The 59,236-nt window shown below is 41.8% G+C and overlaps 3 protein-coding genes across 5 annotated transcripts; all 3 read right to left on the bottom strand.

Annotated features, from left to right (window-relative positions):
- Window positions 1–16,644: 16,644 nt before the first annotated feature.
- Window positions 16,645–34,226, bottom strand: LOC309715377 (magnesium transporter NIPA2-like). Of its 2 annotated transcripts, XR_014279202.1 has the most exons (11): window positions 33,984–34,226; window positions 29,910–30,008; window positions 27,504–27,641; window positions 25,237–25,293; window positions 24,275–24,365; window positions 23,994–24,154; window positions 23,303–23,470; window positions 22,853–22,932; window positions 22,015–22,227; window positions 18,993–21,097; window positions 16,645–16,712 (listed from the first exon to the last, which is right to left on the bottom strand). XR_014279202.1 is itself a non-coding variant. In XM_082548439.1 (10 exons), the coding sequence occupies exons 1-10, from the start codon at window positions 34,021–34,023 to the stop codon at window positions 20,906–20,908; spliced, it is 1,239 nt and encodes a 412-aa protein (XP_082404565.1). In that variant the 5' UTR covers window positions 34,024–34,226; the 3' UTR covers window positions 18,133–20,905. The 2 variants fall into 2 exon arrangements, 1 of the variants encoding a protein (XP_082404565.1); XM_082548439.1 differs by lacking the exon at window positions 16,645–16,712 and having other exon boundaries at window positions 18,133–21,097.
- Window positions 34,227–34,810: 584 nt separating this feature from the next.
- On the bottom strand, window positions 34,811–36,267 carry ins (preproinsulin). Of its 2 annotated transcripts, XM_082549703.1 has the most exons (3): window positions 35,830–35,870; window positions 35,562–35,756; window positions 34,811–35,256 (listed from the first exon to the last, which is right to left on the bottom strand). In XM_082549703.1, exons 2-3 carry the CDS (start codon window positions 35,743–35,745, stop codon window positions 35,099–35,101), a joined length of 342 nt encoding a protein of 113 aa, XP_082405829.1. In that variant the 5' UTR covers window positions 35,746–35,756; window positions 35,830–35,870; the 3' UTR covers window positions 34,811–35,098. The 2 variants fall into 2 exon arrangements, with proteins under 2 accessions (XP_082405829.1, XP_082405828.1); XM_082549702.1 differs by having other exon boundaries at window positions 35,562–36,267.
- Window positions 36,268–48,174: 11,907 nt separating this feature from the next.
- LOC309715286 (uncharacterized protein) lies at window positions 48,175–49,848 on the bottom strand. The gene is made up of 5 exons (XM_082548288.1): window positions 49,500–49,848; window positions 49,235–49,306; window positions 49,031–49,102; window positions 48,496–48,627; window positions 48,175–48,221 (listed from the first exon to the last, which is right to left on the bottom strand). The coding sequence occupies exons 1-5, from the start codon at window positions 49,675–49,677 to the stop codon at window positions 48,187–48,189; spliced, it is 489 nt and encodes a 162-aa protein (XP_082404414.1). The 5' UTR covers window positions 49,678–49,848; the 3' UTR covers window positions 48,175–48,186.
- Between the last annotated feature and the right edge of the window lie 9,388 nt (window positions 49,849–59,236).

Here is a 59,236-nt window from a genome sequence, read left to right as displayed (position 1 = left end):
GTGCACCCTTGTGGAAACTTCTGGAAGACCTGCGAGGCGGAGGAGGACTGGTTCCCTGAGGGGCTGCTGGCAAAACTGCACATCCTTCACTGGAGACAAATAAACGAGTTTGAAATAAAACAACACAAGTGCAAATGAGCTGAAGAAGAAGAAAAGGAGTCCTCTGAATGAAAATGCAACAAAAGCTGTTTATATTTGCTGTGTTTTAACCCCTTTTTACACAGAATGACGGAACTACAATACTCTAGCAATACTATCAAGTGTATGTAGGGTACAGTCTGAAACAAAAATAACTTTTCCAATGGCTAGCAAACTCTTGTGATACCAAAATCCCTTTAGAAGTAAATCTCATTACATACAGAGTTATTTTGAACCACCATCTACATTAGTTGTGGTGGTCACTGGAGCAAAACACTGTAACTATATATAATTTTAAACCATCAAATCTGATTTTTAAAAAATGGTGAAAATTTTTGCTGATTACTGTCACCTTTGCTAAAATTCTCCAAAGATTTAGATTCAGGATTCTTTTAGAGCCGAATCCCATTCTGATGAAGGATAGCATTAATGACAGCCCGGAGCTGGCCCAAGTGCACTGGCTCAAAATAAACCAAAATTTACTTAACCTATACATGGTCCACAGATAAATGGCCTGCATTTGTATAGTGCTTGATTCAGTCCCTAAGGACCCCAAAGCGCTTTACACTACATTCAGTCATTTACCCATAGGCAATGGCAAGCTATTGTAGCCACAGCCACCCTGGGGCGCACTGACAGAGGCGAGGCTGCCGGACACTGGCGCCACCAGTAGGCAAAACATGGGCTTAGTATCTTGCCCAAAAATATTCGGCATGGGATCAAACCACCGACCTTCTGATTAGTGGCTGACCTGCTCTGCCACCTGAGCTACAGCCACCCTTAGGTGAATTCCCAGTTCTCAAACCAAACTAGATGAACACAACAGAAAGCTAGCCAGATCTAGTAACCTTGTCCAGGCTGGAGCACAGCTGGGAGGTTGACTTTGCTATCTACAAGTGTTTGCATAGAGGTGCTTAGAAGTCAGTGTTAATGGTAGAATGCTAACACGCTCCAATAGTGAGACATTTGAAATTCAGAAGTTGACATTGTTCTTAGCATTTTAGCTTGCTAAAAGTAAAAAGTATACAGCTGATTGACACATGAGGTGGTGGTAAATACATTATAGGGTTACATAAGCAACCAAAACCTGAAACATCTACCAGCAACTAACTGTCAGTCACAAAGCACTGCGCAAAGAGCAGCTGTGGAGGTGCTTTTCTACTCTCCCAGAGTATTCAAATCACTCTATACAATATGCCACATTCACCCAGTCACACAAGAACTTTCGTTCAACTGAGCACTTCCTAGCTACATTCATACACCTTCACACTCTGATGGATGCATCAGAGAGTAACTCGGGGTTAGTATCTTGCCACAGATACTTGACATGCAGACTGGAGGAGCCAGGGATTGAACCACTAACCTTCCGATCAGTAGGTGACCTGCTCGCCCTCCTGAGCTACAGCCACCTCCCACGTTTCAGAAACTGCTGATTTCTTGGGATTTCTTCACACAACCATCTCTAGGACTTACAGAGAAAATATCCGGTGAATGGCAGTTCTCTGGGTTATAATACCAAAGGTCAAAGGAGACTCCTTTGAGCTAATAGGAAGGAAACCATAAATCATGCACAATCAAACTTTGAGCAAGCACTTTGCAACAGGAAGAAACCTTTAGAGCCAGGCTCAGGGAGGAGTGGCCATCTGCTGTGACTGGTTGGGGATGAGAGGAGGAAAACGACGGGACAAAAGACACACTGTGGAAGAGCGAAAGATATTAATCATAATGATCAAATCCAAACTGGTGCATAAACACAGAGAGGCAAAAACTCCTGTCAGCTAAGAGCAGGAAACTGAGGCTACAATTCACACAGGCGCATGAAAACTGGAAAATAGAAGAGAGTAAAATATGTGATTTCTATTCAAACATTTGGATGGTCGGGACAGAGTCTCAAGTAAACATGGAAGAAAGGCTCCATCTCACTGTAACCATGGTTCAGACTGCTGGGGGAATGAATGATGTGAGAAATATATTCTTGGCCCAGAATTTAAGTGCCACTGCCTGGTGTGGTGTTCTTATCCATCTCCATCCCTTTACCACAGTTATATTTATCTTTAAATGTAATATCATTCATCATATTTTGTGCTTGTTGTTTGGGGTGGTTTGTAACTGTAACGGCAAAACTAAATAATAAATAAATACTGAGGATTTAAATGCTTTTTGTGGCGATGCTCTTTAAACTCTATGTGGGTAGAAAAAAAAGACACTGCGTTCCTTATGGAGAACAGTTTGCTTTGCTTTTATTGTTATACTTAATTCAATAAACTAATGGGTCCTATTATACATCTTCGCTGGCTGTGAAAACAAAACAATTATGCTTGATTTATATTTGTGTTCTGTTGCATTTATGTGGGCAAAAATCTGTGCTTCAATAAATCCTGCTGCTGTTATTGATCAAATTATTGATTCATGAGGAAGGACTCTGCGTTTGTGAACACAGGCTGTCGTCATTTAGAAATACAGACACTGCAGCTACAAATATATTTTCTTTATTAGTGTGAGATTCAGCTCCATTCAGAAGCTAACAGTCCAGCATGAATATTAAAAACAGACAATAGTCCATCATCATCATCTTAAAGCCTGGCAGTAATGCAGTCGTCGTCAATTGTTCCCAATATGAGACAGCCTGCAGCGCGCTGATAAGGACATACTGTCTTTAATGTTCTGCACGCTTTAACCGTTCTGACATTTAGTTGAAACAACTACAGCTTAAGTCATCGAATTTACACTGAAGTGGCAAAACCCACCAGCGCATATGGCTCTTCGTGATATGATCATAATCAAAATGAGTATGCAAAGATGCAAAATACAAAGATTTTCAAAAAGTCTACAAACAGACAATATATGAGCAAGAAAAGAAACACGTCGGCAAAGAGACCCAAGACGACTATAAACAGATGCTAAACCACAAAAAGAACGGCTGCTCAATAACCACGGGACGCAAAACGACCAAAAAGAGACCACGAAAGATATTGAACAAGTACAGGAGCAAGGAGAGGCTTTTATGGGTCTGTATCATGGGGACTCGAGTGTCTTAATAGAAATGTGATGAAAGTGCTTTCAGCCTCATTTAGAAGTTTTCTCATAAGCACCAGATTTTCCTCAGAAACAGAGGCACAGTTTAAACAGCTCACAGGGCTGAGAACCCGACAGACAATCTTTGTTTTGATTGTTGGGCACAGGTTGAAAACCAAGTTAACAACCTCTGAGGTGGAAACTGAAGCTGTTAAAAACTATAGTTCTCTAGCATATCGAGACTATCTCTCCACACCGTTACATATTCCATATGTACGGGGTACGCCCCCCCTTGGTCGTGGCGTGTGGATACTTCTTTAAGACACTCCAGCTCGCCTGGCCACGCCCTACAGCTCACGTATAAAACAGCTGTGCAGCCGTGACACCGGTGATCGTTTGATCTCCACTTGTGTTGTGTGTGTGAGTGCTTTGAGAGTGCTGTATGTAGTGCTTTTGACGATAGGCACAAGCAGTGTTGCTGTGCCTGAGCGAAAAGGGAAAAATAAACAACAACATAATAGCAGCCCAGAGCATGCTGTGCTGGCTGGAGAACACAACTCTACACAACTGTATTTAAATAAGGGCGTGCCAATCTTTAAGGCAGATTACAGAAAACATGAGCTGAAACAAGAAATCCAAAACAACAACAACAACAAAAACATGAAACACTTAACTTGGGAAAACTAGAATTAACAAAAAACCTGGAAAACTAGGAAACTTAGAATGACTTGGACTTCCTTGTAAAAACACAAGGAAGGACTATCAGGAGATTTACAGACGCACCAATGAAGGACAAGTGGAAACTTACACAATATATACACACACAAGTAGGGAATCATGGAAGTGGAAACACTTTGGAAAACAGTTGGAATGAATTAGACCTAATGGGACAGGAGGAAGCAAAACTGAACACACTCGACATTGGACACAAGGCCCTCAAAATAAAACAGGAAACACTGAGATGCAGACCTAAGACACACGGGCTTGACATAGCATTGGGATAAACGAGCAGGGAGGCAAAAGATGAGATGCAAGGACAGAAACAGGTAAGGAAGAAAAAACACAGTGACACAACTAAGAAGAGTGCTTGAGAGATACAAACATGGAGTCAAGACACATGGAGGGGTGAGAGACGCACAGGGGTGAGACAGAGACACAACAGGAGCCGAACAGACAAGAAACCATAAACTGGGGACACAGAAAACTCAGAAACATGGACATAAACTGGAGTCTAACTGTAGAACTTAACCCTTGTGTTGTCCTTGGGCAATTTTTGTCCTGTAAAGAAAAATCAAAAATGTGTTTTTTATTCCTCAAATGGTCTGAAAATAACAGAAGTTATTCATTACTATGCTACACATGATTGGAATAAGTTTTAAGTAATTTGATTTATTTATGGGGTTTTTATTGGATTTTATATCACCTGTGGTCCTCGTGGACAAAAATGACCCCAAAGTACAAAGTGTTGCAAAGAGCCGTATTTTCACACCATACTGTTTTCAAACATCTTTGATCTTGGATCACTGATGTGTGGGGTCAAGCACTGGTTATAACAACCACAACAGGCAGCACAATGAGGAGGCAGGTGCTCTATATTCAATGAAATTTTATTTACTCAGCTCCAAATCACAACAACAGTCGCATCAAGGTGCTTCATATTGTAAGGTCGACCCTACAATAATACATACACAGAAAGTAGCTCACAGGCCTCCACTGCACTGGAGGCTTGTGAGCTACTTTTTTTTTTTACCATGACCAGTAGGACAAAGCACATATTGTCCTCTAGTATAATGAGGAGGGAGAATCAATGTTCAGGAAGATCCAGGGTTAGAAGATATAGAAAATATTGTCAATATTTAGAGCACATGCTACCCTTTCTCTGAAAAAGCACATCAGCCACCTGCAGAAGTGGAAGAAGGCTATGAAGTGAAGAAAAGTGATGAAGAATCTGAACTATGTTCAAGTAGGTTCTCAGGCATCCAGGACATGGTAGTCTGAGGAGCTTGGAGAGAAAGTGACTGGGCTTCTTGAAGTTTCTTGAATTTTCAGAATGTGAAACTGAAATAGAAGATGTGTCAGAGGACTACACATCATCCATTTCAATTATGATGAAGACAAAGAATCAAGCAGGAAAGAGGAATCAGCTGAGACAGAGGAATATTTGCAGTAACGTGAGGAAACACTGACCTGGTCTTCTAACCTTCCCAGTGACAGACGATGCATGACTCTCTCATGTGCCTCAGAGAAAGATGATCTACCACAGTCCAAGCACATGTGCCAGGTCCCATACTCCTTCAGTGGCTTTTCTACTCGAGTACTGAAAGCATTACACACAGTGTATTCTGCTTGTATTCTGCTTTTTAACGTTCACATGCCAATGGATGCATCAGAGACCAAGTTGGGGTTCAGTAACTTGCCCAAGGACACCTTGGTAAGAACTCCAGACTAGAGCACACAGAGATTGAACCAACAACCATCCAATTAGCAGATGACCTGCTCTACAGCCAACTCAATGACGAACAAGGAGGGACAACAAGAGAGGAAGAAAAATGGACCGAATGCAGCTGTAGGCATATGTGGGTGTGTTGATTCTTACTGCCGCGCATCCAGTAGAGTCGCTACGGCCAGTTTATGACATCCTGAGTCTGGTAGAGAAGTTTTCATGCTGACACAAGATTAACCACAGAATCCCAAAAAGGTTATAATTTCTTGATAAAGACACAATAGATGATCATCGTGTACAATGGCAAACCGTCTGTCCTGCAGTCAGGACACGCGAGTTGTTCCTAACATTGCAGGTTTCCAAAAGAAAACAATCACCTGGAACAGCTTGTTTACTGTATATGCCCCTTGGCCTGCAACTGCAGAAAGAATGCTGTCCATGATGGGACCAGTGCAGAGGAATAAACCTGAGCTTCCTCCTGCCCTTGTGTCAAATATGGACACGCCTTTGTCCTCATGAAAGTTTGCCTTCACTCAGACTCATGCCCTGGTGTTCCTACCATGCCAAAATATAGAAAACTGTCAGGTAATGAGTTGGAATAAAGTTGAATAAAACCTTGAAACACAGAGATGGATGATATTTTATACTTGTTGCTTTATAAACAGTCAAAGCAGACCGGGTCATTTTTGAGCACAGAGGACCACAGATGTGATTATTTGCTGCCAGTAAAAATCTTAAAAACAGTTTCCTAAATTAACTTTGACATATACCCGTCTGTGATCATCTATTAAAGCAACCGACTCTGGTTGTGAAACGATAATCACAATAACTGATGATTCAATTTATTTTTTACCCGAAAACAAAGAAACATTTCGTGTAAATGAGGTTTTATCAGACTTAAATTTGAAATGGAATAAAGAAATAGTGTCAAAATGTTTGAATTAAGTTTTAATTAAAAGTGGGGGAAAAATCCACTTCATATTAATTAAGTATCAAACCTGATGGGGACATTTTTGACCCCTGAGGACCACAGGTGTATGGAAATCGGGAGAACATTATGAGGGTTAAACCATCTTTAAAATAACAAAGTCACAAAAAAACAATAAACTCATGGCGTTGGGTCTGACCCAACACCCTGACACCTGCTACAGAAATGTAGGAAGAAATAAGGTTACAAAGAAAGCAATAGCTTAATTTCACCATGACAAGTTTATATATTTGTTACAGTTTGGATTTTGTAAATGCTTAAAATTAGCATCTAGTTTAATTAACAGGTGGCTCCTACTAGTCTGCTCTCTCCACCAATTGGTGTCACTGAAATGGTCTGTGTTCGTGCTTTTGGTGTCTGTGGAGCACTTTTTATGAGCTAAGTCCAGAATTAGCCTGAGTTACTGGCTTAAACTGAACCAGGACAGCTTCTCTCTCTCTTTTTTTTTTTTTAGGAATGTTTTTTGTAGGAATCTCACTTGTAGTTGGTGAGATTCCTCAATTTTCAGTCCTCACTGATGTAAATCCAGTCACCAGAAATATTTATCCAAATTTGGCAATCATTATCAGGATGTGTGAGCCTCAACTTACCCAGTTCAGCAGGTTACAAGGTTCACACAGCAGCACTTAAAACTTAGTGCACGTGCTGAGATATTATAGCTCTGAGAAATGTTTGTGGATGTAAACCAGAAAACGACCAGTAACTGTTAACAGCTGTCAGTTAACTGTGGATTCAAGTCCCAGAATTGGAATTTTCTACCTTTTTGTTGGTGACTTTTGATGTATTTTAAATAAAAGTGCTAACCGCTCAACCACTGTGATGTCCAACTGTAGTAAACTCTCAGTTAGTCCCACATACACCATCCACACTACAGCATCAAAGCTGTATTAATCCACCACTGAAAATAGTCCCTGTTATTTGAGAGCTTTGTCGTAATTCTTCTCCACTGTGGTTGGAGCTGACAGGCTCAGAGAATCAGAGAAATTAGAAAGTAACGCACTAAATTGTTGATGATGAGTTTGAATTTACAGAATAAGAGTGGGTGTAACTCTCTGTGAGACCACATCTGTTAACTTCTTGCAGAGAATGTCAATGCTCTCATAGCGCTCATTGACAAATAGACTAAATAACAATGAATGATGATAATAATAAATTATATTCATGTCTCCTTTCTCAAACTCTCTCTAGGTTTACAGCCCAGGACTGTAGGAGGAAGATCTGAAGGAATATGATTAACGTTTGGTGGGTTTAAATTCAAATTAAAAAAGCACGCCCTGCAGAAACTGATTCCCATCGTCTGCCTCCTTGGGCGTCTCTGTCTGCACGAAGCCGGGCATTTTTAGGAAGCTTACACACATTACACCCCCTCAATCCAGGATCTCTGTCAGTTTCTAGTAACTTCTGTCACGGTCTGCCTTCTGGGGAAATAGTGGCTGCGCTCGAATCAGAACAACCCGGCCCCCCTATGGGGTTTAAATGGGTGGATATGCTGTTATAAGTGGAGCCAAACCAGGATCCTCCTACCTTTCATTTTGCAGACAGTGTGAAATCACAGGAGACACTAAGAGGGCAGCGTTTCGGTGGCGTGACGGGAGGTTCACTTTTACTCTCATTGGTCTGCACACAATGAGGAAACACAGCCTGACACAATGGGAGACAATAGAGATATCAGAAATAAGACCAAAGAAACAGGAGTCTAAAGGCAGTAATTATATTATTCAGTATGAAGCATTGTGCTTTTACCTGTCAGATTTTAATTATCTGAGCTCCGTGTTTATTAATCACTTATTTATAAATACTTTTGCTTCCACTTTAAGTATATTTTGCTCTGATTATTTGCTGTAGAGTGTTTTTTCATTGCACGAGAACAGCGAGGCAGTGGTGAGGTGCGCGGCTGACAGATGGGCTCAGGCTGGAGTCTCTGTGGACCTGATGTTTGCACACAACATTGTGATCTGTAGTATCAGATTATACTGTTTTATATCAGCGGCCCTTCATCACACAACCAGGATTAATCTGGGATTTTTCTATGTGTAACCCACTAGTTTGTGCAATTATTAACAGCAGGCCCTAAAGACGATAGCGTTGGCTTTCTACAGTTAAAGCCCTTTTGAGGAAGAATAACTGGTTACGGAAATTTAATATGAGCATGTGAGGATTTTAGGACAGGGTTAAAATAATAAGACGAGGTTCTCCAACTGAGTCCATGTTCTTCAGTATGGAGCACAAAAGCACTCATCCGTATCCGGCGGATGGACACAACAGCTCAGTGATGACGCTCTGCTTCGTGTTGACGGATCCAGAAAATCACACACGACTCAACGTAAGGAAAAGTGATGGAAGCAGATGGACGATTTATGGAGGAATTACCGACGAACAGCTGCTGAAGTCTGTCAGATAAGAAGAAAAGTGCAGAAGCAACGATGAAGCTGTCGCACGGCTGACGGCTGCGTCTGCAAGGCAGCTGGTTCACACTCTCAGAGAGGATTATGTGGCTTTAAAATGACCATCAAACATAAAACATGGACGGAAGTTTAACAACTCAGACAGAGGAGGCGAGCTGATTGGTTGTCAGGGAATTAACAAAAAGACAGTCAAAGTGTGGACGATGTAGTTATGGCTCTGGGTTTACAGAGTTTGTTACAGTGGGAAATTTTATCAGCTGCAGCAGATAGAGCTGTGATTATTACTCTTATCGCCGTGTGCTGAATAAGTAATTACTGCGCTGCAGAGATGATGGAAGAGCAGTGTGATCGGAGGACGCTAGAAATCAGGCATCTGATCTTCTCTTCTTGTGTAGTCTGAAGCATATTTTTACCCCACATTCTCAGTAAATGCCCCCATTATTTATCCATGCAGGAGATTTTTTCCATCCATCCATTCATTTTCTTCTGCTTATCCGGGGCCAGGTTGCGGGGGCAGCAGCCCAAGCAGAGAAGCCCAGACCTCCCTCTCCCCAGCCACCTCCTCCAGCTTATCCGGGGGAAAGCCAAGGCCTCCTCCCAGTGGGACATGCCCGGAAAACCTCACCCAGGAGGCATCCTTGTCAGATGCCCGAACCACTTCAACTGGCTCCTTTTGATGTGGAGGAGCAGCAGCTCTACTCTGAGCCTCTTCCGAATGGCCAAACTTCTCACCCTATCTCTAAGGGAGAGGCCAGCACCCCTTCAGAGGAAACCCATTTCTGCTGCTTGTATTCGCAATCTCATTCTTTCTGTCACTACCCACAGCTCGTGACCATAGGTGAGGGTAGGGGCGTAGATCGACTGGTAAATTGAGAGCTTCGCTTTTACACTCAGCTCTCTCTTCACCACAATAGACCGGTACAGCGTCCGCATCACTGCAGTCGCTGCACCAATCCGTCTGTCGATCTCCCGCTCTCTTCTCCCATCACTTGTGAACAAAACCCCGAGATACTTAAACTCCTCCACTTGGGGCAGGGTCTCATCCCTGACCTGGAGTGGGTACTCCACCTTTTTCCGGCTGAGGACCATAGCCTCAGATTTGGAGCTGATTCTCATTCCTACCGCTTCACACTCGGCTGCGAACCGTTCCAAGGAGAGCTGGAGGCCATCACCTGATAAAGCCAACAGGACCCCATCATCTGCGAAAAGCAGAGATGAGATCCTGAGACCAAAGAGGTGAAAGCCTTCTGCCACTTGGCTACACCTAGAAATTCTGTCCATAAAAATTATGAACAGAATCGATGACAAAGGGCATCCCTGGTGGAGCCCATCACCCACCAGGAACAAGTCCGAGTAATTGCCGGCTATGCGGACCAAGCTCTTGCAACGGTCACATAAGGACTGAATGGCCCGTAGCAATGGGCCAGACACCCCATACTCCCGGAGCACCCCCCACAGGACCCCCGAGGGACACGGTCGAATGCCTTCTCCAAGTCCACAAAACACATGTAGACTGGTTGGGCAAACTCCCATGCGCCCTTGAGTATCCTTGAGAGGATGAAGAGCTGATCCAGTGTTCCACGACCAGGACAAAATCTGCATTGTTCCTCCTGTATCCGAGGTTCGACTAACGGACGAACTCTCCTCTCCAGCACCCTGGCATAGACTTTCCCAGCGAGGCTGAGGAGTGTGATTCCCCTGTAGTTGGAACACACCCTCCGGTCCCCTTTCTTAAAGATGGGGACCACCACCCCAGTCTGCCCCTGATCTCCACACAACATTCCAGAGACGTATCAACCGGGACAACCCTACAACATCCAGAGCCATCAGGAACTCGAGGCGGACCTCGTCCACCCCAGGGGCTCTGCCACCAAGGAGTTGTTTAACTGCTTCAGTGACCTTGCCCCCAGAGATTAACGGGTCATCCACTTCGTCCCCAGACTCTGCTTCCGCCACGGAAGACGTGCCAGTGGGATTGAGGAGGTCCTCAAAATATCCCTTCCACCGCCTGATGATTTTCTCAGTCGAAGTCAGCAGCACTCCACCCACACTATACACAGTGCAGGTAGAACACTGCTTTCCCCTCCTAAGTCACCTGATGTTTTGCCAGAATCTCTTTGAGGCAGTTCGAAAGTCTTATTCCATGGCCTCTCCGAACTCCTCCCACACCCAAGTTTTTCCTTCTGCCACCGCCCACGCCGCATTCCGCTTGGCCTGTCGGTACCTATCAGCTGCCTCCGGAGTCCCACAGGTTAACCAAGCCCGGTAGGACTCCTTCTTCAGCCCGGTGGCTCCCTTCACCTCTGGTGTCCACCATTTGGTTCAGGGGTTACTACCACAACAGGCACCAACTACCTTGTGGCCAGAGCTCCATGCAGCGGCTTTGGCAATGGAGGTGCTGAACATGGTCCATTCAGACTCAGTGTCCCCAGTCTCCCTCAGAATGCTATTGAAGCTCTGCTGGAGGTGTGCATTGAAGATCTCGCGAACCGGGGCCTCTGCTAGACATTCCCAGCACACCCTCACTGTACGTTTGGGTGCGCCAGGTCTGTCCAGTGTCCTCCCTCGCCACCTGATCTAACTCACCACCAGGTGGTGATCAGTTGACAGCTCAGCCCCTGTCTTTACCTGAGTGTCCAAAACATATGGCCTCAGGTCTGGTGATATGATAACAAAATCGATCATCGACCTGTGGCCTAGAGTGTTCTGGTGCCATGTGCACTTATGGACACTCTTATGTTCGAAAATGGTGCTCATTATGGCCAAACTGTGGTTTGCACAGAAGTCCAATAACAAAACACCGTTTGGGTTCAGATCCGGGAGGCCGTTCCTCCCAATCATGCCCTTCCAGGTCTCACTGTCATTGCCCACGTGAGCATTGAAGTCTCCCAGTAGGACAACAGAGTCCCCAGGAGGAGCACCCTCCAGTGCCCCACTCAGGGACTCCAATAAGGCTGGGTACTCTGAACTGCCGCTCGGGGCATAAGCACAGACGACAGTCAGGACTTGTTCCCTGACCCAAAGGCAAAGGGATCAAACCCTCTAGTCCACTGGCAGAAACCCCAACATACCAGCAGCAAGCCGAGGGAATACCAAGATACCCACCAGGGGCAACTCCAGCCCCTCTCCAGGAGACTGGTTCCAGAGCCCAGGCCATGCGTTGAGGTGAACCCGACTATATCTAGCCGGTACCTCTTGTCCCGAACTCGAAAATATTGAGGAGGAAAACAAAATAACACTGGTCCCGAAGAGTCTGGTCAAACAATGATTTTATTGAACACACGCACGGGGAGATGGATACTGCACACAATCAGCATAGATCTCCACCCAAAAATACACAAGCAATCGCTTTTATAATGTCAGGGTTTGATGCCCGTTCTCGCGTTTTACAAGAACATTATTTGCATCTTTTACAGACAATGATCAATTCTTAGAGATAAATGCAGACACCGAAGTTCCCCTCTCTAGCATCTTCTTCCAAATATGGTGATGAATTCAGGCCCTGAAGGTCCCCAGGGACTTGTCTTCTTTTTGGCACATCATCTGTCACCTGTTACTAAACAAACTCAAACGCCACAGGTTGCTGACTAGTTTCAGGCCTTTGCTCAGGCCTGTTTCTAGATTATATGTACTATATGTGTTTTGTAACATGGGCCCATGTCCCTTTTTCAAGCTGTGCCCGGCCGGGCTCCATGGACTAAGGCCCGGCCACCATACGCTCGCCCTTGGGCACCCTCCCTGAGGGACCCCGGTAACCGTATCCCCGGCAGGGTGAACTGCTCCCTTGGTCTTTTCATAGAGGTCTTCTGAATCGCTCTTTGTCTGGGCCCTCACCCAGGACCAATTTGCCAAGGGAGACCCTACCAAGGGGAAAAAACCCCCAGACAACATGGGATCCCTGGGACACACAAACCCCTCCACCATGATAAGGTAGCGATTCGCGGAGGGATGCAGGAGATTTTTTTCACTTCATAACTGCCTGAATTGCTGAAATTATCAGTCTAATATTGTTAAAATGATAAAACGTACGTTGTTTTTACCTATATGAGTATATAGAACGTACACATACAATAAGCAATGAAGAAAACCTGATGGAGGCAGTCGGGGTCCAAAAAGTAAAGACAAACTCTGTCTAGTGGCCAGTAGGGATTGACTCATCTGGTCCCCAAAAGTCTGACTGTTTACACGCCAGTGACAAAGTTTAAAGTTCTTTTTATGTGCTCAGTAAACACTTTGCTGTCTCTGGTCTCAGTCTTAGATAAAACAACATTGTGCTCATTTATGTCAAACAGCACAATGTTTATCCTCTGTCAAGTATGAACAGGCGGCGTTTCTCAGTCAGATCCACTCCTCGCTCCACACCTCCAAACCCTGAAAAGCTTCCACTCCAGGATGTGGGTGGTTTTTCTCCCACAGACCGCTCGCTTCGGGCCGTTTTACAGCATTTCTGTTGGATTCAGGTCCAGACTCCAAACATGGACTTTATTCTTCTTTAATCAGAGTTTTTGGCAGAACTCCTTTTGTGCTTTGCATCATTTTCTTGTTGCATGACTCACATTTTCGTCCAGTGACAAATGTTCTGAATTCAATGCTCCACCAGTGATGGCTAGCTGTCCTGGCGCCCAGCATCTCTCAGTGCAGTTCTAAACCACAGCACTAAGCACCGTCACCACTTTAAACAGGGTTTTACTGATGGTTGTGCAAGCTTTCTAATGTTTCCTGCTATGATTCACTCTTTTAAAAATCTTCCGGAGAGCTTCTGATTCTGAGTCCTTTATGAATCTTCTTATCGTCTTATAACATCAAACCACGACACAACGCAAAGATGTTTACATTCTACAGTAAAAATCAGGACTCAGAAACGTCCACAGGCTGATGAGTACTGGCCACCGTTTTTCTTTGGAACTATTTTCAGAGGTGGATTTATCCACATTAGGTGCTGCGGTGAGTCTTTGTCAGTGTGTGTGGTTGTGGCGATGAAGGAGCACGTCAGGCCCGCAGCAGCTCTCTGATGTGCTTTACAGTTTTTTCTGATTGCTTAAGCACATTTTTTGTAACTATTGGCTAATTTTGCAAAACTCTTCACACAAATAAGAAAACCTGTCACCCAATCATCAAAACATTGTAGTTCTCTTGCAAAAGCAAACACAGCTAGATTAACTCTACACACCTTCGTAAAAATGGTGTTTCCGTATCAAACAGTGCACACAAGCCATCATCTACTAAGCACACAATGCGCCAACTGCACACTGATGGTATGAATATAAAACACATCTGGCTTTTGCTTTCTCTGTGCACAAGGTAGGCTATGTCAGTTTGAGCTCATACTTCTGTCATAGATCCATAAGCATAGAGGGATCCAAACTTCAAGTACTGGTGTTTATTCAAACACATCAAAACAAACACAAGTGTTTATTTCCAAGTATAGGATTATTTGCAATCGCCATAATGACTATATGGGTTACTTGGTCTGCAGTGAACATGCTTCCTCTGCCCCAGCATCTGGTCATCTAGCAATTCTGTAAAGTAACAATTTCAGTATTTTTACATCAATGGTATTGGTGTGTTTCTCATTGGCATATGGCAGTGCTACAAATCTTTGTGCGAAGTGACTGTATTCACCGATTCTCATTTCAAGATGTCCTTATGGTGCTTGCTACAGTGTAGCGGCTCGAGTTAGGCTGGACCCGTTGGCCAGCTACCCTCAGGGTCATTCCACGGTTGATGACATGGTCCACTATTGTAGCTCTGATGTCATCAGCAATTCTATTTCTTACTCTTCCTACCCTTCCTCTCCCCCCTCCTCATCTTCCTCTTGCTCCTCCTTGTCGTCCTCTTCATCCTACTTCTTCACCTCCACGTCCTCTTCCTCGGCCTCCTCTACTTCTCACTCTTTCTGCTCGCTCCATTGTACTCCGCACACACAGCTTACCTGTATTATAGTGCTTAGGCTGATTGCAAAGTGAACTAATTATCTAAAAAAGTTTTCACATGTGAAAGTGTGCCAGACAGTTGGCAAATTAGTGTTAATGATAGCCATACATGTGTATACTTTTGCTAGGAGTGTGTTGGAAATTTGGTAATTGAGTGTTGTGCAGTGAATTGTGCCTACAGTTTTGCAAAGTGTGTGTTACAAAATTGCAAACTGAGTGCAAAGCAGTTTTTGTGCTTTTAGTTTTGCAAACTCAGTGAGTGGTTTTGCTATAAGTCTGAATAGTTTTAGAGATTGTGCTACAAGAATCACAGTTAGGGTTTAAGCATTCAGAAAAAACTGTAATAGTTTGTGTCGTGATCATCAGTGATGTACAGTTCCCGCCAACTCTTCATGCAGATGTGATGAATTCAGAGCCACAAAACATTTCCAACATTTACTGTGGAGCAGACAAAAGGCTTCTCGGGGAGGCTCCTGAATATTCAGGTCAGCGTTCAGTGATGAGGTGAATCCAGGTAAAACACATTTTCCCTTTATTCAATTTCTGAATACTAATTAGCAGCAGCAGCAGGAGATAAAATAAGCTCTCAGTAATCTAAAGTGTGTGTTTCTAACAGTGCTGCAGCTCAGGTGTGTGTGTGTGTGTGTGTGTGTGTGTGTAAGAATGAGAGAGAAATTTCAGAAAGGCTTAGTGATTAAAACTCATTTGAATGCTCAAACACTGCTGTGTTCTTCCCAGCCGCCTGCCTAAGGCTCATAGTTTGTACCACAGCGACACCAAGTGGACGTGGTTGGAATGGATGGAAAAAAGGCAAAAAAAAAAAAAATCCTCACAATCCTACCCTGAGACACATTAACATGATGATATTTAATAAATAAATAAACACAGAAAGAAGCCAGGACTTTATGACTTGTAAACATTCCAGAGTTCTGGACGCTCTGCTGTCCTGGTCCTGTTGCACGTGGATCTCCCAGCAGGAACCAGCAGAGATATTTCATCATTATTATTATTTAATGGGATTTCATGCTTTTCCCTGCCTCAGTGCCGTTACCTTTTTTAACAGAGCTGTATGCATTGCTGATGCACATAAATGTATTTCACGCTTGAGAGAATTAAGCCCCACTTTAACGAAGAGTCAAAACACTGGTTAAGCAGGTTAACACAGGCCTGCACAATTAAAACAGCTTCACTCTAAAAGTTATTTTACAGGTTAAAAAAAAGAACTTTGAGGGTTTTTTTTTTTACACAAACTTTGATCATTTAATCTTTTTGATGTATTGTTTAAATTTTTCTTTTTTTAAAAAAATATTCTCTGGTTCAACTAAATTTTATTGCTTTAAAAATTTTGTCTCTTTGCATTTTTTTCCCCGTAATAACTGTTAATCTTTTTTTTTTTTGCTATAATTTATTTGTTTTATCATTTATAATATTATATAGACTCTCAGAAATTCTATGACACTTTCCCTTTGAAACAGCTGAAAGTGATTATTTGGAAAAAGAAAATTGCTCAAATCAAAAAAAAAAATTATAAATAAAAATCCATTTTTGGAAATCCTGCTAAATAATAAATTCTTGTCAGTATAAACATGCACACGTTGATATATCAGCATCATAAACCATCTGAGCTTATGCTTTGCAATTTAAATTCCTGTGCAGCTTCAGCGAGGACGAGCGAGGAGCCCTCTGACTGCAGGTGGCTGGCTTCCTGTGTGGTCCTCCTGGTGTGGGATAATTGGCCGCCGCGCCCTCGCTGAGGGTTTCCCACAGGAGCAGCATCATGTGGAGGAGGCCTGTTTACACACCAGGTGATGGATTCAGCATCGATCATGCGATTAAAGGATGAGTATAAAACACACAGGGGCACTTTGTCTTCATGTGAACTGATATTATGAATTTAAATAAATGAGTTTAGAGGCTGAACTTAAGATGCTTTTATAACCCACTGCATAACTGTCACCACTAGGGGGCAATGTTTTACCAGTGTATGTACTGCTGTCCTCGGTTCCTCCCAGATTTCCTCAGCAGGCTTTACCTTCCCTCTGTGCTCATAATGACTCAACGTCTCATTTCAAATCCATTGCAACAGTTTACAGAGCAGCTGTAGATGGTTTCACCTTAAAAGCACAACACTAACCACGAACTGTCTAAGACATTTTCCCCACATCACACTCAAAGAAGTAAAAACAGCCTCTCAGCTGTTTTCTCTGGTTATAGTTACACAGTGTAACATTTAGCAGCGACTCCTGGATTTAGCTTCATGCACTGAAACACGGCTGCCCCCCTTATCTGGAAACTATCTTCTGAAAGACAAACTTTGTGTCGCAGATCTTTACAATTAAATGATGTGACATGTTTTAACCCGTAAAACCAAACTGAAAATGTAAAAAAGTCCTTTAGAAATCATTCTAAAGTAAAGCTGGGCCTGTTTCATTTACAGGCATGGAAAGGGATCCAACACTCACGAATATCTCTCGTGAGTGTTGGTGACTGTGCTGCTGCTCAGAGAACCAGGCCTTCGTAGGGAAAAGGTTTGAGTTAAACAACTTTTGCGGTTTAGTTAAAAAAAATGACCTGAAATGCAATTTTTAAATTTTAACAGTTATTAATGACACATCACAGGAAAACAAAATGAAATCCGTTCCCTGCTCATGTTCAGCGATGGCACTGAAGCTTCGGTGGTCCACGGTGGTCTCAGGAGTGACGCAGCACTCCAAACTCTGTATTCCTGAATAACAGGTCCAAAAACATTGGACTGCAGCTTCAGAGGATCCACACGTGCTTCTCCAAAGTGACACAGTTACAGAAACTAACTTAATCAAATGCTAAATCTACTTTTGTACAGCTGAGCCATGTTTTACTCGTTAAACCCTTTGATGATGAGTTCACGGCCTCGATCTATAGTTTCACTTTAATCCAACATGACGCTCATTTATTAACGGGAGACTGCAGACATGAGAGTAGTCTCAGTCTTCACATCTACTCTCCAAAACATGACCAGTGGTTGGTGAGACAATGTCACGGCAGGTCGCTGGACTCAAACACGCCCATCGAGCATGAATGGCATCGTTTCCTTTTATATTTACACAATCTGAAGCTCTGATCCAACATGAGGACCAACTCACCCACCCTGAGTCTGGATGATAAATTAACATCATGGTGAAGGGAAAAAAAAAAAAAAAAAAAAAAAGCGATCCTTTGGTCACAGTTCTTTATTGAAATGTTCAGAGAACACAAAAACAGTGTATTCATAGTAAAACAATCAATAAATACAAACAATAAAACCTGATTATAAAAGCAGTGGTGTGTCCCTTTATCAGAGTTCATATACCTGAACACTCAGAGCGTTTGGATATTTGTTCTTCTGAGCATCACGAGCTGAAACGTCTTCAGCAGCAAGGGCTTCACGGATCATCAGGCAGTGTGTGCATAACGCCTGTGACGAGGCATTCAAGGACACCTCAGAAGTTTAACCCACAGGAGGAGAACTAAACGCTGGGGTACTGAATGACAGCGCGCTACGTTAAAGTTAAAGCACACACTGAGTGACAGTCGCAAACACCTTGTTTGTTTGCTTCATTGACATCAGCCGTCAGCAGAGAGGAGTTCAAAACCAGAGAGCACATGTCGCCCTGCAGAGGAGCGACCCGGCTAACATTAGGAGTTGTTTCTACTTCAATATTTAAAAAAAGACATTTATACAAAACAACAAAAGTCTCTCTGGTTTCAGAGGCCTTTAGTCTGACAGGATCCAGCACTCAGTCAGAAAATTTTCCATCAAACAAAAGAGCGAAACCCTTCCGCTCACTAACAATCCGGTCGTTAAGTGATGACGTGACGAATCCTACTTCCGGGCCTAAAGTAGTCTGCGTTTAATATGGCTTTTGTGTTGTTAACATGTTTAATGTTTTGTATTTTCTTCTATTTGATCTCAAAAAGCTCCTAAAACAGTCAGTGATCACTGCTGACCTCCCTCGGCTTTTATTATCGCTAATCATTTATTTAAGCTCAGTTTTTAAAACCTTAGGATGTAACTACAGCCCAGCCCATGCAGCAGTATATGAATGACTAACCTCGTATTGTGGATGGATTATCTCAGTTGTTCTCCTGGCTGAAGTTTGGTCCTTTTACAGCATCCTGCCATGCGATTACATTTGTTCCTGACCACCGAGAACACTCACGGTAACTTTTATCGAGTGGAAAAAAAGTTATCTTGTTTATATTATGCTAACATAGCTGTGTCGCTAGCGGTCACGTAGCACATCATTATATACCAGCTAGCCCAACTTCAGTAACCCTACAAACGTCACTGCTGTTTAGTTTTCTGTCTTCATTTATGTTGGAAGTGATAGCAGAGCTGTACGTTTTAATTTGTTTCCAAAACCCCGCAGTCAGGACATGCTATATTGTATTTAGATAGAAGCTAGCGAGCTAACTCCCTGCTAACTTCTAACTCCGTTAAATGTCATAAATTCCGTTTTCATGGATGCCTGGATGTTAAACTCAATTGTTACACCTGGTAGAGCAGAACGCTAATCATTTTATTAAAGATGAAAGACTTTAGACAGTCTTTCAACTCTCAGTAATGCCACAGTGATCGTTTGATATATGGACCTGCAGCGGAGTTTAGGCCCAGACACGGCTAGTGACGTCAGACTGAACGACCGGATGACAACGGGAGATAAAAAGAAAAAAATAAAAGTGGTGGAAACATTCAGACAGCTTTAACATGTGAGCAGATGTTTAATCATCATTACATTTTAAATGTGTAATTTTTAACTGTCTAAAATGGAGTTTTTAAAAGAGTGAATAAAATGATGTGGACGTATTATTGCCACGGTTACTCACCCTTTAAAATATTTCTCTGAACAGTGTGTGGGCGGAGTTCCAGGTACTCAGAAGGGGAAAAAAAAAAAAAAAAAAAAAAAGTAGAAACAGTGTTTGTGCAATTACTGTCAGAGCCAGGAGGGGGAGACGGTGGTTTGTGCAGCATCACAGCCACAGACGGGTGAACAACATGGATTATGTGCTTCTGATGAAATGTTTCTCATGATTTACTTGATGCAATAAGAGGTTTTTTGTTTGGGAGCAACAGAAACTCAGAAACACACAAACATCTGACATCAGGATCAAATTTAGAAATTTCCTGTGAATACAGAATGTAAATGATTAGACTCAGAGGCCAGAACTCCCAGAACAGCAGCTCTGATTCTGAGAATCTCCTTGAGTGTGTTGATCTCCAAGTAAATAATTTCTGATGAAGACACGCCCAACGTTTCATATTTAATAAAAACAGATTCTCTCACACGCCACACTTCAGCCTGCTCTGTGTGTGTCATCACTTATTCAGAGCTCGGTGTCAGATCACACGTCCACAACATAAACACCTGAGAAGCGATGACCAGCTCGGGCGCTGAGCTTTAAAACGAGGAGCGTCTCACAGATGGCCGGTTTTCCTCTTTTCATGGATTTGTCTGCAAAAAACCACAACAACACCCACCGTAACGCCTGCACAAAGGCACCATTCAAGTTTTCAGACGCTGAATTTGACCGTAAATTCAGAAAAATATTGTTTCTGATATGCAGTAACTTCATTGATTGACCTTCATTTACTCAACACTAAGCAGCAGAGAACAGCTGCTCAGAGTACTTTTCACATGTCTGTGGGCAGTCTGCAGTATTTATACTGCTTTTTGTATCTCAGCCGCTGTTTTGCATCTTTTTGCATTTTGTGGCTCTTTGTATTTAAAGTGACTCTGCTAATGCAAAGAGAGTGGAATGGACTAAAAGTCAGCTTCTGTTTTCAGTAATGATCTTTCATATTTATCTAAACGTCACGTTTGTGATAATCTGAAGAGTAACAGTGAGTTTAGTGTGAGCTGGATCGCCGTCAGACTGGAGGCCGTTTTAGAACGTTCTTTAAAGTGCAGATCATTACAGTAACAGTCAGAGCGAAGTCTGAACCTGAGTCTCCTCCTCCTCTTCCTTAGCTGATGATGAAGACTCTCGGTCCCTCCTCTCTCATTGGGGGAAGGCTCTCGATCACCATGTTGTCCATCAACCCGTACTTGTCTTCTTTTTTACTCCTTCCTCCTCCTCCATTGGTTACAACCTGCTGGTTAAGCTCCTCCCTCTCCACTGGCTGTGAGAGCTGAATGGTCAGCTCCTTCATCGTCATCTGCATCAAAAGACAAAGTATTTGAGTGACCTCAACAACCCTTTGAGGCTGAAACATGTAAAAGTGTTACTGCATCTAAATGCTAACATCAGCCTCGCTAACGTGTTTACCAACAGAAAATATCTGAATACTCAGGAACCCCAACTTCCTGTTTCATAGGCGTGCTCATGTAGCTGCCCAGAATGAGCCTTGCTGAGCTGCTGGCTAAAAGAAAAGTCTGAAAAAGATCTGGAGAACCTCACTAATTAGTGGCAAACTGGCTAGAACTGTTTCTGGGATGTTGATAGTCTTCTTGGAGCCACTGGGTGTGATGCTGGGGTCTCCATCTCTGAGGAGACTTTAACACTGATGTGGGTGACGATGGATAGAACTGGAGGAGTGCCCTGCTCAAACTAAACCAGAACTGGTTGTGTTTATTGGCTTTGTGTCATCACAGATTAGCTGCTCGACAATAAGGTGGCTGTAAGGGAAGCAGGTATCAGCTTAGGTCAAAGGTCAGGGGTGGACTTTATCTGCAGCTGTACGTCTTGTACACTCGTCATATGTCTTGTAGTCTTAGCATCGAAACATTTGCTACAGAAGGCTAATGATGTAAGACTCAGACTGAGGGGTCTGTGTTAGTTTTTCATGTACTGAACAATCAGTTGGTCCCATTTCATGTTTTTTCAGTTGATGCAACATATGGCACACATATATGTATGCCATCCATGTTTGCCAGGTTTCTGACACTGACAAACTCAACACTGCAGTCCTTTTTATGCACATTTTATTACAGTTCCAAAGTGAGAACATCGCCGTCAAAGCAGAGCAGAGCTGCAGGATGTATTCAATGTGTGACAGGTCCTCTGAAGAAGGAACTGTTCAAAATCTCACTGAGATGATCGGAATTTTAACAATAATGCAGACGGACCACCGACCTGCAGCTCTCTGAAAAGGTGCAGCATGGCCACGCCCACCACGATGACCACAAAGGATCCCAGAGTTGTAACGATGTCGATGGTCGACATGCTTCTCCACTCCTGGAAGAGGATGATGGAGGTGGATAGAACCACGGAGGTGAAGAGGACGTAGTAGATGGGATAAACCAGCAGGGTGTTGAAGATATCCAGAGACTTGTTCAGGTAGTTTACCTGGAGACAGGCACAAGGACAGGGAAGTCACACAAGTCCTGTGGCAGAAACATAAAGCATGTTTGTGTTTGTCCTGGGATCCATACATGTCAGCGATGCCTCTGAGAACACACTGAAGGGTGGGAAATTTCTGTTTTTCAATATATCATGGACAGGGTGTGTGTGTGGATGTTTAGGTTCTTTTCACTTGTGTTTATGTTGTGTGTGTAGTTATTTGGTGTCCTTCAGTGGGTGTTTGATCACTTCAGGGTCATTTTCTCTGCTGGTGTTTCTTTATGTATACATTTCTATGGAGATGACGCTGTTAGCTGTTACTCACTTTCATTATGCAAACACTAGAAATCCTGCATTGTGCCTTGGATGTGAGCTGATATCTGATGGAAAGTTACTTCATGTGTATTCATCCAAAAAGTTACAGATTTCTGCCCAAATGCTGAAGAGCCCTTTCAGATGAACAGTTTGTTTTGTGGAAACACAGATCAACAGGGATCCATCTAAAGGGAGGACGCAGCTGAAGCCCAAACATCTCCGGCCCAGCCATTCATCACTGCGTGCTTTACCATTAAACAATAATACAGCTGAGAAACAGAGATAAGGGCCGGACAAACAGACCTGTGAAACTTACCTGTGTTACTATGGAGACGATAAGCGTTGCCAGCAGGATCCAGGTGAGAGGATTAGCAAGGACGGAAAGATCATAAAACACTGAAGATAAAGAGAGAACGCACACGTGATTTAATAACAGCAGCAGCCTTACAAAGGAGACATTTTATTTAAACAGTGATATTTTTCTATCAAATACAGATCCAGAAAAAAACAAAAAGTCTGAATTTGGAGACATCCTTGTTCATGTGTGTATGAGGCGTGATACTGTGTATTCATCTTTAAGACAGTGATGAGGGAGGGTTTTTAAAAAGTTGAATTGATTTTCCTGAGAATGAGCCATGTGACTCAAAGGAAACAAATAAAATGCAAAGAAAAGAAGTAGAAAATCAGAACATCAGCATTGTCTTTCACAGAGCAGGAAAAACGCTTTTCTCTGCAGCACGGGCACGCCCGCTTCTCTCTCACTTACCTGTGTTGATGGCGATGGCGAGGCCTTTCACCGAGGAGACAGTGAACGTGCCGAGCAGCGAGCAGATGCCGATGTAGACGAGGATGTTGGACTGACCGAAGCGAGGACAGCAATACAGCACGAGCACCGCACACAGCACCAACACCAACGCCACATACACCAGAAAACCTGCACACGCACACACACAGGACGGATGATAAGAAAACAGATTCTGACACAGAAACATGGATTTCTGCTCCTCACTTCACATCTGAACTGATAAAAAGTTGCTCTGCACCAAAGCTGAGGCTCAGGTGTTACTATGACGATAAGCCAGCCTCACATCTGTATCAGTGTGCCTGCATCTAGACTCTGGATCAGTGAGATAACACTGCTGACATCATGGTAAAATGACATCACCGGGCTGTCATTTTCAGCCGTCCAACCTTCCAGCTCGCCTCTGTGGCCTTACAGAAGGCTACGCAGTGACCTCTGGGGCTGACCAAGACGTCAAAATACAAAAACTGCAGTTTCTCTAATGTCCACTTGAGGCAGCATCCTGAAGTAATTCAGTCCTCATATGAGTCTTTGTGGGGGTCAAGTGCTGAACTGAAAACAATGATGTGAACTAAAGTTTCCTTAAAAAAACGAACTAACTGAAGCTCGACGACCGAATGCTCTGAGTTTGAGATAGTAGAGCGACCCCTCTCACCAGGCTCCAGCAGCTTGTTGGTCATCTCCCGTAGTGATGTCACTTCCTGTTCCTGTGGGGCATGGATAACCAACAGGATGCTTCCTAGCACACACAGCAGACAGCCAAGCTTCCCCACAATGTTCAACACCTCCCCCAGCAGGTAGGAGGACAGAACTGCACTGCAGAGCACACAGGACTTCACGTTAGCCTTGATACGGGCCACAGAAGGAAATTCAAGGACAAACATGCTGCTTTAAAACACAAACATAACGGAATTTAAATTTACAAACTAGAGCTACCTGATGAGGACACTCAGGGCGCCCAGCGGAGTCACCAGCGTGGCCGGAGCAAACATGTAGGCAGCGAAGTTGCAGACTTCTCCTGCTCCCACTGCAGAGGAAAAGAAAATCACTGCTGACAGCAACATAGGAACTATTTTTAATCACTCGAACATAAACCGAAATTTGAATAAGATCCAGGATGAGTTTAGCTGAAGGGAACTGCTGTTTAGCTCCATCACACGAGAGAAAAATACAGAACAGAGTAAAGCTGTTCGATATAACGATATATATCGGATGACGATATAAAAACATTTATCGTTTCCTATCACGCTGTCGTTTGTTTCGTGGTGTCGCAAAATAAACTGTTTACAGCAATGTTTTCACCGTTTTGATGGTCACTGTAGTGGTTATATTCATTTCTCTCTTTCTCTTAATTTAATAACCACACTACGGACGGACAAGCGCCTGCTTTTACGTGTCGTCGTTAGCAACAACGACGGTAAAACCATTGCGTTGCTCCGCGTGTCCGCTTGTTTGTTTTCCATGTAAACCTTTCACAATAAAGCTCAAGATCCTGTTGAGACTTTTCAAAATAAACTGAGTCACGTGAAAGAGGATGCAGAGAGTTTACAGAGGAGAAAAGAGCCGTCAGGTGCTAAAAAATAAACCTTAGACTCAAACTTTGAAAGGAAACGGCGGCCGTTACAACTTATGTCCAAAAATGTATCGTTTCATGCATCTGTTAAAACACTCGACTGCAGCTACACGACGCCCAGCTGGGAAAAAAACATGCAAGTCGAGTTGCCTGAGATTCACAGAATTTACAGAAAATGTTACATTTTTGTGATTTATATCGTAGCCGTTTACTTTCGTGACAGATTTGTATACATGTCACATCCTAAACTAACAGCTGTTGGCTGTGCTTGTACTCCAGCCACAGAACTGTGGATCAGAAAATTAGATGGAACTGAAACTCTTACTGGTTAACAGGCCTCCCCACCACAGCCAGTCCTTCAGGTAACCATGGCCTCCGTCACCTACAGAAACACACACAGCACAATCAGCACGATGCTCCACCTCATTTACCTGAAAACCGAAACTTGTCTTTGTATTTAGAGACCATTATATCCGCATTTAGAGAGAGACTAGGATACCAGTCCTAAAGTAAATTTACAAACTATAAAAATATGTCGACAATCTGTCCCCCCACACCTTCCTATAAATATATCAAACATAGAAACGTCTGAAACTGGCTCATCCAAGTCAGGAAATCTTTGTTTTCCTCCTTTTTTTCCATCTTTAACACATTTCATCACTAAATTATAGAATAGATCTTTATTGTCACAAGAACAACGAAACAGTTTGGCATCTCTCCGTAAGCAGCATGTAGATTTTTTACAGTAAAATTCCTTTAGAATAAGAGAAACCAAAAAATAAACTTAAAGTTCAGTCTGTAGGTACATACATACCTAAACAGCGAATGTGTGTAATGACGCAAGTATCTACACAGATATGTACAAGTTATATATGTCATATAAAAGAGCAGGTGCAGTGTAAGGAGCAATATAAAAATCTTGGAACCAGTTCAGGGAGGAAGCATCAGCACGTCCATAAACCAGAGGCTGTAAACAGGAAGTCTGTTAAAAATCCCATCTGCCACACAGCGAGCCTCCTTTACAGGCTATGGAACAAATTCAAGGACAAATGTGCGGCTTTAAAACCTTAGCCTGATCCATCCTCCAAACATTCATTCACTCTCAGAGACAAACATCAGCAAGCTCTTCATAGAAGAGAAAACCCACCAAACCCACAGTCTTAATTATTCTAATGAACATCGATTCTTCCAAAATGAGTTTAGTTCCCAAAACTCAGACCTGCAGATGTCAGATGCCGTTCTCAGACTTCATGTTTGCTTTTAACGCGTTTTTTTTCCAGTATATAAAATTTAATTTACTGGCAGATTTACTCTACATGTACTTTGTGAATTTTCAGAGTCACAGAACCTGAACCTTCTGTGTTTTTTAAAACACTGTGGCGGCGAGCAGACCTGAAACAACCACAGTGTGACACAGATAGCAGCGAGGGAATAACAGAAACTCTGAGAGTGATGATTCAGACATGATCTGTGATACTCATGAGCTCGTCTGTCACGCTATACATGAGTCGTTGCACAGTCCTTGGGCAAGACACTTCACCTGCCGCCTACTGGTGATGGCCAGAGGGGCCGATGGCGCGATATGGCAGCCTCGCTTCTGTCAGTCTGCCCCAGGGCAGCTGTGGCTACACCTGTAGCTGCCTCCACCAGTGTGTGAATGTGAGAGTGAATGAATAGTGGCCTTGAAAAGCGCTATATAAATCCAATCCATTATTATCATCATCATCGTCATTATTATTATTATTATTATTATTATTATTATTAGGGCTGTTTGATATAACGATATATATCGGATGACGATATAAAAACATTTATCGTTTCATTTTATGCTATCGTTTGTTTCGTGGTGTCACAAAATAAACTGTTTACGGCAATATTTTTTCACACGCGATGGTTTTACCGCGTGTCCACTTGTTTATTTTCCCCATGAACCTTTCACAATAATGCTCAAGATCCTGTTGAGACTTTTCAAAATAAAAATAATCACGTGAAAGAGCATGCAGAGAGTTTACAGAGGAGAAGCAAAAAAGAGCCGTCAGGTGCTAAAAAGTAAACATTAGACTCAAACGTTAGAACAGGCTTTTCCCCGCAGCACGCCGTGTAATAAATACTCACAAAGAAAAAAGCGGTCATATCGCACAGCCCTTATTATAATTATAATTATAATTATAATTATAATTATAATTATAATTATAATTAGTAGTAGTAGTAGTAGTAGTAGTAGTAGTATCATCCACCCCGAGAGCACCTGAAACTGATATCACTTCCTGGAAAGTCAGAAAGTCATTACATAGGAGGGAGAAGAGCACTGGAAGCAACAGCGACTCAGAGTGGGAGGTGAGTGAGTTCCTGTAGTGGTGGTAAAGGTCAACGGTCTCATCTAAAATATCAATAAACACTCCAAATATAATATTGACCTCGAAGATTAAACAGACAAAGCTGCCCCTCCCTCCTCAACCGATGCATTTACTGGGAACTATTTTCAATTTTGGATGAATCCACATGTGGTCTTGCCATGAATACTAATAGCATCAGGGCTGAGCCCGGATAAACCTTATAAGTCAAACATCAGAAACACCTGACTCTGCTCACCTGCTCTGGTGTGTCCGTTGTTGGCCAATCGGAGGAGGGCTTTCTTCTTGAGAATGACACTCCCACCAATCAAGAAGGCCGACAGCAGGGCGAGGGTCAGGCCCAGCCACAGGTTGTAGGTGCTGTTTGACTGTACATCTGGAGACAAACACGACGTCACTGAGTGTGTGTTTATCAGGGTGTGTGTGAACCTCAGACTGTGTGTTTATCAGCGTTACCACACCACGCAAATGCTGCCCCACACATACAGGTCTGAGGTAAACTGGCACCACAGCTGGTGGGGAAGCCTCTTGAATTTCCATCTAATAAACTAGTGGTGGCTGTCCAATAAGAAGTGGCCCTGGGGTCATTAACCCACTTTACCCATCAGACCTCTGTGACACACTGCCCCACTCCATCATGTGAGCACAACAGGACACCTTAGCTCATGTGACGAGCTCCTAAGACTGGCAGAGTCATATTATCCGAGCAGAGCCCGCCGTCTGAGAGAGCAGCGCTTACTCACAGTTCCTGAAGTTTCTATAGAAACGGAGGCAGAGCCTTCAGCCGTCAGGCCCCTCGCATGGAACCAGTCTGGATTCAGGCGACACCCCCTCCACTCTCTGAGGCTTCATTGTTTTATAGGCAGGGCTGAATCAGGTGACCGTGAACCCTAAACCAGTTATGCTGCAGCGGGCTTAGAGTGCTAAGGGACCTCCCATGATGCACTGGGAATTTCTTCTACGCTCCTGTCTCTTTGTCCCCAGGTGTTTTTACGGCGCTTCGCTCTGTCAGTAAGTTTTGCATCTCTGTGCTCTTCATTCCCCCCGCTCACTGAGCCTGGCTCTGTTGGAGGTCACCGTCACTAAAAGCTGTTGCTATTTCAGCTGTGAGGTGACTGAATGTTCAAAGATGAAGAGCTGACACTGATGCTATTGTTTCATTTAGAAAAATAACCTGTACCGTGCACACACACATACAGAAAGACACCCCACCCACCGATATGCATATGTGGCCTCTGCTTGTGCACCTGATCTCGCTCACAGCGGTGATGGTCACGCTTTAGTTCACCTGAACGAGTCTGTGCTGCGTCCGACTTCCTCCTCCATTGTCTGTACTGAGGAAGTGTGGAGTAACCTTCCTCTCTCTGCTTCTCTCTTGCTATTTGATCTACTCCATGTTTGGTCTGCTCATCATCTTCAACTGTGCTTCGGTGTGCTTGGACACATCCTGCCTGTCAGGCTACCACGATGCCAACACTGACGTGACAGATACAGTTACACACGTCCTGTGGAGTTCATTTCCTTGTTCCTCGTGTTACATCTGATCTGCTACACAGTTAACCCTGATAGTGCGAGGAACCGATCACTTCCTGGAAAGACAGTTTCAGGAACTCGTCTCCAGAGACACGGAGAACAATGGAGACAACAACACAATCAAACAGTCATTAAAGTTGCAGCTCATTAGCTTCCTGTAGGGGAAACTTCTAATGACATCATCCACAATGTCAACAAATAAAGAATGATTTTTTTCTTTCCCAATAAAGGTTTTTCATCTTGGAAACACTTGTGCATATAAACATTAGCACAAGCATTGGCCACTGCATCCTTCGAGTCTGTGTGTAACCTGAAGTCTGTCAGCAGTAATCAGGATTCTCATACCTGAACTTATTTGGGCTTGTTAGTTTATCATGTTTGCTAATACTCATAAACTAACAGCGTTACAGCTAAATACATAACATGACTAAACATGGAGGCTTTACCCTTTTTAAACAGATTCTGATTCACTCTAGACAATGATAATATTTCCGTGGTGGGCGCAGCTCTACCAATCATTGGGTTGGTGGTTCGGTCCTGTACGTGCTAAAGTATCCTTGAGCAAGCTGGTGAACCCCGAGTTTCTCTCCGATGTGCTCGTCAGAGTGTGACTGGGTGAAGGAGGCGTGTCGTATAAAAGACTGAGTGCTGAGGTGGAAACGCTACAATGAGAAAATAGTGCATTTTTATTTTTCTCACAAAGAAAAAGGCCGACGACACAGAGTGTGTTAACTCCTTTAGACAAACAGATTATTTGTGGACCCCCTCCCCCCCTTAAACACTGGCTGATGAGTGGAAAATCCACTCATCAGCGCCTCATTCGGCTAATTTAACCTGCAGCTGTTGTTTACCTGTTGTCTCAGGTTTCCGGCACAGCACTGCTGACTCAGCAACACTGTAGTCATGGGCAACTAAGAACTATGTGAAAGTGTCAGATATCAGATTATTATTCTGAAGAAAGACTCGATGGATGAGACTGACGTGAGCCCTGACAACCATCAACACACAACAACGAATCTTTAAACACACTGATATTTAACCCTAAACAAACTCCTCGTGCCCACTTACACAGGAATGTGTGTGTGTGTGTGTGTGTGGGGGGGGGGGATACCTGTCTGTGTGCCATTGCTCAGGTGTGTGTTAATCAGCGTTTCTCCAGTGACCAAACACACTGTGAACTGAGAGCCACACCACAACCTCACCGCCGACCCTGCAGAGACACAAACGCGACACATTTTTACATCCTTTATGTTTCAGCTAATTATTTATTTTTTACTGATTACAGCCGCGTCCATGGAAGCACTCTCGTTAACCAAAGGTAGTTGAAGCAGGAGCGTCCGGCAGGCTGAATTTAGCAACAGTGACATCATTAAAAAGACACTCAAATGCGTTTTATTTTGAAGATTTAAACACTGCTAACAAACATTGAAAACAACTTTCCCAAAGCTCTGGGAGCTGCACGGCTCTGGGGTAAAACACAGGCGTGACTTTCACCAGTCCAAGATGGCGGAGCTTGACTCTGTCTGCGTGAAAGACTCAGCGGAGACGTCAGCGGTGGGACAGTATGAGACAGTCTGCTCCAGCACCAGCTAGTCGGCTGTGACTGAACTTTCAAAGTAAAATTCTTGGATAAATACAGAGTCTCATAAATACAGAGCAGTGTGCTCTGAACTTCAATTTTCCACATGAACTCCTCAAAGCATGTTTCAAACATAAAACAAGACGGTGGACAAAACACAGCAGAGAGAGGACGCTGCTGTGTCTGAGCTGAAGTGTTCAGGAAGCTGTGGAGAAATGTATGACTCCCCAAAGAAAGACTGTGACAGCACATGACCCTGGGTGTTTCTATCACTGGATCGATTAGTTTTCATCATAAATAAATTTAATAAATTAAATGAATTACATTTTAAAGGCAAAAACCAAACAGGGGAATTTTTCAGCAGCAGAAGAAAACAGATGGATAGTGTGAATAATCGGGCACTCCTTACAGGACAACAGGAGCTCTGTTTTAAACAGCATTCACATCAGGAAGCGTCTCCGGGGCGTATGGTTCGAAGACGCAGCTGCAGGCGTGTAACACTGACCCGACCGTTGTGCTGCTGCAGTAACAACACGCAGCGGAGAGGACGAGTAAAACCAGGCAGAGCAGTTTAATATTTACACTGTCAACAGTGAGCGCTCGTACACGCGGGCCACCATAAAACACACCCCACAGCAGTGTAGGGGACAGATCAACAGCAAGCGCAGAAAAACAGTGTTTGGATTTTAGACTCAGGATGTAATTAAGAGACAATTAAATACAACAAAATCAAAAATACTGAGAGGGAGAAACACGGACGTCAAGGTCAAATCCTCACAACACACTCGGGCCAAATTATGGAAAAACGGAACTGATTTTGAGGAAAGAAAGAAAAAAAAAAAAGGCAGAAATTTAGCTAAAAGCCACACGAACATTCACATTTCCCTATTGGCCATGAATTAAACAAAATAATTGTCCATCTTACGATGCTTTTACATGATGCCAAGCTGTCTGTTTCTATGGCGCTTCCTCAAAACAGCAACTTTTATCTAATTTGGCCTGAATTACAGGAGCAGGCCAGCATCCCTGAACAGCAGCCGGCTGCTTGGATTTTAAGGTCCGGACTCTTCTACTGCGAAGCTGTGTGGATTCTCTGTCAGCCCCATGGCTTCACAGTAGAAGAGTCCAGATGTTGGGCCGGGCTGCCTACGGCTCAGCGCTTTCGCCAACATCTGGAGCATGACGAAACCCAAAATGTAACAACGATGAGCCGGGACTGCCGAGCAGCTAGACTCCTCCACCACACAGGAACGGGACAACATTTACTCATAAAAGTCCAGCAGCTGCTCTCCTCAGCTACAGCTGTTTATGGGCTGATGTTAAAAGACCACACAGTGGGAAACATCTACTATCTAGAATCTATCATAAGATAATATCCATCTGAATAGAGCCCAGAGAAATGTGTGAAAACAGCGAGATCAAACCGAGCTGCTGTGAGATATAATCAAAGAGTTTCATCAGGAAATACGAGAACATAAATTTCATGTTCATCAGAGCAGGTGCGCTCAGTCTTCCATCATATTTCTGAGATTTGCATCATAAAAGCTCAGCACGGGCTGGAAATCATTAACAGCAGCCTCCATGACTCAAGCTGAACATGATGATGGGAACTAAGCTGAGCTGAAGCATAGAAAACAAACAGAAGTACAACTGCTGCTTGTTTCTGTGCTGATTATTACCCAGCTAACACACAAAGTGTGTTCCTGCAGTGTTGATAATGTCAGTTATTGCCTTCAAATATATCTGTGACCGAGTATCTCCAGGTCACTAATCCAAGGAGCCGGGAAAGAAAAGCGATCAGATTCTTTAAGTTTGTTGGAGATGCTTCATCCCAGAAGCTTCTTCAGTTCTGAAACCAAATGGAGCAGAGTCCCAGGGACTTAAGCCTGAGTGGGAGTTGACCCTTAAGAGTGATTCATCAAATGATTCAATGTGTGAAAATGGGTGTGGGTCATTGTCAGCAGAGGTTTCAGGTGAAACTATTGTGAGACCTTGCCTCACTCTGTCATGTGACTTATTGAGAACACTTGAGCCAGGATGTGAGTGGGCGTTAAGGCGTCTGGGAGGCATCTCAAAACCACCTGTCTTCTCTGTCCAAAATGTGAACATCCTCGTAGAGTGACCTTTGACCTTTAGATGTACAGCCGAGGTGGCTCTTCTAGGTTCTCCCATGTGTTTATGAAGTGTTGGGTTTCTGTAGAGGTCTGAGCTCTCCTTGCTGCGCTGCACAGGATACTATTGCTGCCACAAACGATTATTTTGATAGTCGACTAATCAGATCATCATCCATTGTACTTAAAACGTACAGCTTATTGCACCAGCATGTATCTGCTCTTATATAACCATCACTAGCTTACAGCTTGAAGTGTTTAAGGTCTGTGCTAACTAAAAATAAAGACAAGATGGTAGTTTATTAAATTTTAATTAAATGTGCAGATTGTTTCGGTGAAGTTTAATAAACTCACCGGTTTACTCAGGAACAAATAAAATACTGAAAAAAAGCCAAACAATAACATGTTTAAGTTCTCTAAGTGACTTATATATCATGTTTAACCTGAGTAGCGAAAGACGGCGGTGGGTTTGAAAATGATTTGCGGGGAGTCCGGTGCTCTCACGGCGCTAGTTAGCCTTGCCCCCGGCTCGCTATCGAGCTAGTGGGTAACAGACGTCTCCGAAAACGTCGGAGCGCTTTTGAAAATATGTGGTGTCCTGATAAACTGAGCAGATATTTGAGGTTTACACAGCTACATTCTCGCCTGAAAATATGTTAAACGTTTATTTTGTGACCCAGAAAGAATAATAAGAGTAATATTAAAACTAACTAGCTGCCGCCATTGTTGGAAACTGAGCTGGGCTGCGCTATGAATTCTGGGACACAGCTTCTTCTTCTTCTGGGTTTAACGGCAGCTGGCATCCTTGTACATGCAGTGCTGCCATCTTCTGTTTCAGTCCGTTATTACACTCTTAAATCCTGCTATTATTCCTGCGTCTTTTGTGAGCTTACAAAGCTTCAAACGACGCGTCGACTATTAAATCAGTCGTCGACGATTTTGATAGTCGACGTAATCGTGGCAGCCCTACAGGATACACCACCAGCTCTGGTCTGAGGGTGTGGCTGGGTCTGAGGTACACTGGGATGTCGTGTTTGGAGAACACTGAGTTTCTCTGATTAACCTGCTACATAACAGATGATAGTGCTGTCCCAGTGTAAGTGAAGAAGCTCCTCAGAGAGGAGAACAATCTTCAACAAACTTCAACAAGTCTGTGGCTGTTCTTCTCAAGCTCCTCAGAATTGTGACAGAACACCAGAGATGATGGCAGCTAAACTACAACTGAGCTCCACAGCAAGTTTACACGCTGGATTTATTTTTGATCAACTATTTGTCAATCTCTCTCTCCCGCTGTCTCTCTCACACACAGAGCAAACACTCGTGGAAACGCCCCTGTCCATCAGGCTGAGGAGAAGGAGCAGTTTTCCGGATCGTTGTGAGTCATTTTTAAACAGAGCGCACCCGCACTCTGCACTCGTTTCCTGCTCCACAAACAAACACCTGACTGTGACACTGACACACACACACACACACACTCTTCTTTCTGACTTCTTACCGTTTGTGCACGTCTCATTGCTCAGGTGAACATCTCGCATCGTGCTGCTTTGTTGAGGCTTTCACAGAACCGGAAGTAGCCTGCGGACTCTGCGCATCCACAGAACTCAAATTAATTGTCCGGAGATGTTCAGAAAGCGAGCGACAGCGTCGCAGCCAGCATGGAACCCGCAGCCCCGTCACGGAATCAGCGGAACAACGACTGAAAGCAGCGGGGCAGGTGAACACCTGACCCCGCCCTGCCGGCACGAGCCGGTCCCGCCCTACACAGGCGGAGCAAACTCAGCAGAGGCCCGGGGCAAAAATGCGCCGTGGGGCCCCAGTTTCTATGATTTTCAATTGATTTAAGTATTAAGTAGTATTTTGAAACTTATTTGATTCCTTCAAAGTCAATAGATTGAGCTGACAGTCAAGTGATAATAATGCTAAATATTTCAAACTATGTTTCTTATTGGCATTATTTGAATTGACAACATGGGAATTCTAAATATTCCCATACTTGGACCTCTGACCTCTTCTTCAAATGAGGTTAACTTAAAATTAAAACTGCTTAAAATTCTTCTGATTTTGTTTTTTTATTGGCAACATTTAGGAAATAATACTGGTATATGGGAATTCTAAATAGAGCATTGTAGTTTGCATCCCCACTGTATAATCATGAGGACCTGAATAAAAAACACTGACACTGAGCTGCTGAAATAAAGATGACAAGGGATTGTTGGAAAAAGGACATCATGTCCAAGTGCATGATGTGTTTATATCCTGTTCAGAGAAGTGACACTATAAGCTAAACACAAATATTTGAAAAGTGAAAGCTCAGCAGTTTGTGCTGGATAGCAGCAGGTACCTAACATGCTTGAGTTTTCAATGTAATCAATTAACTGGATTCATCACAACAAAAGAACACACTTTTTTGCCTCACGTCGTCACATTTTGCATTTTTATTTTCTTGGAAAATTAATTTTATCCATTTCTCAGCACTTCATTTGACAGCAGTTGGTTTTCAGAGAGAGGACAGCTGTGGCTCTCCTCTGAAGCAGGGGGGGAGGTGGGGTTGGGACTCAGACCTGATTAGCCGAGCCTGGTTCGACTAAACAAAGTCCAGCAGAGCAGTGTTCAGTTGCAGTAGTTCTGCAGGTCAAAGATGGTACAGGGTTTGTGGCAGCATTCCTCCACAATGCCTCGCTTCACCATCATTTCCATCTGGTCTTTGAAGGTCACTTCATTCTCGCCACCTTGCACCACAGCGCCACCTGCCTTTGGAGGGAGGAAACCTGATGGGATGAAGAGCAGGTGAATGTTCAGATCTAAAATTATGGGAATTTATATTAAATAATACATTTTAAACATATTAGAACATAAATTACTAATTCTAACACAAAGTGTTACAAAATCAGCGCCATTATATGATGCAGGTGTTGAGACAAATGACAATAGATGTAAATTAATCATGTAGGGTCCATAAAGATATGGAAAATTACAGTTTCCAACATGAAAGCTGATTTAAAGTGAACTGAGAGAAAGAAAAGCTGCCCTCAAATTCTTGTCTAGTGTTTCTGTTCATGGTTGGCGGTCTCACCAAGCAGAGGGTCCACATCTCTCCTGGGGTTGTAGAAGAAGCCTCTGTCCCCACAGACCAGATACAGGGCGTCCACCAGGTGAGAGCCGCACAGGTGCTGTGGCCCACCGACGGCCTGGGAGCCCGGCCACGAAACCATCATTAAGACGAGCAGGGAGAAGGTCTGGAGCCAGAGCGCTGCCATGCTGGAAAGAGCTGAACACAAAAGCACATTCACGTTAGCATCACAGTCACTGTCCTCACAGCCAAACCTACAGCCAGCACTCACCTGCACAGGCAGAGAGGAGGAGGTAACTCTGAGATGTAGGGCAGGAGCAGCTGTGTGAGGCAGAACCAAGAGCCTTCTCGCCATTTATACTCCACCAGCACCACCTGGACACACCCCCTGCTATTTCACCCACATTGTGGGGACTTGTGTATGATTACGGATTATGGGGACTCTGCAAACCATTAATATGATTTATTAAACCTGAGGTGAAAGATTTGGTTTCAGGAAATGAACAGCCCTGTGAAGAGATGGCGTGTGTGTGTGTATGTGTGTGTGCGTGCGTGCGTGCGTGTGTGTGTGCGTGCGTGCGTGCGTGCGCGCGTGCGTGCGTGCGTGTGTGTGTGTGTGTACAAACATATGCGCTGCCATCAGCACATATTAAGTGACAGTGTGTTTCTGATTGACTGGTTACAGCACTTAGTAAAACAAACTAAAGCTAATGAGCCGACATGATCTGATCAGCTATTAACCTTCTGCTCCATCTGCTCAGCTTGTTAGTTTAAAGCAGATAACAGTCGTAGAAATCATTTTTATTTAGGTTTTTTACAAGATGTGTTCACATCATGCAGCATCTCCTATCCTCCATCACATCTGACGTTAACAGGCATGAAAACTGAAAATAAGTCCAAGCTGTCTTTATGTCAAAGAGCTGATATTTCTGATCAAATGTGAGGACTGAACGTTTGTAAAAAGAAATCAGGATGTGCAGCAGAGCTCAGAGTGAAGTGAAACATGTCAGCAGATTTAAAAGTATTTCAAACTCAGTCGTATAACTGTGAAGAAGTTTAATTACACATTTAACCCCTAACAGAGCTTAATATCAGGAAAAAAGCAATTTCAATAGTAAGTCTCAGTTTTTTGTTCAAAAAATAAAAAAACTTTGCTAAAAAGTCCTGTAGTTATAAAACTGAAATTTTTGTTAATTACAAAGAAAATTTGAGATTTCTTTATTTTTAATGTGGACAAATGGTATAAAACTACCTTTCTATAGCATATTATAGCAGTTTGTTTTATTACTTAATAGCGGCCGAGTTCTTTATCAGCTGGAAAAACTGTAAAACTCATGAATATGAAGTTAAAACTCGTGCCCTCCATCACATTGTTCAAAGTCATTCACTGAGGTGGCTTAGAGACTTTGGTGGGCCAATTCTGGCCCCCATGCCTTATGTTTGACAACCCTGAACTACGCAGACAGCATGAAACACAAAGACAAAAGCTTGACTGTCCTGATGTTCCAAATATTTTATTGTAGTTATGGGTCTGAGATGACTTCAGCTTTTCAGTGAGAAAGAGCCAGAGCCTCATCAAACCATCTGCCATGCAAAGAGTGCTTAATGGGTGTCAGAGGTGTGCTGACAGAGCTCTTGTTCCAGCTTGTTAGTCACTTAAAGAAGAAGCTCAACTGACCAAGAAAGAGCGTTACCATGACGAGCTGTCCGTGACGAAGGAGGACGCGTGTTTCGGACAACTTCTCAAAGTGTTTTTCATCTGCATCTACAAATGAACCAGAAACCAGAGCCGCTGTCACCCCACAACCAAACCATAAAAACATTTTCTGCACAATGGATGGAAATTCACTCCATTAAACACTAAATACTACAGCTCAACTTTTATCATTTCTGCTCTTGATTTTCTTTTTCTAATTTTCTTTTAATTCATATTTTGCATTCATTAGAGATACAAGGAATCGGTGTCAAGAAGATGCATTATATTTATGATAAAGTGCAGTTTTAGCTGATATATGTCAGATGATTATTGTAGACCTGTTTCATTATTTTCTATTGTAATGTTTTCTGTAGTAGATTGTGATAGATTAAACAAAAATAACAATGGCGTCATGTGTAAAATGTAAATCAAATAAGAATTTTTGGACTGTTTCTTATACATTTTTATCACTGAAACCAGGAAAAATATTTAACATTTCTTTCAAAACTGGTGTTTTTGTCAGGGTTCCTGGGTGGTTCACCCAGTGTTTTCAGTTTTGTTCATGTTCAGTTTATTTTGTCACTTGTTCTCATTTCCTGTTTTGCTGTTCCAGTTACTTCCATGTGTCTTTACTCAGATTAAGTTCAGCTGTTCACTCGCCGGTTTCTAATTACTCATCACCCAGCCTGTACTTAAACCCTCAGTTTCGCTCAGTCCAGCGTCTTGTCATTGATGTTGTCTGCTCCGCATGTGTGAGCTCGGTTCAGCCAGCTTAAGTTCTGCTCGTCCCCTCATTATAATAAACTCCAACTCTCACCATGAGTCCTGCGTTTGGCTCATCTCTTCCTCTCATCCACACACATCCCTGACAGTTTTTAGTTTAATTAAGCGTACAATTTCCCTTTATAAACTGAAACCTGGTATCCTATAGTCAAGAAACATATCCAATAATGATTTCTTATATTAATTTAACATTTCTAAAAGTGAGACTCAAGAGAAATACAAATCGAAAATGCAAGGTGGTTTATTTTGTTCATAGTGAAAGGTAAGGAATCTCGGAGAAATTAGGCATATTTAATTGTAATAAAATATTGATTTTTTTAATCACTGTTGTGCTTTTTTAATGTAAACTCCTCATGTTTTGCATTCAGCAAAACATACAAATTACCAAATATATCACATGGACCACATTTTTTTAAATTAAATATTATATTTAAAGTGAATATGAGTTTAATATGTTGTCTTTGATATAGTGAAACAAAGACAACATATTAAATGTTTTTAGAAACATATTCTATTTTATTTTGATTGTGGTAACTTCATAAAAATGGCGACAAAAGACTGATGAATTTATAATACTAAATAAAAGTATTATACAGTACTGGAACATCTCATAGCTAACATGGCGGGGTGTCATAATCAGCTGAGGAGGGCTTCCCTCCCCCCTTCAGTGCTGTGGGGGCGGGGCAAATGTATCTGAAAGTTTAGGAACAACATGCGCTGCAGGGAACGTCTTGATTCTGCTCTAAATGAAACATTTTTCAGTATTTTACATGTCGTCTTTTTCTGCAGTACTCTGTAAATGATTTGACATAGATCTTTTTTTCACTTTGTTTCAGTTTTGTTGGAAATATAATTGTGTTAAAGCATCTTCATGGTGTTTTTTTTTGTTTGGTTTTTTTGTTACAGCTATAAACTGTAGATTTCAGATTCTAATTTCAGATAAAGCTCCATTGTTGTGTGTCTGACAGATGATTTTAATATTACTTCTGTGGTCAGTGATTTGATAAGATAAGACTTTATTGATCCCACTGTGGGGAAACGTGTGTTACAGTCTCGGTCGTTGTGTCCTTGGACAAGACACTTCACCCGTTGCCTACTGGTGGTGGTCAGAGGGCCCGGTGGCGCCAGTGTCCGGCAGCCTCGCCTCTGTCAGTGCGCCCCAGGGTGGCTGTGGCTACAATGTAGCTGCCATCATCAGTGTGTGAATGTGTGTGTGGATGGGTGAATGACTGGATGTGTAAAGTGCTTTCGGGTCATAGGGACTAAGTACAGCGCTATACAAATACAGGCCATTTCCCATTTACCTCAGCTCAGGTAGAGATAGCAGAAGGAAAATACAAAAAATACAAAACAAATAAGATAATACACTACATACAATGGCAGCAAACGCAGAATGTGATTATGGATACAAGGTTGTGGAAATATGCAAGAAATAAATGTAACTATTCTACCATCACTATTACTAAGTAAGTCATAGATATCTATAAGTATGTATGAGTATAGACACTGGTCCAGTATGGTTGCACATCTGAATATGTTTATGATATGTGCACTAAAAATAACACAATTTTTCCACTCCACATGTTGGCGTTATTATTACCTGGTTTCAGTGTGTTGATTATGTGCCCAAAGAGGGGCTGTTTACACCAAGCTTTCAGCTACACAAGTAAAAACTGATAACTGACCACATGATGGTGCCATTGTCCCATCGTACTGTAAGTACAGAGTATGGCTGTGAACTGGAAAAAGATGGAGAGAAAAGAGATATTTTAAAGTGCCTAATGTGAATCAACTGGAAAGTAGAAGCTGAAGAGAATGGAGAAAGTAAGTAAAGTGTCAGGAATGACATTGTAAAAGAAAACCAGAACAGGAGACTGACATCAATAAAGAGCTGAGAGCTCTGCTTAAAAGTCTCTGCAATACTAATTCCACACATAACACATTACTTTCAGGCTCTTCCATTTACAGATCACTACTGTGTCTTAAGATTTTATTTGAATTTGGATTTAAAAGGAGTGTTTTAGTTACAGTGGGGCAAAAAAGTATTTAGTCAGCCACCGATTGTGCAAGTTCCCCCACCTAAAATGATGACAGAGGTCAGTAATTTGCACCAGAGGTACACTTCAACTGTGAGAGACAGAATGTGAAAAAAAAATCCATGAATCCACATGGTAGGATTTGTAAAGAATTTATTGGTAAATCAGGGTGGAAAATAAGTATTTGGTCAATAACAAAAATACAACTCAATACTTTGTAACATAACCTTTGTTGGCAATAACAGAGGTCAAACGTTTACTATAGGTCTTTACCAGGTTTGCACACACAGTAGCTGGTATTTTGGCCCATTCCTCCATGCAGATCTTCTCGAGAGCAGTGATGTTTTGGGGCTGTCGCCGAGCAACACGGACTTTCAACTCCCGCCACAGATTTTCTATGGGGTTGAGGTCTGGAGACTGGCTAGGCCACTCCAGGACTTTCAAATGCTTCTTACGGAGCCACTCCTTTGTTGCCCGGGCGGTGTGTTTTGGATCATTGTCATGTTGGAAGACCCAGCCTCGTTTCATCTTCAAAGTTCTCACTGATGGAAGGAGGTTTTGGCTCAAAATCTCACGATACATGGCCCCATTCATTCTGTCCTTAACACGGATCAGTCGTCCTGTCCCCTTGGCAGAAAAACAGCCCCATAGCATGATGTTTCCACCCCCATGCTTCACAGTAGGTATGGTGTTCTTGGGATGCAACTCAGTATTCTTCTTCCTCCAAACACGACGAGTTGAGTTTATACCAAAAAGTTCTACTTTGGTTTCATCTGACCACATGACATTCTCCCAATCCTCTGCTGTATCATCCATGTGCTCTCTGGCAAACTTCAGACGGGCCTGGACATGCACTGGCTTCAGCAGCGGAACACGTCTGGCACTGCGGGATTTGATTCCCTGCCGTTGTAGTGTGTTACTGATGGTGACCTTTGTTACTTTGGTCCCAGCTCTCTGCAGGTCATTCACCAGGTCCCCCCGTGTGGTTCTGGGATCTTTGCTCACCGTTCTCATGATCATTTTGACCCCACGGGATGAGATCTTGCGTGGAGCCCCAGATGGAGGGAGATTATCAGTGGTCTTGTATGTCTTCCATTTTCTGATGATTGCTCCCACAGTTGATTTTTTCACACCAAGCTGCTTGCCTATTGTAGATTCACTCTTCCCAGTCTGGTGCAGGTCTACAATACTTTTCCTGGTGTCCTTCGAAAGCTCTTTGGTCTTGGCCATGGCGGAGTTTGGAGTCTGACTGTTTGAGGCTGTGGACAGGTGTCTTTTATACAGATGATGAGTTCAAACAGGTGCCATTCATACAGGTAACGAGTGGGGGACAGAAAAGCTTCTTACAGAAGACGTTACAGGTCTGTGAGAGCCAGAGATTTTCCTTGTTTGAGGTGACCAAATACTTATTTTCCACCCTAATTTACGAATAAATTCTTTACAAATCCTACCATGTGGATTCATGGATTTTTTTTTCACATTCTGTCTCTCACAGTTGAAGTGTACCTCTGGTGCAAATTACTGACCTCTGTCATCAGTTTAAGTGGGGGAACTTGCACAATCGGTGGCTGACTAAATACTTTTTTGCCCCACTGTATTTTAAGTGAACCAAACAATTTCTAGAAATGCCTAGAAAATTCCTACATGACAAGTTTTTATTAATCATTCATAAAAGATGAACTAACTCGATCTTATACTGTAAAACTGATAATTATCAGCAGGAGAAAAAAGCTGTCTATTGTTTGTTTACTTTTCCTGCACAGATTTGATTCATATTTTTTCTCTTGTTGATCCATGTACATGGACATATGTAATATTAACATTTGAATGGATTCATGTTTTTATAACTAAAGAAAACTATATTTTTATACCTGAATATAAGTGATTTTTCCATTGTATATAAGAGGTAGCTGATACTTTATTATTCATCTTTAAAATTAGTCATTAGTCGTTGTTATTAATGTTCATGTGATATGATCTGAATGGATTGTTTGCCAGCAAAGTAATCAAACACGATCATTGTGGTGATACAGATCTGGGTTTAATGATACATGACATTCAAACATATTTTCAAAGAAACCATTCTCTACTTGATCAGGACGAACAAGAAAAGTAGATGTATTAAAGACATTCTTGTAGTGGGGCGATGGTGCAAAACACCCCCACTGTGGTTGCTGTGGTTGTATAAAACCATATGTTTGGGAAACCTGCAGTCAATATTTAAACATGTGAGTTGGAGCAGGAAAATGTCTAAAATATTTTTTATTAGATTAACTTTGGAAAGAGAAACTAACTCAAACCCATTTTTATTACTATTATCACATGTATGTAATCCAGATATAGATGCAAATATAAAAACATTTCAACATTGTATGTCAGCAGTTTTAGAAACACACACACACACACACACACACACACACACACACACACACACACACACACACAAAACCTTGAACCAATCCAATCTGTTTTACTTCTGAAGTGTGAGCTCCAAACAGGACGTTATAGAGCTGTCCCACTGGTCACATGGTGAAAAGTAGGTGACCACTGAAGGTGGTGTGATGTCCTTGACTATCACGTACCCTTGCATTAGCAGAGAGACGTAAAAAAACATGATCTCCAGCTTCTAGAAGCAGTGAGGCTCCATTAGAGGAAGTCCAAATATGGGATGGTTGAAGTTCAAGTATAATAAAAATTCGCTCTCCATTCTTGAACAACTCAACCCGAGTCATAATGTCTGCATATCCATATGCATGGCACTCAAAGTGGTAGACTCCTCTCACTGGTGCAGTGAAAATACCTGTGGGACATTTGTTTTTGTCATGTTAAATCAGCTGTTAGAACATCTGGAACATCAGCCTGACATCAACATAGCTGAGAAGTGACATTCAGTGTTATTACCTGTGTGTGGGTTGTAGGCATTTCCAATGTTTGTGAAAACCTGTTTAAATATCAGAGTAGTATCTGTGTTAAAGGGTCCAATGTCTAGAGTGCCTCTATCCAACAAAGAAGTCGAGAAAGCCACCTGTTTATCTGAGAGAGAGAAATGTCATTATTTCACAGTTTGTTTTTTTTGTTTTTTTGTTTTTTAACTTTATGCTTTGTAATTAAACGTGTCACAAACATCCACAGTTACCTTTTCATAGAAAAGATCAGACTCATGATGACTTGCACACATTACCTTGTAACTGTTGCTTCAACTGGTCAATCTCAGTTGTCTGCCTGTCCAGCTTTGTTGAATGATCTAAAAGTGTAAAAAATAATTTTATGAGTTTCACTTCACTGCACAGCTAATTTTAGAGCATTGTCCATAACATAAAAGAAAGTATGCTGATTAGTTCAGGGTTTTTTCTTTCTATCTGGACATTTTCGTAGTGACATTGGCACTTTTATAAGACAACAGTGAATATAGAAAAATGAAAGCATATGGAAGGTTTCCTGTTACTTCTCTCACTACCTGACATGATACTGTACCTTGATTTTCTTTCTGTAGGATCATGATCTGTGCTTTCTGCACAGCCAGTGAGACTGCCATCTCTCTGAGCACAGCGTGGATGTCCTGTTGACAGGGTTGTTGGTTTGAAATCTGCTGGTCAACAATTTCATTATCTGCCTCAGTCGGATTTGTGGAAACGGAGCAGACCAGAAGCAGCAGCGAGAAAAACACCATGATCTCCATTCTGTCAGTGAAAACTCAACAGTATCTGTGTCATCTGCAAACCTGACTGACTTTTATATTACACAGTTATGGTTATGTAGTAATGATTTCATTGGTTTCAGAGATTCTTTGATAACTGAAGGCATAAGTAATCTTAGTGAATGAATCATTAATCATTATGACTTTCAGTCAGAAGGACACAAACGCGTGACTATCAGTGATTGTCTGCTGACAGTAAATTGTGTCAGGACATGTGCTGGTTTAGTTCATAGCAAATAAGAGCAGTTTAAATGACTCTCATGAAGTTTTCTACTAATTCAAAAAGGTAATTAGTCTGGAAACACAGATGTAATGGAGTAATTACCTTTTCCATGTGTGAATCCTGCCGACCTTTGTTTAGAACTTTCACATCCTTCAATGTTGCTGACTCTGTACATTTTGCAGTTATTAATTTAATTATTAATCAGAGATCCACATTAATAATTTAGTATATTTTTGATGCTTTGCTGGTGTATTGTTTGTTTGCAGCTGAATGATGCAATTCTGAGTTTTCACAGTTTTCAAATAGAGATTCCCAATACCAACAAAAACAGGAGTTTAAGCAACAGTGGAATCATTTCTCTGGAGCTGTTTTTCACTGAGGGGTGCTGTTAAGAACTGAGTTTTGTAAAAATGTTTCGGAGCCACATTTGAATCCGTTTCAGGTCTCCTGCTGAGTTACTTCATAAAAACACACTTTGAAACATGATTATAAATTTTCTTTAACCAAATTGAAAAGAATGAGAGAAAACAGTTCACATTTTCAGTCACTACATTTGTTTTGGTACCAGTGCAGACAAAGTTTGCTCTACTTTCCTGAACACCACAACACTCGTACCATGTGAAGATTATCCACGTGCACCCTCACACCACCTGAGCTTTATATTGCACAGTAAAAAGAGGCATGGAGGAAATACGTGTCTCTGATTTTAATGATGCAAAGTACAGCTGATAATGGTGTGAAATCTTTGCTTTGACTGTAAATGCTTAATGTGTCAGTAGTAGATGCACTTATCATTATTAGACTTTATAAATATGGTTTTCATAACAGTCGGTGTACAGCTACTGTTGTAGCCTGTTTGCGTGTGTTGTGTGTTTTTGTATTGAACAAGTGGATTTAATAAGTGTTGAGGTAAACCTGATGATCTTGAACTGTTATAGGATGCCTCAAATTGTTCTTTATGTAAAAGCTGGATGACAATGAGTTAGATGTAATTTGTTGTCTGGAATTGTTGTTTTGCTGATATTGCAATAAAAGTTCAGGAGAGAAGACTCAGAGGTGTTGCTGCTGTGATGCTGAAACCTGCTGTAGGATTGGCTTTCCTGCTTAGTTTGAAGTTCTTATTAATGCAAGTCGGATCCCATAGCATAGGATCAGACTCAACCCTATGCTATGGGATCCCTATGGCTGTAGCTCAGGAGGTAGAGCAGCTCATCTGCTGGTTTTTGTATTTAGTCAAAAAAGTATTTAGTCAGCCACCGATTGTGCAAGTTCTTGCACAATCGGTGGCTGACTAAATACTTTTTTGCCCCACTGTATTTAATCGGACATTTGAGATGAGATTGAGTGGGAGCAGTTTTAAAGGGTTAAATGCAAAACTGAGGAAACGAGCAAAAATGGGAAATGAGCAGCGTCTGGATTTCAATGATTTTGGAGACAAAGCAAAGCTAAGCACAGAATTTTGTAAAAAGAAGAGCTGGTTGAAATGATACCAATGTGGAGGACAAATAAATGCATAAAAATAAACGTTTTTATCAGCACACTGAAAAAAATGCTTCCTAACACACAAACCATTCATAATTCCTAAATTAGGATCAAATAGAAGGATCCAAATGAAGAATCATTTGGAGGCCGTAACAGCTGACTCTTGTAAAGGAGCCCAGCCAAAAGATCTGAATCTCTGAAACGATCCAGACCTTCCCTCATGAATGTTGAGGATACTGGCTCTCCTGGTGAAAAATCTGACTTAAAAATATTAACTGGAAGGCTGAAAAGCAACTCCTCAAATTTTCTTTCTAACAACCAGACTCTGAAACAGATGATACACCTCACACTCACCCCTGCTCACAGAAACCCACAATAAATAATACACCTTAATCAAATGTAAACAGGCTCAACCAAATTATATTAGTACTAGTTATAGTAAAAGTCTGCCCTATGCGCGTGTATGAATGGAATGAAAACAAAGTCCTTGTGACTGAACCTTCCAGGTTGAAGGTTTAATGGATCCAGACGGAGAGGATGGCTGTTTAATGGACCATTTTACCAACATGGTTATCTCACTGCTTTCTGTGCACGTTTTAAACTGTTGGAACATGTTTGAAATAAAGATATTGAAGTTTTTATCTTGATGTGCTGATCAGCATGTTGTGCAGCTCTGAGGGTGTTGGATTTTTGCCCAAGGCTAATTGTGCCGTTTAGATCCAAAGTCCAGTTTTGTGTCCAGAAAACACGTGCATGATATTTGTTTGTGACGGGGTGACAAGAACTGTTTCCTCATACTTCTTGAGCTTTGTCAGACTGACTGATTCACTGCTCTCTTCACAGAGCAAATGTTTGGGGTTTTCCCACTTGTGCAATTAACCAAAGTACAACCTGATAACACTTTTTACTTTGAGGAGAATTTGGAAAGACATCTTTGTCCTCACCTCACCTGCTGTAAGTGCTTGTTACCATAACAAGACAAATACTAGCATGTTCAGATCTGGCTTCACTTGTTCTTGTCACACACTACATTAAGACACTGTCAGCAAAATAATACAGACCCTGAAACGGTCTAAATTAAACATTATATCAGAGTTCTGTGGTCCCTTTGTGAAACGAGCTACATGGCTGTCTGCTTTAATGACGCTGTGATCCACCTCCTACATCGATCCCTCGCTCATCTTGAAAGTGCTTTCAGTGCTATCATGCACACAATGCTGAGAGATAACCTGGAGTATACAGGTGTGAGTGGATCATGGAAGGATCCAGAACTGTGTGTCTGACAGGGTCGTCTGCAGTACAGGCGCCCAATGGGGAAAAGTCCTGGCTCCATTTATATTTACCATACACACCACAGACTTCTACAACGCTGCGCTGCAGTACAGTACGCTGCGCTGCAGTACAGTACACTGCTTAATGCAAAAGTTCTCTGTTGACTCAGCAATCGTTGGCCTTATCACTGACGGGATTACAGGGACTACAGAGGACTGACCAAGGATTGTTTAACAAACAAAAAAAGGTTTTAAATAGTCCATGTCCTGAGGAAACATCTGCACCCAGAAACAAAGATCTCTGTTTACATTACTTTGATCTGAGTATAATATCTGTACTTAGGATGTGTTACATCACCGTTTTGTGGTGATGTCCATATCTGAAACAAATACAAACAGGAAAACTCCACAGATGTCTTTCAATTATTCTTTAATAAATACAAACAGAGTGTCAAAGGGCAGAACTCATTAATTAAGCGGACCCAAACACAGCCGCTCGAGGCTGGTAACGGGTTTAACAGAAAAACAAGCAGTTTATTGAGGCCAGGAAAAAACATTCAAAAAAAGGGCAAAAGAGGAGACAGATGAAAATAAACTAAGATCAAAACACAAAGAACGTGGAAAAAACTTCAGACCAGGAACACGGGGAGACAATCAGACGACCTGACAATGAACACTTGGGAACACACCTGAGACGAATATACCTAACCACACAGGAAGCAAAACTAAACACAATGCACACAGGACGTGACACTTTCAAAGTAAAACAGGAAACACTGAGATCCAGACTAATTCACACAACTTGACATAGGAGCTGGGCTTGGGAGACAATGGGAGTAGTTTTCCAGGAGAGGGGAATGTGGAAACAGTTAACGGAGATGATACAGAGAGAGAGGGAGAGGGGCACATGACGGGCTTGGGAGAACACACATGAAAGCACAACACAGACGGAGGAGCCACGGAATGAAGCACAAGCATGGGAACATGTAAACAGGATAGAGACACAACTACACGACACAGGGACAAGAACACACGGGCCGGGAGTATAATCAACTTAGCAGGAAAAAACATGACTATAAACTAAATGATAGACAAGAAAAAGATTACAAAGAAACCAGAACAAAACATCATAAACTCAGAATGGAGTTCGAATGACCCAGAACCATGACACAAACAAAAAAAGAAAAAAAAATTATTATTTTGGTAGAAATATGACTGCAAACTGTTACACTGTATCATCGCCTTTATCTAAAAATGCGAATGGTTTAAAAACAGAAGACAGGTGGTTTACATTTACCATCAATGACATGAATGCACTTAACACATAATTCTCAAACAGCTGAGCAAAAACAACATGAGGAAGTGCTTCGGTCTCACATGGTGAAAATCAGATGACCGCTGAAGGTGGAAAGATGATTTTGATTGTCGTAGATTTTCGCGTTAGTAGCGAGATGCAAAAGCACCTGATCTCCAACCTGCAGCAGCAGAGAGGCTCCATTAGAGGTGGTTACATAATGGGACGGCTGGACTTCATATGCTGTGAATATACGCTCTCCATTTTTAAACAACAGAGCATATACAGCATGTGAAGCATCTCCATGTGCACCTATGTGCCACTCAAAGTGGTAGTCCCACAGGTAAAATACCTGTGGGACATTTGTTTTTGTTAAAGGGAAAATCAGCTGTTAGAACATCTGGAACATCAGCCTGACATCAACATAGCTGAGAAGTGACATTCAGTGTTATTACCTGTGTGTTTGTTGTAGGCATTTCCAATGTTTGTGACAACATGTTTGAAGACCAGAGTACTCTGAGTGTTAAAGGGTCCAGTATATCCTTCACCTTGATCCAGCAGAGAGGCTGAGAAAGCCACCTGTGTGACTGAGAGAGAGAGAAATGTCATTATTATTCACAACTTGCAGTAAAATAACAATTTACAGTTTTTATTGTCATAGAATCAAAAAAGAAAAACATTAGCTGTTTTCTGTGTTTATGGGAAATGATTGTTGTGCTGACCAAATATCTGAAAAGACCTTTGCATTCATTTGAGCTGTAACCAAATGTGTCACACGTACATGACCACCCACCACTTGTCTCATTGTGAGCCATTAAGAGGCATTAAAGGAAGATCTTCATGTCGACACGAAGCCAGTTTGTTTATTTAGCAGATATGAAGGCACTTAAAACATGAAACAATCTGCTAAATAAATCAATTGAAGACTTCACAGTCAGTGTGTCTTGTAAATGTTTACATTAACAGTCAGAGTCATGGTGATTTCAGTACCTTTCAGCTCCTGCTTTAACTCGACAACCTCAGACTTGTGAGTCTCCAGCTCTTCCAGCTTTGGTGCATGATCTGAATAAAATGAGTAAAGGAAAAAGTTTATCATTTTCTCTAGACACAACATTAATATTTGTGTAATATTAACCAGCTGAGAGTCGTTGGTGTTGCTTGGAGCTGGTGTGTTTGCCTGTGTGGGATGATTACCTTGCAGCTGCTGCTTCAGCTTATCAATCTCAGTCTTTTGACTCTCTGCTTCTTTCAGTTTTGCAACAAGTTCTGAAAAACAAATTATAAACAACTTTACATTTAAGTTTAGTGGCCCGTGATGTAGTGATTCACCTTAGAAACACAAAGATTCTGTGTCCCAGGAGGAGATGCAAATATTTTGGATGTTGTGTCAGGAAGACCATCCGTGGAGCTACATGCTGTGATACTGGTACTTCTGTAATTCCCAAAGGTAATATTTTACCTTTGTTATGTTCTTTTAAGGTTCTGATCTCCACTTTCTGTTCGGTCAGTGAGGCGGTCATCTCTCTCAGCACAGCATGGATGTCCTGTGGACAGGGTGGCTGGAGTGGAGTCTCAGGCTGATCTGCTGAAATAGAGTAGACCAGAAGCAACGGCAGGAAAAACATGATGATCTCCATTCTGTCGCTGGATAACTGCTGTGCAACTGTACTGTCTCCAAAGTGAAGCTTTTTATAACATAAATGAGGAGGTTACTGCACCACCTCTCAAACACACACCCACACTGCCCCCAACACATCCTGTGTAAAAGCTGCTTGTGTCAGTAAAACACAGGTATGTAAGTAACTGTGAGTCTCATTCTGTTCATGCTACACTGAGCGGTGGTCTCCTCCACGTCCCCTCAGCCTCCACCTCACACACTGCAGAGCCACAGGACCACACCTCCTACAGGCGGTGAATTATTATTATTATTTTTTTTTTCTGCCTGTCCCATTTGGTTCTTTAGCCGTCAGAATTGTTGTCTGAAGACCAAGAAGGAGACCCAATGGATTTACTTTGCCAAATGGATCATCGTGGCATTGCCGTATCGGTCCATTTGATCGACCTTCGTTTTTATTATTTATTTTATTTTATTTTCAGATGTTACAGACGGGACAGACATGAGTGAGGGATAGGAAAGGGAGAGAGAAAGAGGAAGGAAAAGAAAAACAGAAGGGGAGAGGGACAGTGAGAAAGGAAAAAAAAATCTCCTGGATCACCTGTTGAGAGAAGAAGAATAGAAAACAAGCAAAAAAAACCAAAGCAACATACTAAACACAACACCATCGCATTAATCTAGCTAAGTGTAAACAGCAGTAAATACTAAATATTCAATGTTGTCGTGCAGCACGCAGGACAGACAGCGCACAATGTGCTTTGAAGTAGCAGCCAAGAAAGGTGTAATTTAAGTCTACGAGCAGTGAACACCCGCGTGCACACCTGTGTGGATCAGCACGCTTGTATTCAAATGGTTTCCACATGTAATGGTCTGCAAGAGGATGTAGCGAGCCATAGCCCCGCCCCCAGGGTATGAAGCAGGCATGGAGGAGATCCAGGCCCCAGACATCCAGAGGCTCCCAGAGCACGAGAGCCCAAGGAGGACCACCGGAGGGGCATCCGTGCCACCCTCATGGGAAGGGCTGAGTATCCCCAGACGAGGCGTCACCCAGTAGCCACCGAGCAGAAGCTAGAGGGGGCTGCACCGGCGTGCTCGCCAGCTCTGCCAGCAGCCAGCTGTGCCAGAGTGAACCGAGCCGCAGGCCCAGAGGCCGGAGGCCCGAGGGCCCCCCGCACCCCGGAAGAGGCCTGACCGAGCAACAGGCGCCAGGCCCCGCCAGGTAGCCACCGGGAGTGAGCTGGTACATACCTGAGCGCCCAGCCCCGGACACCAAGAACCACCAATGCACCGACCCCTGAGGGCATCAGTCACCGGCAGGGAGTGTGGTGAGGGGAGATAGGCCTCCACACTTTGGAGGGCCTGGGAGTTCCCAGAGAACGTGGCGGTGAATTATTAAAGAAGCAGACTTTGACTGGGAATTCTGGGGGGCAGAGGTCCCCCCCCTTCAAAATGGTCAGATACAGATACTGAACTGAAAACAACAGCTTGTGAGAAGTCCTCCAGAAGACGTGGAGAACTGTTTCTCAAAATGATTTTCTAACATTTAAAGATAGTCTGGCTTGGAAGCAAATTATAGAGAAATAAGAGGCTAAACTGGTAGAAAGTCATTTCATGGAAATCATTTATATTCTTCTTGTTTACATTAAACTTCCAAAGACAGCACATGCACTGACCCATTTTACTGCCGACTGACAATCGTTCACAGTAACTTGTTTTCCTTGTAGCCTTTTAAATGGTACTCATAAACATTACAATAGCCAGTGATTTATAAGGCATAGTAATGTCCTCAGTTATCTTAGGAAAGGTGGCTACGTCATCTTTGTACTGTGTAATATAAAAGTCAGTCAGGTTTGCAGATGACACAGATACGGTTGAGTTTTCACTGACAGAATGGAGATCATGGTGTTTTTCTTGCTGTTGCTTCTGGTCTGCTCTGTTTCCACAAATCAGACAGAGGCAGATAATGAAATTGTTGACCAGCAGATTTCAAACCAACAACCCTGTCAACAGGACATCCATGCTGTGCTCAGAGAGATGGCAGTCTCACTGGCTGAACAGAAGATTGAGATCAGGACATTAAAACAAGATAATCAAGGTACAGTAGTGTGTGTTTCCTATGACCAACGTTTGTGTCACAGTGTCATTTCATAAATATTCACAATGACAAAAATGACATAATGATGGATTGGATTTATATAGCGCTTTTCAAGGCAATCTTCAAACAAAGATCTAAATAAAGTTGTTTTTTAGAGCATGTAACAAAACTAGAGAGGCAGATGACTGAGTTGGAGAGGCAGAAGGCTGAGATTGAACATCTGAAGCAGCAATCAAAAGGTAATGTAATCAATTAAGTTATGATTGTTTCAGTGAACTTATGAATGCCCACATCATAAATATTTTCCAGTTGTTAAAGAGGAACAACCCCTAAATATCTCAGTGTAATCCTTTGACCCGAATGTAACTATCTTAGTCTGCTGTTTGCTGCTTTTAAACACAATCGTATAGTTGGTGATCAAATCCATAGTTTTATTATCTGAAATGCTTTTTTGCCCCACTGTACAACCTCAGCAACTCTCAAATAATAAAGCTAAAACAAATAAGCTGATAGACCTTAAAACAGGAAAAAATAAAAGCCTAAAAGAAGCAGAACATGAATCCAGGTCACTAACGTGGGGGGTGTAACTGGAAGAATATTTAGCATTTATGATATTATAAAGGTCACCACACATTGGATTATTGTATGTCTTATCACTTTGTGGAGCTTATAGGTTTCTTTTAAAGTACAACATCATATTTAGTATCCAACACTTAATCTAATTAAATTTAGCTGGTGAATAGGCACCAACCATGACATGACTACATCACTGCATAACAAAAACATTTATGTCAGCAAATTGTTTTTGATTCTCAGAAAAAAAAACAATAGTCCCATTGCACTGTGTTAACAAAGAAAACATTAAACTATGAAAAAAAAAATCCTCAATTGAAGGAAAAATGTTTAAATCAAAAACAAAAGTTTAAAACAATCCACCTTCCTTCTCTCTCAGTCAAACAAGTGGCTTTCTCAGCATCTCTGTTGGAGGGTGGCTATGGATATACTGGACCCTTTAATGTACAGATTACTTTAGTCTTCAGACGTGTCATCACAAACATTGGAAACGCCTACAACCCACAAACAGGTAATAATAATGTGTATCTTGTTCCTGAAGTGTTGATGTCAATCTGATCTGTTGTAGATGCTCTAACAGTTCATTTTCTATTGAACAGGTATCTTCATTGCTCCAGTGAGAGGAGCCTACCACTTTGAGTGGCACCTACATGGACATGCATACAAATCTCATCCTATAGCTGGTGTGTTGTTCAGGAATGGAGAACACATTTTTCTTGCATTTGAACTGCAGGCATCTGGTACTGTGAGCACTTCTTGTGGTACCTCACTGCTTCTAGAACCTGGAGATCAGGTGTCTTTGCGTCTCTGGGCTCATGCCAGGATTTTTGATGGTGTTAATCATGACACCAACTTCAGTGGTCACTTGCTTTTCACCGTGTGAGATGTGTAAGAACTCCAGAACAACTTTCTGTTTCAGCTTTCCTGTATGGGTGAAGCTTTAAGTAGCAATGCTTAAATACGTCTTAGAATAACTTCTAAGAAGGAGTCATCAGCTATTTGATCTATTTTGTGTTTAGTTTAGATTTCTACCACTCCTCTGCTGACACAGATAATGTTTAACTTCCTTTTATGTCCTTTTATGTATCCTGCTTTCGTGTGTTGGTCAATTTCTTTAACCTGAACTTACCTAGCCTAGCAGATGGTGAAGTTATTTCAGTTATATTGGTAGTACACAGATTATTAACCATTATTAACCATAGTTGAGTTTAGACCCTTTTAGAAATCAACCACCCCAAATTTCATCACAGCACCCCTAAAAATAACAATAGTAATAGTAGTGAGTGTATTTTTGTATTATTTTCTGGAATTATCTTCAAATGTATTATTTTCCCAACTTTTTTATTAATGACAAAATGGAATGCTGGAACATTACTGTGACTTATAAAGAGTCTGCTAATTAGTATTTGTTCTCTAAATAGCATCAAAAATATTAACTAATGTAGCTGAAATCACTAGAGATTATTGGCTAATTTGAACCTTCTAATCCACTAGTTTGCTGGGATATTGTGAGTTGCCAGTTAAGAAGCTGATATACTTTATCATTTTAGTTTGTTAAAAAATTCTGTTCCTATTCTGGTCAAATTGGGCTTCAGTGTTTGTTTACAATACAGCTCCAGATCCAGGTGATAGGAAGTCAAACTGATGTTACCTGTCAGTGTCCAGCAGTAGCCAGTATTCAGTTTAAATATTGTTGCTGGATCAGTTTATGTCTTCTATACACTGTAACATTTCTCTTTTTTGGGGTGACGGCACAAAGACTGAGAGAGAATAAGGGAGAGAGCAGGATGAAGACAGAGAATAGGAAGAAGAAGGGAGCAGAAAATAAAGTAGTTTTACGTGTATTTTATGCTTTGTGTATTTTCTAGTAGCACATTTAAAGATATGCCAGTGGGCATTGTAAACAGAGCATATTGACATGAATGGCAGCATTTTACAGGATTCACTCTAAACATGCCTCCAACAGGATGGATGTCACCATATTGATGTGATTGACTACAAATCTATTCTCCACTCGTGAAATTGGGGTACATGATGCTCTTTGCTGAGTCGGCATAATAAAGGAAGTGTTTGTATGAATTCAGGAACTTTAATATAAAAACAACTATTACTTCATATACAGGTCAGTGGCGTGGCAACATGATTTTACAGTGTCTGTACTGAATAATACTACTTTAGTGGACTGCCTCTGTGTGATTAAGAGGAATAATGCTGGGCATGTTTCTCATCTTTTCTGCTTTGCAACAAATAGTTCTTTAACTTCTTTAATGACTGAACAGTCACAATCTGCAGAAGCAGACTGTGTGGAGTGAGGAGGTGGACCCAAGTGCAGACACACGAAAACAAAACTTCATTTTAACAGAATGTGAGCCGTTTATTAAGGCTGGTTTAAACAGTATCAAAAGGGCAAGTGTGAAACTAAGCAATAACCTAAACTGGGAGAACTAAAGCAAAACATAAAAAACATGAACACAAACAGGGAGATGGAAACCTGTCATGAGAAACCTGAAACACGACGACTTGGCATAAATACATAGAAATTGGGGTACAGGATGGTACAGGAAGAGTCTCAGACCAAGATATTGAACTATATCTGCAAAGATATTGTGAAATCCTACAACCACCTGTTAAACCAGTCGATAAGTTTGGCCTTTGGTATGGAGTGAGGAAATTTAAGGTGCAGATGAGGAGAGATGAAGCTGGCAACATGGTTGTCATACCTAGGTCAATTTCACTAGGACCCTACCATGGACGAATTATATATCCCAGACAAGTAAATAGGTGTTTCATTTGTCAAGCGCAAGACCATCAAGTGAGAGATTGCCCCACCTTTAAGTGTTAGAAGTGCGGAGGATTGGGTCCAGAAGCAAAAGAATGTCAAAATGAAAGCAAATGCTCCTTCTTTCTTCTTCTTCTTTGATCCCTACCCGGCGTTGGGTCTGGATCGACTCCTAAGCCCATACGCTGCTGTGGGTGCCAATGGTTGTCAAATTTCCTTCACAACTCGTTGCCATGCATAGCGATCGTTGGCGATTGTCCTGGCCTCGTCGAGATTTATTCTGCGATCCCTGTCATCTTTGACCTGTTTTACCCATGTTTTCTTCGGTGTCATTCGGTGGATTCTCCACTGGGTGGGTCGTTTACGCCAGAGGAGTTGATGTGGTAGTCTGCTCACATCCATTCTACACACATGGCCAAACCATCGCAATCGGCATTTATGAATTTTCCCCTCGATTGGCGGTTGGTTGTCGGATCTCCATCGGATGCCCTCTTTTCGAAGGCAGTCTCGAAGTGATACTATCTGCCGAAGGCAGCACATCTGGAAAACTGAGTTTGTTGAGGTCCGCTTTGAGCACCGTCCACGTTTCGGATCCGTAGAGTAGTATCGGCAGGATCAGGATTAAAGTATTATACAAAAAATCATGTGTTCAGATCAAAGTTAATGGAAGGTTGACTGAACAAATAAATGTAGAGAGTGGAGTTAATTTCGGTCGGCGTCTCCCTGTAAGAGGTGTTATAAGGTGGAGTTGTTTTGTGACGACTAAGAAATGCCCTATGGATATGTGTGAGGATGGTGAAACCTTGGATCACCTGCTAATACACTGTTATAGAATGGTGGAAATACGACAGAATGTGGAAAAATTAGGTTTTGATATAAAAAAAAAACAGCATAAAAGCAGTAAGATATGGTATATTTAGAGAAAGATGAGTGAAAATAAAAGAAGATAGTCTTGGTTGGTGATGTGCATTATAAATGTACAGATATGGAAAAGAAGGGCTAAAGAGGTTATAAGACAAAGATAAGTGGCTCTGTAGTATGTAAACACATTATAGTGGACCTGAGGAGGAAAACTAGAAATATGATATTATGTAACGGTTTGCCATGGGAGACTTTATCATTGTGAAAAGTGCAGCTCTATATGTTTTAGCAATAAATCCGTTACTCAAGATAATCAATTGTGATAGCCGTTTTACTGGATACGTCCTAAACGACTTATGCAAGGTGACAGCCCTTGCTTATGCGGATGATGTCTCAGTAATTATTAAAGACCAAAAGGAGCTATTAATACTCAAGGAGTTGTTAACAAAATATGAACAAGCCTCCGGTGCCAAGTTAAACCAGGAAAAGACTGAAGGAGTGTGGTTTGGACAAAACTTGTCATGATCCTGGGTCCTTTTGACCCAGCGTTTTGTGTTTTCTCTTCTTGTGATTTTGGTTCTGTTCTTCCTCTGTTTAGTGTTTACTCTGTTCTGCCCGTGTGTTCCTGTATCTAGTCCGCGTTTCTTAGTTTGTGTCCTTTCATGTGTAAGTTCCTGTTTTATTGTGAAGGTCTGCGTCTTATGTGAGTGTTTTCAGTTGCCTCCCTAGTCTCGTCACGTTAATCACTCCCAGCTGTGTCCCCCACCTGTGTGTAATCTCCCTGTGTTCTCTGAGTGTATTTAAGTTGTGTCTTCTGTCATAGTCGTTGCTGGTTCGTCTGTGTTGTTTTCCCTCGGTCTCCCTGCAGCTCTCCATGTGTATTTCCCCGGACCTCCCTGCATCTTCGTTTCTGGTTTGTTTTGTTAGTTTTACCCAGTTTAGGTTCCAGTTTCATGTTCCCAGTGCCTTTGTTGTTTGTATTTCCTTCATTAATAAATACTCACCTGCACCAGAGCTGCCGCGTCCTGGTCCTAAATAATTCCACACGGCTTGCAAACCGTGACAAAACTCAAAAGAACCTGTAATTGATTTAAACGCTAACAAAGAGATGAAGAATATAGGTATTTGGATTGTATTGTATTGTATTGTATCTTTATTTGTTTCAGACATATAAAACAAAAAACAATATATACACACTACATATATTTTCATTTACAGATACGAATATATATGTAGATATACACACACACACGTATGTGTTCAGATAAACAAAAAATATATAATGAAATAAAACAAAATCGTCTGACATAATGTAACAATGTTTGGTCTGAAAAGGAGTAGGAAGAAGTATGAACATACTTATTAATTCCTACCCCTGCTCAACATCTTATTGATCCCACATAATTCACCTAATTCCCATCATCACATACTCCACACGATACACGAGGAGAACCTATATAAACTTGGCTACCGTGCTTGATATAATTTGGATATAATTTGATATTTTTATACATACAATGGGTGATCATCTTTATCGGTATCATATTCTTCCAAAATCAGTTTTCGAAGTATTTTCATGAACTTACTAATTCCTGAGCATTGCTGTAGATCTATAGTAAAACTATTCCACAGTTTTACCCCATAAATAGTGACACAAAAGGTTTTAACCTTTGACCGTGCTTTAAGAATCCTTAGATTCAATTTCCCCCTCAATTCATAGTCTCCTTCTCTGTCATAGAACATCCTCTGTATATTTCCTGGTAACATATTGTATCTGGCCTTGTACATAATTTTTGCAGTTTTATATTTTATAAGATCCATAAACTTCAGTATTTTTAATTTCAAAAACATGATGTTAGTATGGTCTCTAAATCCTGCTTTATTAATCATCCTGATTGCTTTTTTTTTAATTTTACATATTGGTTGAAGTGCAGTTTTATATGTGTTTCCCCAAATTTCCACACAGTATTCCAAATATGGCAATATAAGTGAACAATAAAGTACCCGGAGTGATTTGGAAGGCAAAAAATATTTAACTTTACTTAGTACGGAGATGCTTCTTGACAGTTTGGCTTGTATATGCTTTATGTGAGGTTTCCAGCAGATTTTGTTATCTATTATCACACCCAGAAATTTTGTATCCGCAACTTGCTCTATTTCAACATTGTTTACTAATAATTTTGCTCCTGCATCTTTTTTACAAATTCCGAATAACATAAATGTAGTTTTTTCCAAATTTAATGATAGCTTATTTCTATCAAACCATGTTTTCAGTTTAATCATTTAATCATCAATTTCCAAAAGCTGCTGTAAGTTCTCTCCAGCACAAAAAATATTTGTATCATCTGCAAATAGAATAAACTGTAGTATATCTGATGTTCTGCATATATCATTGATATAGAGGATAAACAGCTTTGGTCCCAATACTGACCCCTGCGGAACTCCACAAACAATGTCCATACACTCTGATTGATATTCCCCAATTTTCACAAATTGCTGCCTGTCTCTCAAATAACTCTTTACCCATTCTAACACCACTCCTCTAATGCCGTAGTACTCCAGTTTATCAAGTAATATGTCATGATTAATTGTGTCAAAAGCTTTTTTTAGGTCAATGAATACACTAACTATACATTGTCTTTTATCTATATTGTTGGTGATATTTTCGATCAGTTCCATTAATGCCAATGATGTTGATCTATTTGATCTGAAACCATACTGACTATCCATTATTATTTTGTGTTTATCTATAAATTTGTCAAGTCTATTACTAAAGACTTTTTCCAGTATTTTTGAAAATTGAGAAAGTAGAGAGACAGGCCTATAATTTGTGAATTGGTGTCTGTCACCATTTTTAAACAGTGGTGTTACTTTAGCTGTTTTCATTTGTTTTGGGAATGTACCAGTTTGTAAGGACAAATTGCAAATGTGTGTTAAGGGTTTGGAAATGCCCTCTATCACTCTCTTAACGATTTCCATATCAATGTCGTCAGAGTCTGTAGAGTTTTTTGTTTGTGATTTCCCAACAATATCAATGATTTCCATTTCTTCCACCACCGTTAAGAACATTGAATGAGGATTGCGGTCAATGAGTCTAGTTTCTTTCTCTACAGAATCTGTTATATCAGGAATTGTTTCAGCCAAGTCTGGCCCAACACTTACAAAGAATGTATTGAACTCATTTACCACATCTCTCATATTAGTAATATTTCTATCATTATTTGCGAAATACGAAGGATAGTCTGCCTGCCCCGAGCCCTTTTTGATGATGGT

Source organism: Aulonocara stuartgranti (genome assembly GCF_965226115.1).
Source record: "Aulonocara stuartgranti genome assembly, chromosome: 10".
Classification (NCBI taxonomy): Eukaryota; Metazoa; Chordata; class Actinopteri; order Cichliformes; family Cichlidae; genus Aulonocara; species Aulonocara stuartgranti.
Note: the sequence above shows the minus strand (reverse complement) of the source record. Positions and strands in the feature narration are given on the sequence as shown.

What these genes read in the sequence shown, in the direction of transcription:
- ins (XM_082549702.1), bottom strand. Translation starts at nt 35,913, where the DNA reads ATGGCGAGAAGGCTCTTGGTTCTGCCTCACACAGCTGCTCCTGCCCTA. An exon ending in AGATGTGGACCCTCTGCTTG is followed by an intron (nt 35,257 to 35,561) that starts GTGAGACCGCCA and finishes TCATCCCATCAG; the next exon opens with GTTTCCTCCCTCCAAAGGCA.
- LOC309715377 (XM_082548439.1), bottom strand. Translation starts at nt 34,023, where the DNA reads ATGCGAGATGTTCACCTGAGCAATGAGACGTGCACAAACG. An exon ending in GTGGGGAGGCCTGTTAACCA is followed by an intron (nt 24,366 to 25,236) that starts GTAAGAGTTTCA and finishes TTTCCTCTGCAG; the next exon opens with TGGGAGCAGGAGAAGTCTGC. An exon ending in GCCCTGAGTGTCCTCATCAG is followed by an intron (nt 24,155 to 24,274) that starts GTAGCTCTAGTT and finishes TGTGCTCTGCAG; the next exon opens with TGCAGTTCTGTCCTCCTACC.
- LOC309715286 (XM_082548288.1), bottom strand. Translation starts at nt 49,677, where the DNA reads ATGGAGATCATCATGTTTTTCCTGCCGTTGCTTCTGGTCTACTCTATT. An exon ending in CTTAAAAGAACATAACAAAG is followed by an intron (nt 49,307 to 49,499) that starts GTAAAATATTAC and finishes TTTGTTTTTCAG; the next exon opens with AACTTGTTGCAAAACTGAAA. An exon ending in TGCCTACAACAAACACACAG is followed by an intron (nt 48,222 to 48,495) that starts GTAATAACACTG and finishes CTGCTGCTGCAG; the next exon opens with GTTGGAGATCAGGTGCTTTT.